Source organism: Sander lucioperca, chromosome 21 (genome assembly GCF_008315115.2).
Source record: "Sander lucioperca isolate FBNREF2018 chromosome 21, SLUC_FBN_1.2, whole genome shotgun sequence".
Lineage (NCBI taxonomy): Eukaryota > Metazoa > Chordata > Actinopteri > Perciformes > Percidae > Sander > Sander lucioperca.
Genome location: NC_050193.1, coordinates 11195827 through 11267915, shown reverse-complemented (window position 1 = coordinate 11267915; position 72089 = coordinate 11195827).

Genomic DNA, 72089 nt, shown 5'->3' with positions numbered 1-72089 from the left:
AAGAAAATGAAGAACTAAAGAACTGTACAATTTGGAATTGTGTGCAGTAATCATCAACTGGCTCATTGTGCTTAAAACTTTTCTACAGACCATTTATAAAGGCACATTACCCACAACACAAACAGGCATGCTTTTTTGTGTTGTGGGTACTAATGTATGTATGCAAACGCATGTCTAAGCAATTTTGCATAGGCCTACATTTCTAAAGTACTACATTTTGCCTGATTTGCCAACTCCAGCATTTTCACCGCTTTGGGATGACTCCAGTGTTCCAGCAGCCCATTGATTTTCTGAGAAACATGTGAACAGCACCTTGGTTGACCTATGGTCAGCGGAAAATTAAAATTCAGGAAGATGGGTTGTTGCATAACCTTGTAATGTTTCTGAGAAAACAGAATTTAGATCAGTGCAGATTTGGCTCAGTGTACTCACAGTAGCCTACTATCATTAAAGATGTCTTGTGCCAGATATTGTCAATCTGTTCAAATGGCTGCATGGGCAGTGCCAGAGTATGGCTATTGGTAGTTAGCCTATAGTCACCACTTCATTGCTTCCATCAGATTTGATTGTTTTTTAAACAACTATTAAGCCAAACAAAACAAGGTAGGCAGGTAACTATACTGTAGCAGGCACAGATAAACAGAACACGTCCTCAGAAGATGGGGCCCGCCGCCACTGTGCCTTAATTCAACAGTGTGATTTCAACTTAATATTCTCTCAACCCGATTTAAAAAATGTCATATCATTTCATATTAGTATATTAATCACTTAATTATTAATTTAATTGTCTATTTATTATTATTATTATTATTATTATTATTATTATTATAACACATCGTCTTCCACAGGCAGCCCATGTGTCGACCATAGTCAAGGGGTTAAGCTTCTCCTCGGACCGCGTAGCTCCTATGGCGCCATTTTAATGCTACCAAGCCATCACCTCCCGTTAGCCTTCCATTGACTGCCATTCATTTGGGCGCCACTTTGACAGCGAATAACTTTACATCTGAAGCGTTTAAAGACTCTATTTGTCCATTGTTTATTTCTAAAGAAACATGACAATGTATAAAAGGCTCCATTACCTTGTATCTCACGTTATGGCTCCGTAGCAGAGTTTTTGTAAAAATAGGCTAACGATTGTGTCATAACCACGCGACTTACTGTCGCACAGTAGAGAAATTACCGTACAGTACAGGAGAAGCGCGCAGGCAGTTTTGTCTCACATTAGCTGTTTAAGTGTAATTACTAATGTTAACTAACATTTTAGTTAGCAAAAATTTGCCTGTGTCCATGTTATCTCCTTACATATACCTACACTCTCCATCTCTGCAAGATTCGGAATGATTGAGATTTCTCTTGGCACAGCTACCAGAAGACGTACAACTTTCAGACAGGTTGCTCACGACACATTTACGTCTTCAAGCTCAGTTGGAGGCTGCGCAGTAACACTCGGCCATCACCGGAAAAGTGCTTCTAATGGCCTTCACTGGTCTCTGTCCAGAGCAACAGGATCTGTTGGTCCATTATATATATGTCAATGACCGATAGTCTATATCCACGACATTCCACTTCCGGGATTGCTCCATAGAGCTCAACAGTGACCGCCCACTTTTTTTCGGCTCTGTCTCCGGAAGTGTTTTTCCCCATTCAATTGTTTCATTGACGTTTCGAAAATTGCTTATATATAGAGTTTTAAGTCTGGAACCAAGACAGCCAGCTACGAGATGAATAGTGAGCATAACACATTTCATTCGGAGCAAAAATAAAACATTTTAGAAACGGCAAAAAAGGCAAAGGTACTAGACCGTGTACAGAAACTATCATAGACTTCAATGGTAGAAGCTCGCTCTAGCCATTCGCGGTTTCACGGGTACGGTAAACGTTTCTATGGTAACAGCAAGTTGCACCAATCAGAGATGTTGCTGTTACGCTTGGGATTGTGGGTATTGTAGTTTTTCTCCATTAAATCGTGGATAAAACATGTTTTTTTTAAAACAAGGTGGATTTCATACAGACTTCTAGCTTCTTCAGGAGCAGAAACCTTCGTTTCAAAACCACGTAGCTCGGGGTCAGTCTACCTCGGATGGTTTAGACATTATGACTGATATTCTAAATCCTTATGGAGAAAATCAATGGGATTTTTACTTCCGGAGTCAGCTGTGGACGGGACTGTTGAGGTCTATTGCCACTGGAAATTCTGCAGGATGTCACTCTTTTCGGCTGGATATCCATTACCTTCCGCTTTCTTTGTGCTTGGAATTTTAAAGTCTGGTCGATTTATGAGGACTATGGTTCACTTCTCCTCAGATCTCTGCAGGGTAAATCCAGACAGCTAGCTAGACTATCTGTCCAATCTGAGTTTTCTGTTGCATGACAAAAACAACTTTTGAAATACACGTTCCACCAAAACAAGTTGCTTCCTGAGGCTAATTTGCAGCGGCTGCGGCTCTGTCCGGCGCTTTGTGATTGGTTTAAAGAAATGCCAATAAACCACAGCACATTTTTCTCCCATCCCAGACTGCTGTATGGACCAGCCAGACCCTCCACTGCAGCGCTGTGGAGGAAGGTCTGGCAAAGCGAGACTGTGTCAACCTGAGCTGGAAATGTTTAGCTAAAAGTCAGTCAGAGAGCGTTTCTGAACAATCAACGAATTAGCTTAATTAGCTAGCTAACAGCTAAAATCTGCCATTGGTGGTTTCACGGCAGACATGTTGACATGTCATAGTAGGAAAAGCACAGGTGTATTCAAAACCATTAATGATGGCTGCATTCCACTTAGGAGAGGCCCTGGTATTGTGCATGCTGACTCACTGAAATAGCTTACTGGGACACTTATATGGAATTGAGCCATTGTTAAGGTTATCAATTTCAGCTGTGCTTTTCCTACTATGACAACTCAAAATATCTGCTCTGAAAAAAGCATAGGAAAAAACGTCATCACTGCTTGCGCACGCAACCCGGGGGCAGAAAGAAGACGTGTTTCGTGTAGCTAGTAGTAGTAGTAGCATAGCGTAAGTCAAAATGCCAAGGAGTTGTTGCCTGGTAAATTGTACAAACAGAGCCAGTGATGGGTGCCTGATGTTTAATATACCTAGGGGGAAGCATGGTTTTGGCAAAAACCGGCGGAGGTTATGGCTTCAAGCCATAAGAAGGGCAGATTGGGGTCATATGCAAGAGGCTCCCATTGTATCAATCAGAAAAGTTGCAGCTTGTTCAGTTGTTCAGCTAAGTGATATCTACCTGTCAGGGCTGTAGTACTCGAGTCTGGACCGTAGATAGTTAAAGGTCCGTACTCGAGATAAGTTTAGACTGCTAGCTAAAGCTACGCCGATGTTTTGCTAACGTTAGCGCAACAGCGTTAGCCTAGCCTGCTAGCTAGGTAAATATTACGGCTGCCTTCGTAGTTTCTTATATCTGCATCCACGTTGTCAACATAAGACCTGTGGCGTTAGTGCTCCTTTTGTACCATAATGTTATTGAATAAAATATTACGAGATGGGTGGGTTTTTATTACGTTACACACAAAGCTAACTGGCTATATATAGTTAGCCTATATGCTAGCGGACATTAGCTAACGTTGCCGAGACAGCTGCAGTAGAGTTTCGGCGAGCTAACCACGACAGTGTTGTCGCCCTCTCGCCCACAATCAACCTCTACTGCTAAAAACAGTCAACCTGCAGTGATGTTTTGAAATGGAGACACACATATCGTACCTTTTCCCGGAAATCCTGGCCATTATTTTAACGCATAAACAAACCATAGGGGTACACTCAGGGGTAACCCTGCTGCTAACATTGGCTATTACATTAGCCTAAAATGATAATTATAGCCATACATATATATCACAGTAACACTGCAACATTAAAGACAGACAAACAGATCCAACTAAAATCACGTTTTATTGAGTCAGCAGTTAGCTATATACAAACAATAAGGAAAGCTTAAGGTTGTTGCAGTAGTGGACCAGCTCACCAATCTGGCTTTCTGCCCCTGGTATGCGCACGCACCCTGTAATGTTTGTAAACAGGAAACCCGTCTGACTATCTCAGAATCTCAGAATGGGCGTGGCAACAGTAACCAACGGGGGCGGAGTTTAGCGAACGGTGAATTCAGTACTTCGCCGTCACAAGGTGAAGGTGACCGGCTGACCTATGCCATATATCGGGAAACCCAAAATTGCTGGAAACAGGCTGCGCTGCAGAATTAACATAGTGTAAAAGAACAGATAACCAATGGTACTAGCTAAGTTACTGCATACTTTGAGGTTAACGTTACGTCAATACACGAAAACCCTAAAGCAGTTGGAGTAATTTACAAAACCACTCTGGAGCTGCTACTGATGCTAATCGACGAGCTAACTGGTGTAATGTGCAACCTAGCTTGATTAGCGCACACCTGTGATCTCCTTCTCCAAATTGGGACTTGTGGCCTAAAGAGGAACAGCAAGATTAGCTAATCCCATCTGTTCAGTGCCGTGACATTTAATATCGCCTTGCCATCAAAGAAGAAAAAGAAGACACACCTTAAGGTAAGACAGCTGGCTTTGTTACATGTGTGGATGCTAATTGGTTTAATAAGCAATGAGTGCAATAGTTTCTCTCTGATCAATGCTTTGCTAAACAGCGGTCTGTGTATCGTGTGACTTGCAGGTGCCAGTTTGTGTATCTGTTAATGCAAGTTTAGAAGATGTGGCGGACTGATGGATTTGGATTGAAAAGGCAACATGTGGTTACGATTTAACAGAGAAACTCAACAGCAGATGCATGGTGATTCGCTGGTGTGCATAGAGCAGGTTGCTGTGTCTGCTTTGATGCACTCCTGCAGAGGATTTCATTTCGCTGATTAAATCCTGTGTTGACGCATAAAGGTATTGATGGGTGGAACTTGTGTTTTTGTTGGCTGAAAGTATGATTTGATGATGATTTTTTTTATTGTACTAACAGGTGGTGCAGATGTGTTGCACTGTGTGTTGGCTCGCAGGCCTCTGTTCTTGGCAACCGCAGTGGTTCATGTTGTGGTTCTGTGTGATGAATGACATCTATGTGTCAAATATCCAACCCTGAGCTACACTGTAGACAGTGTACAGATAAGTTTGAGTTTGTGTGTTTCTGTAGATGTGTGGATATTCTTCACTAATGTATAGTTGTGTGTAGGGCTCCACAATGAGGAAAATACTGTATGTGATATGCGATAACGATATTACTTCACAAATTTAACAAATTGCTTGTTGAATTTAAATCGAATGAAAGGAAATCTTTTCCAACATTATTTTATTGAACACATTGAACATTGAATTGAATATAAAAGGCACCAGGAAAAGAATATGTTTTCTACTGCGATTTTTTTCTTTCAACTAACAAAAAATCTCGTGTCTATCGCAATGTGTATATTGCACCAGTTCATATCGCAATGACGATTTAAAAAAAAAAAAAAAAAACGATATGTTGTGCAGTCCAAGTTGTGTGTTCGGAAGAAAAGATGTCACAAGCTTCAATTGCTGCACAATTGAATAATTATTATTTAATTCCTGGCTTACGTGCAGTTTAGTGTCACAAATAATTTTCCAAAAACTGAGTGTCCTAAATGATGAGGGTCTTATTTGAGACAGGTTAGGGTTAAGGTTAGGGGTAGGGTAGCACAGGGGGTTTAGCAGGTTCATAATTAATTAAGGACATTGTATGGGGAATTTGGGACACTAAACTGCATGTATACCTTCATTCCTTTCATTCATTCATTTCATATATAAAATGGTCCATTCCATACGGTTCAATGCTTGTTTATGTGTGAACGATAGACCAAAGATATTTAAGGTGCGAGGGCATTCGTTTTTTTTTCATTACTTGCAACGCATAAGCCTAGATGGCTTAATGAGATCAGCCACTGCAGTTAAAAAAAAATCTTAGAGTTGTTTGGTTGGCAGCTCAGGTTTTGCAGAAAGAAACTCCGCTCTAAAGCATTATTGTATGGGCACACAGAAAGGAAGAAATATTCAAATATGTTAGCAGGGACAGTTTATTGAATACCATTTTTAAATTTACTTTGAATAATTTAATTCCAAACAAAGATGCTTTAATAACGTCCTGCTAAGCCACAGAGTAGTACCTCCTCTTCCCTCCCCCATAGGAATTCCCATATTGTCCCGTTGAATCACACTAAGGACTATCATTAGCGTGATGCCCCTCTGAAAGTTGTCACGGCCATTTTTGTCCCCTAAAGGACTCTTGCCACTTCCGTGTGTCCTCCACGCTGACTCAACCTCTTCCCTCCCTGTCGTCCCCCCCCGCCCCTCACCTTCTCCTCTCCCTTTTCAACCTTGAGCTACAGGCTTTCTCTGGCCGGGAGAGGATTTGGCAACACCCGGATTTAAGACGGCTGTGCCATGTGAGACAAATGGAGCGGAATGTATCCCAGAAATCAGACGATAATACCGTGACACAGATGCGCCTCCACTTGGTAATTTGTCTGAGCAGTTATGTGCCACAAGCTGTGCAGAGATAGTGACCAAGTGACCAATTAGTGAAAGAAGATATCAAGTAACAAGGTGGTGGAATCATGGTGGGGTGTTTTTTTTTTTTTTTTTTTTGTTTGTTTTTCTTTTAAATAATATTGACTATAGCAAAAATGTTATAATTAAGTGCCATTATCTGTCGTCGTTTCACTTGAAGCACAACCCACTCGCAATTCACTCGTTTTAGTCAATTTTAACCAATTGAATGCCGTCCATTCCCTTTTTCAAAACTTTTAAAGGCCTAATTTTTTTTACACAAACCTTCAATTGTTTTCAATGACCATTTGAACCTTGAAATCCACTTATGAACTGTATGTAATTTGCTTTCTAAATGCCGTCCATCACAGCTTTCACAATGGAGAATAACTGAAAGTCTTTGTGCAAGAATTCTTGCCATCCATTTAAAGTCGGACACAAAGTGTTCATGAACACAATACAAGAATACCAATGACGAAGAGCAGCAGATCACAATGCCTCAGGCTGGCTGACTTTGTGCCATTTTTCAAAGAGTTTAATTCACAGCATTAACCACAGTCCAATTTCAAAACTGCCATTCCTTTTCAAATTCCTCAGGGAAACTTATTTAAGCTCCTTAGTTGTATTTTTGAACCACAAAGTATATTTTGATCATCATTTTTAATCGTAACTATAAAGAACAACATATCAACCTCCTGTTTGATACGCAAATAAAGAATGCATTTCTGTTTATGAGGAATGCACCCAAAATTAAACTTAACCTTTACCAACATGGAGAAAGCAATCCATGCTTTTATCATTCCTTATCTTCAGAATGCAGTCACCAGACAGGGAGACTCTAATTACACGTATCCTAGTTTCACTTCAGTGGTTACTGGTCTCTTTGGAAATTGAGTATAGCATTTAGCTGATGACTTTTAAAGCTCATCTAGGCCTTGTGCCTACAGACATTAATGACATTTCAATCCCACATGAGCCAGATAACAGCTTGAGATCCTCAGGCAGAGCTCTTCTGGCTGTACCTCAGCAAATGGTCTTTTTGCCATTGTTTACTATTAAAGATATGTGTTCTGTCTCTGTTTCTGTTTGTGCACAGTACTTTGAGCTAGGGCTGGGTGAGAAAATCAGATTTCACGATATTCTCGACCAAATACATCAATGTCAATATTGCGGCATTATTGTAGGGTTGACAATTGGTGCTTTCAGAAATTATTTTCACAATGAGATTTTAGATAATTATCAATAATGTGGATATAATGACTCTGTGGGTAAAGGGAAATAATAAAATGGCTAGAAAAGTGGTAAGTTCAGATAACGACATCACTTTACTGTAATGCAGCCTTTAAAACCAGGATAAGACAACACTCATATTGCATCATATTGCAATATACAAAATCTAAGACGGTACCTAGTCTCATAACGATATTGATATATTGCCCATCCCTACTTTGTGCCAGTAAACACTTGTTTAGCAGGACAGTCTTGCCATTATCTTGTATTTCCTCCTTGTGTCCATGTCAGTCGCTAAAACTATCAAACTTAAAGCCAGGAGCCATTTAAGAAGAGTGTGAATTATTGAGGGGGAAAAAAACGTCCTGTCTGCAGAACAAGCTGCAACAAATTTTCCCATATCACATTGAGGCTTCTTTCTTGGTTATTATACGTTTCTTAATCTCTCCCCACCTCTGTCACACCTTCCTCTTGTTACACGTGTGCAAGCACATCAGTAGGTTTTGAATAGGTTTTGTGCATACGGTTGGCATAAAATAACACCCGCTCTTTCTGAACGCCACAGTAATATAAGATTCTTTTTGTCCTCGTAGCCTCTCCCCCCACTCTCTGCATCCACATCAGATATTCTTTTATAGCAGTCTCAGAGGGAAACAGAGGGAGGCTGCGCACTGAGTACTGACCCGCACTGAATGCAGTCATTCTCCTCTCTTCCCTGCTCTAATTCCTAATTTTACCCACAGTTGTACATCTACACACACACACGTATGCAGCTCAAAGCATTCACACACGCCGCCTGTCGCTGTTTTTTTATTCACCACATGGCAAGCCACAGTGTTCATTTTCTTTGTCGTATTAACTCTCACCTGTCTGAACTTCTTCTGTGTGAGGCTGAGTGACTCATACAGTGAGGCTGTTTTTGTTTTGTATTCGTATCCCTACTTGGAAGGAAGAGGATGCATGCATGATATTGCACACAGTCTTTGTCCACCTGCCTTATTATCATCTGCAAATAAAGTGCCCTCCCTGACTTTCTTTGTTATTAATTCAGACCATATGTCTTAGTCCCAATTTGTGCAATAAACTTCTTTGTTTGCCCTCTTGACTTTCCTTCTTGCTCTCTGTTAGCTATGCTCGACTGTATTTAACCTGCTGCTTGTTAAAAGGTCTCCACATGTCCCGTATTGAAGTCTCTGATATGGACCAATAAAACACACACTGCTGAGGGGTCTGGTTTACTCATTAGCACGAAGTGTATTTTCATATTTTCTTCGGTGTTATTTCTTACTGATGGAGTGTCCACTTCATGTTTATTTAATGACTCACTGATGGCGGCTGTTACGATGCCCCTGAAAAAAAGACTGAAGTAGCCCGTGAATGGATAGAAATAATGAGGTCAGAGAAACCAGGGCATTTAAGTTTTATGTTTTCAAAGCCTTACAGCAAGAAACACTGTAATTGTTATCCACTTGTTGCATTAGGTTATATCATATTAGGGATCAGTGGGATCAACTAACTAGGGTTACTAGAGATTACTTGGGTAGCACCAATCCAACTTTTTCCTCCCAATACACATACAGTATCGATACCTCAAGTCTAATTGCCAATCTGATACCAGTGCTGTTTATGTAAGGTAACATAAGGCCAGACTGGCCTGGCTGTTACCTCCGCCGATGATGTCTGGGCTGGGCCTTTAAGGGCCGGGGACAGGGCACCGCAGCGTTTTCCTTGATGGGAAAAACAATCACATTCTCTTTGTTTGAATTACCAGTGTGCTTTAGGGTTGTGATGTTGCTCGAGGAGGGTGCGGTTTCAATTCATGCCGATGTGAAGACTTTTGAGGAATTTTGAAATTATACATGCATAAACAAAAGGACATTTGTGTTTGGTAGATTATTTCTCTGTGGTAACAATGCTTTTTGGCACTAAATCTTATACCGTTGGAAAGCCTGTTTAGTTCCCTTTTTAAATGGTGCCCCATTTGTAAGGAAAATGCATTTGGGATGAGCAGCAGCGCTGAGTATTCAATTCAATTTCAATTCAATTTTATTTATAGTATCAAATCATAACAAGAGTTATCTCGAGACACTTTACAGATAGAGTAGGCCTAGACCACACTCTATAAAGCCCCAACAATTCCAATAGTTCCCCCAAGAGCAAGCATTAGCAGTGGCTATTGCGACAGTGGCGAGGAAAAACTCCCTTTTAGGAAGAAACCTCGGCAGACCCAGACTCTTGGTGGGCGGTGTCTGACGGTTGGGGTTATGACGGTACAGGATGTAGCGTGGCACAGCAGAGCATGGGCGGACGTGGTGGATGCAGCAGGACGTAGCCGGGCATTGCAGGGAATCGCAGAGCGTAGCAGGGTGTAGCAGGTCCATAGCCACAGCTGCACCCAAGACCCAGGTCTTGGTGTCACCCTAATCTGAGGCGATGTTCTGGGCGAAGAAGAAACATAAGGACTCCGGGGAGTAAACTCCCCAGAGCTAGGTTAGTAACAAGCACTTCTGAGACAGGATGTGCATAAAAGGAAACAAAAGAAAAGAGCGTGTCATAAGAAGGAACTTCCTCGGCAGTTTGGAATTATAACAGCATAACTAGGAGAGGCACTATATTATTGATTATACGATAGGTAAATCTGATGACTGTAAAGAGAAGCAGAGAAAAGCAGGGGTGCTGTGTCTGCAGCTATACACCCTGCCCCGCCGGTCTAGGCGTTCACTGCAACTCCTCACTCCCTAACTATAAGCTTTATCAAAGAGGAGAGTTTTCAGTTTAGTCTTAAATGTAGCGACGGTGTCTGCCCCCCGAACCCAGATTGGGAGCTGGTTCCACAGGAGAGGAGCCTGATAGCTGAAGGCTCTGCCTCCCATTCTACTTTTAGAGACTCTAGGAACCACAAGTAACTCTGCATTCTGGGAGCGTAGTGCTCTAGTGGGACTAAGAGGTCCTCAAGATATGAAGGTGCTTGACCATTTAGAGCTTTATAGGTCAGAAGAAGGATTTTAAATTCAATCCTGGATTTTACAGGAAGCCAATGGAGAGAAGCTAATACAGGAGAAATATGATCTCTTTTCTTAGTTCTTGTCAGAACACGCGCTGCAGCATTCTGGATCAGCTGGAGAGTCCTAACGGACTTATTTGAGCATCCTGATAATAAGGAATTACAGTAGTCCAGCCTGGAAGTAACGAATGCATGGACTAGTTTTTCTGCATCGTTTTGAGATAGGATGTTCCTAATTTTAGCAATGTTACGAAGGTGAAAAAAGGCTGTTCTAGAGGTGTGTTTTAGATGGGCGTTAAAGGATAGATCCTGATCAAAAATAACTCCTAGATTTCTGACAGTAGTACTGGAGGCCAGGGCAATGCCATCCAGAGTAATTATATCTTCGGCTAATGAGGTTCGTAGGGGTTTGGAGCACAGCACAATAACTTCGGTTTTGTTTGAGTTTAACATCAGGAAATTGTAGGCCATCCATGATTTTATATCTTTAATGCAAGCTTGAAGTTTAGCTAGCTGGCTGGTTTCGTCTGGCTTGATTGACAGATATAATTGGGTGTCATCCGCATAACAGTGAAAGTTAATTGAGTGTTTCCTAATAATACTGCCTAGAGGAAGCATATATAAGGAGAATAGAATTGGTCCAAGCACTGAGCCTTGAGGAACGCCATGGTTAATTTTAGCGTAATTGGAGGGTTTATTGTTAACATTAACAAATTGCAATCGATCAGAGAAGTAGGACTTAAACCAGTTTAGTGCGATTCCTTTAATGCCAACTAAATGTTCCAGTCTCTGTAAGAGGATGGTATGGTCAATAGTATCGAATGCAGCACTAAGATCTAATAAGACAAGTACGGAGACAAGTCCTTTGTCTGATGCAGTTAGAAGATCGTTAGTGATTTTCACCAGTGCCGTCTCTGTGCTATGATGCTTTCTAAATCATGACTGAAAGTCCTCAAATAAGCTATTGCTATGTAGAAAATCACATAACTGATTAGCGACTACTTTCTCAAGGATCTTGGAAAGAAAGGGAAGGTTAGATATAGGTCTATAGTTGGCTAAGACCTCAGGATCGAGGGTGGGTTTTTTCAGTAGAGGTTTTATCACAGCTACTTTAAATGACTGCGGTACATAACCTGTCAATAAAGACATATTTATCATATCTAGCAATGAAGTGTTAACCACGGGTAACGCTTCTTTAAGTAGCCTCGTTGGGATGGGGTCCAAGAGACAGGTAGATGGCTTAGCTGAAGAGACCTTTAGCATTAATTGTTGAGGGTTTATAGGATAAAAGCAATCTAAGTATATGTCAGGTCTAGTCGTTCTTTCTAGCAGTCTGTCAGTTAAAGGTGACCCATTAGAGGTTGGGGGAAAGAGGTGATGAATAGTATCTCTAATTGTTATAATTTTATCGTTAAAGAAACTCATGAAGTCGTCACTACTCAGAGCTATAGGAATAGATGGCTCAATAGAGCTGTGGCTATCTGTCAGCCTGGCTACAGTGCTGAAAAGAAACCTTGGGTTGTTCTTATTTTCTTCTATTAGTGATGAATAGTAGTCTGATCTGGCCTTTCTTAGGGTCTTCCTATAGGTTTTCAGACTGTCTTGCCAGTCTAAACGAGATTCTTCCAGTTTGGTGGAACGCCATTTACTTTCAAGTTTGCGCGAGATTTGCTTTAATTTACGAGTTTGGGAGTTATACCAAGGTGCTAGTTTCCTTTGCTTCATCGTCTTCTTTTTAAGGGGAGCAACAGAGTCTAAAGTCGTCCGTAGGCAGGCCGTAGCACCGTCTACGAAATTATCAATTTGAGAGGGACTAAAGTTTACATAAAGATCCTCTGTTATATTACGGCACGGTAATGAGTTTAGTGCTGTTGGAATATCTTCCTTAAATTTAGCTATAGCACTGTCAGAAAGGCTTCTAGTGTAGAAGCTTTTATCTAATTTCGTATAATCGGGTAGTAAGAATTCGAAAGTTATTAAGAAGTGGTCTGATAATAAAGGATTTTGCGGGAATACTATTACGTCTTCAATTTTGATGCCATATGCCAGCACAAGGTCAAGGGTGTGGTTAAAACAGTGCGTGGCCTCATGCACACTCTGACTGAAACCAATTGAATCTAGTAGTGAGTTGAAAGCAGTACTAAGGCTATTACTGTCAACGTCCACATGGATATTAAAATCACCTACAATAAGTACTTTGTCTGATTTTAGGACTACACATGATAAAAACTCTGAGAATTCCGATAGAAATTCACAATATGGACCTGGTGCTCGGTAGACAACAACAAATATAATTGGCTGTACTGTTTTCCATGTTGGATGCTGAAGGTTAAGAACGAGATTTTCAAAAGAGTTATAATTTAGTTTAGGTTTAGGATTAATTAACAGGTTTGAGTCAAATATGGCTGCAACTCCCTCTCCTCGGCCTGAGCCTCTAGGAATTTGAGTATTAATATGAGTGAGAGGAGTGGCTTCATTTAGACTGACATAATCTTCATGGCCCAGCCAGGTTTCAGTTAGACAGAATAGATCAATTTGATTATCGGATATCAATTCGTTTACTAGTATTGCTTTAGAAGACAGAGATCTGATATTTAGTAGACCGCATCTAATTTTCCTATCCTGTTCTATCATTGCAGTGGTAGCTGTAATTCCAATTAGGTTGTTAAGTATTGCCCCTTTTTTGGTTACCTGTGGCTGACGTGAACTGGATGCTAAATTGACTATGTTTGCAGTCAACTTCTTATTACTTAGGGGATTCAACACTTTGTATGGTCTATTGTTGATTATAACTGGAATAGTACTAGTACTACATGTTACCCTGCAGAAAACATTTTCAGATTCATTCACTTGTAAAGTGCCATTAGGATCAATACCTGGGGGGCATGAATCTGTGATATTTTCAACAGAATGTCAATACTTAAGTATTAAGTATGTGGGTTGCGCCCATTAAAAATTTGCCAAATCTTCTCTGCCATTGCCAAACAGCTTATTCTGCCATTGACTCGTTTGGTGGATTGGATAATTGAAGTTTGAAGAAACAAGACACATTGGCAATTTAACAATTTATTCATTTCACAAACAGGAGCCTCAGTAGCGTGTGGAAGAACCATACACAGCCACAACAGCCTGGCACCTCCTCCTCATGCTGGTCACCAGCCTGGTCACACACTGCTGTGTGATGGCATCTCATTCTTCAACCAGCATTTGTCGCAAGTCAGCCAACGTGGTTGTGTTGGTCACTCTGGCACGAACAGCACGCCCAAGCTGATCCCACAAGTGTTCAATGGGGTTGAGGTCAGGACTGCTGGCAGGCCATTCCATCCTCTCCACTCCCACATTCTGGAAGTAGTCTCTGATAAACCCCGCCCTGTGGGGGGCGAGTGTTGTCATCTTGGAGGAAAGAGTTCGGTCCCAGACTGTGGAGATATGTGATTGCCAATGGTTGCTGAATCTCATCTCTATATCCCTCTGCATTGAGATTGCCTCCAATGATGACAAGCCTCGTTTTTCCAGTGAGGGAGATGCTGCCCCACACCATCACACTGCCTCCACCAAAAGGTGTTGCTCTATCGGTGCAGCAATCAGCATAGCGTTCTCCGCGTCTTCTGGACTCATCACTGAACATAACGTTCCTCCACATGTTCAGGTGCACGTGTTGCCGACACCAGCACAAACGGGCAGAGAAGATTTGGCAAATTTTTCATGGGCGCAACCCACATACTCAGCGCTGCTGCTCATCCCACAAATGCATGTTCCTTACAAATGGGGCACCATTTGAAAGAGAACTAAACAGGCTTTCCAACAGTATAAGATGTATTGCCAAAAAGCATTGTTACCACAGAGAAATAATCTACCAAACACAAATTTCCTTATTTTGTGCTAAGTTTATTAAAAGAAACTTTAAAGTAGGGGTTTGATGAGACACTCAGCTCATGAGATTGGGTTCACGAGAACGAGACAAGATTTTACTTACTAAAAAAAAAAAATTCTATTAAGAAATATGACTGGAAAAATAGTCTTTACTCAGAGAACCAAGGTTACAACGTAACCCAGCGTTTCATTGCAGCTGTAAGCAAGGAAGTAGACTGCTCTTGTATTGATTTATGACCATTTTTAAGACGAGGGGAGAACATTTCTCTTTGTTTAATATTAAAAGTAAAGTTAGGTTTTGCTTTGTGCTTTCGACTCATTTAAAAAAGAGAGAAAGCGATATGTGCGAGTCAGCGCCACACTGAACGGCACGCTGCAGTCCGTGTGTGTCAGGCGAGAGAGAGAGTGGCCGCACCCTCTAATGTTGTAACGCTGGGTTTTACAGGCAGCTTTTTACAACTGCAACTCCGCTACTGCTCTGCAAAAGTGAACTCCGAGTCAACTTTGGCAAACGGGCAGGGGATCTTGTACGCTAATTTAGAGGTCCAAGCCAGACTCCTCTTCAAAGCTAGATGTATTATAAAACCAACAAGGTCAGACTTCATCTACTGGCTCCTGCTCTGCACTTATGAGCGATATCGCGAGACAATTTTTACCACGACGAATCTTGTCACATTTTAATCTCGCGAGTGGGACGAGATCTCGTCACACCTCTACTTTAAAGTGTTAAATTGAGAACGGAGTAGTCAACCTAGGTGAAACACTTGTATCTAGTCATGCTCTGTCAGTCATCTGATGTAAAACCTTTTATAGGATTCATATTTTGTCAAGATCTTAGGGAACATGGCTTGATAAGATGGTTCCTTTTTTTGTCCATATATCCCCCCTGCATGTCATGGTGTCATTTTCATTCTGAAAGAAACAATGCTTATTTCTTTTGTTTAGCATTCTTGTAGAGTTTTTTTTTTTTCTTTTTTTCTTTGGCCTTCTGGTTAAGATTAATCCCCAAAAGCAATATGACTTTTTCTTCAGTGTGTGTGTTTTTTCTGTATTTTGCAGTTTGACGCGTGAATTTAAAGCGCGACCGCGCAGGCGATTGCAAAATGAATGGGACTCTATGGAGCTAGATGGCTAAATTTGTCTCTTTCGCCTGATTGTCGTTGAGAAATCTCAGATTTGATTGTATTTTTTGCAAGTTCAACATGGATTATAGATCGAAAGTTGAATGAGCGAATACTTATGTCCTTTTGATTTCTTACAGGTTGAGTCGTTGTTGCCCATAACACGCTAGCATTCTGCTAATGAATGCTGATTGGTCAGTGAAGGACTGATTACGATCAGAGATCCCGCTTGACGGCATCCGAAGCAGAACCAGAATGTCAGAGTGAATATTTCGGCGTGGTCTTTAAAACATTAGCAAACCTCTTTCTAGCATGTGTATTAACAGGGAGAGCCTAACCTGTCAGCTGTGTTGTCGATGCCTCGAGAGAAAAAAGGAAGCGACTCAGAGCTTGCCGTAAAGCAGTATCTCTGGCCATATGTGTATGACGTCATTTACATTTTTGTATTTTCTTAGCCTCCCCTTTCAAATGCAACATTCAAATTACTAGACAAAAAATTATATCCTGAGAAAAGTGGATTTTGAGGGGTATAGCTCCATAGAGTCCCATTCATTCTGCATTCGCCTGTGAGCGCCCCCTATATGGATCAAGAGTGGAACTGCAACCAGTTCAGAAGCCGGAAGTAACGAGAGAGTGGAACTTCTTCTCTAGAAATTCTTTGGGACTACTGTGTTGACAAGTCATTGATGTCTGGATGATCTAAGAGGACACTATCTGCTCTTCCCTCTCTCACTCGGTGTGTACATGCAAGAAAGAACAAGTGAGTTTGAAAGACAAGGTATGGCTTATTGTCTTTTCAGAGAGAGAGAGAGAGAGAGAGAGAGAGAGAGAGAGAGAGAGAGAGAGAGAGAGAGAGAGATGCTTACTCCCACTCATGTAAACAGATACAGTACATACTAACACAAATGAACAGGTGTGCAAAGCCCTTAAAAAAAAAAAAAATCCAACTGGCAGGAGCTTTAAGTAGAAATGTCAAAGTAGTTTAACCCATCTCTACAGTCTCTACTAAGTTTTCCTCACAACTAAAAGTTAAACTAGTGACAATTGCAGTGAAACAGTATCTTTAGCATCTTTATGTGGACCACATTAACACGGCATTGGACCCAACAGTATTTGGGGGGAATACAGTATGGGGAAATATGTTCATTGTGACGTGAATTGTTCTTGGTTTTGGCCGGTGGCCTCTTCCACTTGTGCAGAAAAACGTGAGTCCTCTTAATGTAGTGTCCAAGTTTTTCCAGAGTTGCAACCTCTGAGATCAGCTAAAGCTATGAGCTAAAAAACTCGACAGACGGGACAAAATGTTGCGTTTACTGGTAAACTGGTAAACCTTGTGACGACTTATGACCGACTGCTATCTGTTGTGGTTTTCCTCACGTTACTCTGTCCTCTGTGACTGTTTACATCTAAACTAAGCTGCGCGGTGCAGGGAACAACTCTGATTGGCTCATGGAGGCACGTGATCAGAGAGTGGTTTACGGAGCTTTGGAAAAAAAAAATTGATACAGAGCGTTCTATGAACGGAATGAAGCATTTTAAATATCGCTCGATCACATGAATTTGATTGTGGGAAGCCGTGATCGTGATTAAAATTCGATTAATTGTGCAGCCCTAGTTTGACGCATTGTGATGCATCGAGATATCGAATCGCTGACATGATAATCGAATCGGGAGATCAGTGAAGATCACACCTCTAGTCAGCAAAGATGATACAAAGACAGGTCAGTATGACATGAAATATGATGATCAGTACTTAAAAATTAGACCCCAAATTGCCATGAGCCAGGAGAGTGAGTGGTTTCTCAGCCAAAGTATGCAAAACCCCAGTTATCAAGTAGTACTGAGAAAGCCTGAAGAATTGTTTTTCACATGAATATTGAAGATGTTATCAACTAGTCGTCATAGAAAAAACCTCAGCTACTGACGCCATGGAGTGTAATATGCTCACATGCAAATTTGAAATACACACCTCCCCCTTTTTGTGTGTAATGGTTGTTTAGTAATAGCCTGCAACTAGTAGACCCCAAGGCTCTCCATCTATACTATTTTTTTCAAATACATGCATGCCATTAATGCAAAAAAAACAAAACTTCCTTTTAATTTCACTGTTAGACGAAAAAGTGCTGTTATAACAGGAAGAGCCCAAAGCTAAAGGTAAGTTGTCTTAGTAGTTGAATACTATCAACGGTAGCACATTATTACAAGATCCCTTCTAATGAGGACTTGTGTTTCGGACGTCATTGCAAAAACAAACACTTAAGAATGAGCTCCAAAGAAACCCAGCTTTGTTGCATTATTAATGGTCGCACAGAGACCAGATGGGGCTAGTGTAAAGGAAGAGAGGTGGAGAATATGCAAGAAAAAAAGGAGCAAGGAAGAGAGAAAAAAAAAATAAAAGAAGGTGGCAAGAGGGACAACCAGGCTGAAAACATGAAAATGTATAAAGGAAGAATAGTATGGAAAAGGTAGGACAGAAATAAAAAAGAAACCAAGAATTGAGCAACAAAGACAGATTGCAGGATGAAGGCATAAAAGTTAATGACACAAGAGAAAAGCAGTGAGAAAATAAAGTACATTCATCTCATTTGAGCTCATTCAACTAATTAAACCAACTCTGTGTGTGTTTCTGTCTGTGCCCGATCAGCAAGCCTCGCAGCCTGTGCCACCCAAACTCGCAGTACCTGAAGCAAGGAGCTATTTAAGCACCCAGTGAATTATTCAGAAACCTCAGCCGTGTGCTGAACAAACTCTAAAACTGATTGTACCTGAACTTTTTTTATATCTGGTCCTGTTTTTATTTTTGTATAAATCTATCTCTCTTTCCCCCCTCTCTCTTTCCCCCCTGTCTTTCACTCGTCAATGCACACATGCTCATTCCATTTGAAACAGATTGGAAACGAAGCACACTGTAACAGGACCAAGTGATATTAATGCAGCTGCATGGTTAGGCTGGAGCTGTACGTTTTGTTGGTAAATTTGAGCTGCTCGAGTCACACATGTCTCGTCTTCATATCAGAAACAAGGAAATGAATTTAGCGAGTTTCGTCAACCCGTTCTCACTCCCGCTTGGTCAGTGGCTCTCAGCGTCACATACTGACGCAAAGTCTGGCACGTGGGACTGCTGTGATTGGTTGAAGTTGCAGGAAACTCCGGTTACTGGTCAAAATTGCGGTAAAGTTGCGGTGATTGGTCAAAATTGCGAGTCGCACTGCATTCACGGTGATTGGTTGAATTTGCGTGAATTGTTGCGATCGCGGATTTCTGGAGGGACTGATTTGAATATCAGGCTTGAGGTGCAAGACTGAAAAATAGGGCACATGCTGAGATACAGTGCAAGCTCTGTCGATCTATTACAGTGAACTGTGATTCACAAGGTGGAAAATATGTGATAGGAGCTGGATTGTTTTCTGGCTGCATGTGTGAAATATCTCCACAGCTACGCAAGCCAGTGATTATGTCCTAAAAGGGATTTTATTAATGAAAATATTTTTAGAACAGAGCAGACAATGCCAGATCTTTGCAGCAGCCATATTTACAACTTTCACAATACCTCAACACCTTCTATTCCTTTGTTGTCTGACCCAGTTTGCCTCCCTCTCCATCCGTTCATAGTCCCACCTCCAGACTCACCATCGCTCTGGCCCGTAATCCTTCTAATTCCTCATTATTTCCCTCGAGTGCAGCATTTTTTTCAATAAAAAAGATTTAGTTTCCTCAATCAAAAAAAAAAAAAGATTGTCTTGAACATTTTTAAGCTATGTTCTTTCATTCTTACACCTCCTCATATTGCCAATGCCATTGTTGCCATTGTTGTTCTGCCACGAATCAGGAAGATTACTGCTGTATTTCACAATGCATCAGCCCATCGGATCTCACAGTATGTGGGTGTCTCTCAAAACTCACAATTGAACAAAACACAAAGAGCGATACTTAAGTACAGTAGTGGTGAAGTTTTATAAAGTTGTATTTTACTCAGTGGATATCTATCACTTGCTGGATGTGTCACAAGTAAGAACATCATTTTAGCCCCACTTTGAAAAAACAAAAAAAGTTGTGTGACGTGATTTTTATTGAGACTTGGTAAAGTTTCATCTCCACCGCGCTGTGGTGCTGCATGCTGACAGCGAGCTCCAGAAGCCAGAGCTTTAAGAGTGAAATCCAGAGAGCTTCAGGTGAAATACTTTTACTCCACACATCACACACACATCCATCCATCAGCTCATCCATCCCCCTGCCATCCAGCCCTTCCCCTCTCTCTGTGTCAGAATCAAGTCCTGTCTAGAGGAAGGCTTGCAGCAGTTTGAGGAACCTGTAAGTCAGGCTTTGACAAGAAAATATAGAGTATGTGTTTTGTATTGAGCTCTGAGGGAAGCTATGAAATTGCCTTCTAAAGGCACTAAAAGCACTTCCTCTTTGTAGAACAAAGACAGCTCGCTCCACAAGTCTCACGAGAAGGGCACTCAAAATGAAGAGAGAATCTGGTCCTCAAGTTTAGTGGCATAGGCTACATTAAGTATTTTCTGAGGGATGGGGGATAATTCCAAATGCCATTAGTAATTATGATGAATAAAAAATGATTGCTGGGGCTGCTACTTGGTTACTTGCCTAAATTGGACCCAATGCAACAAGATGCAGACCAACTGAACCAGACCAAGTTTGTCATTCAATATGTCCTTAAGACCACTCAGTTTTCTAGAGATAGCTGGGGGTGGGATGAAAAACAATGTGACAGAATGTAATAACAATTGTTTTTTTTTTTTTTTGTATGATTAAAGTTTTTTATTTAACACAACACACAAAACATACAATTTGCAACATGAACATACCCCCCCCCCGTCATCACCACCCATCCAGACAAAAATCAAATAAAGATGACACAGTAACTGCAATATTCAAGACCATACAACAAAATAATAACAAAATAGACAAACTATAAACCAAATAAACATATGTATAAATGATTTTTGAATGATAGTTTTGCAGTGTACAAAGACATCTGTTAAATGCCCATTAGTGGCACATTCATCACTTGTGTGATCAATCACTTTGTGAAGTCTGTTTCAATGATAAATCATACTCTGATATTTGGTTGATTGAGCTATCACTGCCAATGACAGTTTACAAGTGCATGTGATTATCAATCACATCATTATCAATTCAACATGAGTAGCCACAGCCGTGCATAGTAGTCACATGTAATGACTGAAAATTGAAATTGCCGTTCTTTTCATTGAAATTGGTGAAGTAGACAGACATTGATATTCAAGCAGCTTGCACGTATCTAATCGGCCATCGCAGCATTATTCCGAATGATCTCGTGTAGCAAAAGTAGAGCCTGGTTTAACATCTTTGCCAGACAACACTGTGGTTTGTTCCTGGAGCCCTCTGCGTGGGCACCCCCACTGGGTTACTGGGCTGGCTTCAGGAGGCTGCACTTTTTTTCACGCAGGGCTACGGTTGGTCTGAACGTGGCATCTGGCACCGAATGGTATGGTGTGTGGAACTGAGCCACCAATCACAAGGTGGAGGAGTCCTCCAGGCAACTAACCAGCAAGTGGATAAGCAAAAAGCATAAAGATTCCAGCACAGCAGAAGTCCACATTAGACTGAGCGTTTCTGTAGAGCATCTGCAGCAGTGACCAGGGAACCTGGTAGTCTTTGCTTCTTCCTGTCCTGTCCCATAGTGTGCACAGTAAAGATAGCTAAGCCCAGGCTTGCTGCATGTCATTCCCTCCCCTCCCTCTCCCCTTTCAGGTCTTCAGCTGTCCTATAAATGAAGGCTTAAAATGCCCAAAAAATTATCTTAAAAAAAGACCGCTAAGCCCAAAAGAGAGATGGTGATGGACAGTTTTTGCCATAATTTGAAAAGTATATTATGTTGCCGACTCACAAATGAGGTTCGGGCATAACTAAATCACAGAAACGACCCCTGTGATGTCTTCAACCCTACATCAAGTAAGTTATAGTCATCATATACACAAATGCAGCACAGAATAGGTCCATAATTAATATTAGTTAGTACATTATTTTTTAATTAGTAAAAATTAATACAGAAAAACTGATTAAAATATACTGATGGATTTTGTATGTCACAGTAATGGATTGTGATTAATTACAAGGCAACCTGTAGTCACTGATTTGCTGCAGTGCCTGATGTTTTTTTGCTTAAGAGCCTTTTATATTGAAGGATCTAAAACTACAAGCTCAGCCACCATGTGGAGAGAAAAACAATTATCTTTAAAGTTGGATGACATATTGGCCCTTTTTATGTAAAGTTAAGTGTGCAGCAATATCAACAAGATCTAATTCTGTACAGCCTAAATTCCGACCATGACCTAATTTTCATAAATGAGTCTCTCCACTCATTAGTGTGAAACGTATGAAGAATGAAATGAGCCGTCTATCTGTCAATCAATCTGGGTGTCTAAATCAATCTAAATACTACTACGTAATTGGAGCTTCAGTTTCAGTAATGAAGAGATGTTTTGTGAATTCAGCATGAGTGTCAGGTTAGCATAAGGAAGAGTGTGTGGGAGATGTCTGTAGAGGGCTGTTACACAGAGTGAAGAAAGTTACTAAGTGCATAATCATCACTGCTTAACATTTTGGTAAAACACAACTGCACTGAATGCTGCTTCGGAGTGGTGTGGCATGTTAATGTGCTCCTGCAGTTATGACGAGATGGTACAGAATGTGGTGTTTTATAAAGTCAAACAGACATGAAATCATTATGAAACATCTCTTTGGGTTTGTAAATGAACTTTGACATTAAAAAATAGATTATTTCATAGAACAGCTGCGAGAAGGAGGGGATACAGAGCCAGTAACTGGTTGTTACGCATGATTTCTCCCACAATATTGTAAGTACAAAGAAGGTTGTAGAAAGGTTATTTCCACCAATGTAGAGAGGAAGAATGATCACTTGAACTTTACATGCTTGGTATTGAACCAGTGTTACGTGCTGCCATTGCATCCTTGAGCAGAATGCACTGAGTGCGTGCACTTGGGTAGCTCACCTGGTAGAGCATGCGCCCATATAAAGAGGCTTAGTCCTCGACGCAGCAGCCGCGGGTTCAACTCTGACCTGCGGCCCTTTGCTGCATGTCATCCCTCTCTCTCTCCCATTTCAAGTCTAAGCTGTCCTGTCAGACATAAAGGCCTAAAATGCCCAAAAAATAATCTTAAAAGAATAAAGAATGCACCGAGTGTGTTTTGAGCACTTCTAGAGGGTGATGCTGCATATAAACAAACAGGATGCTGCCTGTGCTGAGTTCACAAACCCTCCTGAGGCCTGTACTACGAAGCAAGATCAACATGTCCTGGATTTCTTTGTTACCCGGCTTCACCTAACCTAACAACCGCGGTCCCGCATAAGCTGTATCATGACGCTGGTTATCAACTAGTTCAATCAACCCAGGGTTTCCCAATCTAGCAGTGCGCGCGTTCACATAAAAGAGGCGATGTTTGCGCAGCATGACCAATCGCAAACATCTACCAGAGCTGCATATTTTAAACAAGAAGAGCAAACTATAATTCTACATAAATATGAAGAACACAGACACGGTTTTACAGGCAAAACGCAGGAAGGAAAGCTGGCAAAAAAGCCGACGCTGTTATGCGTAAATCACAACGCTTAGCTTATCAATATCCCGTGGTGTAGTCTACGTGATAGTAAGCTCCAGGATTTCCATATACCCACTTAATAATGCCCAATGACACGTAACAACATACTTTTCATTATATGTTTGATATATTTTCAATTGTCATCTGTGCTTTTTTCTTCACATAGGCTCAATGGAGGTATTTCACCATAAATTAGTGCATAAAAGTATCGTAATGCAGGAAGAAGTCGTTGATGCGTAAAACTTCCCTGGGGGAGGACACCCAGACCCCCCACTATGATATGCCCCCCTCCTCCCCCAAAGGCAGATTCTGGCCAATATACAGTACAGTACACCACTACAATACATTAGACTAAACCCATCAGTCAGGCACAAGATCTGACCATATATAATTACACTTTTGCTTTCCATAAACTGTCGTTGCTTTAGGCTTTTATTTCAATTGCAACCCCAGCAGTGGTGCGCGATCGTGAGAGGGAAAAAAAACAAAAACATAAAAACATAATTTAAACCGATGTGCGCATTGGCAACACACGGCTCAAGAAGCCAACAAACAGCCTATACGTAATTCCCTCCGCTGAAAATCTATATCTTTCATAAAAATACCCATCGGGGAATGTTAACGTCGTTGTCGGTCTCTAAATGTTTTAACTTTTATGAGCGCACATCTCTCTCTCTGCCAACCGAGCTCCAGCTGATCTTCTAAGAACGGTGACGCCGTTATCAGTCGAGTATTGATTGGTCAGTGGGCGGTGCTTTTACACCGGTTGATCTCTAATCTCCAACTTAACCTGCTCCCGACCAGGTTAGGTGTTCAGCATAAGTTACCACGGCGATTGAACCCGATCACAAATGATCCACCTTCGTAGTACAGAAAATCCTGGGTTGAACCTGAAGTTAGCTCGTTAACGCCAAATCTCGCTTCGTAGTACAGGCCTCTGTTTGAGTGATAACAATAACAAACAAACTAATTAAATGGAGACTTGGAATCGGTGAAAAAAATGTTGAAGCTATGAAGAGTTTACCAAATTTCTTTCACGACTCCATGAAACATGAAGGTGGCAGATGGAATTGTTTTGCCCTGTTGGTGCCTATTACAGTATTTACTGCAGCTCCACCAGGGATCTTTTGTACATTCTGGAAACTTATAAATTTAGATTTACATAAATCTAAGACTCTGTAATATTTAGCTTAATGATTTGCCTGTGGCATGCTGTTTTTTAGCTGTTTGACACCAAACAAGCAAATCGTCGGCATGTGTAGATCTATGTAAAAGTCACTTGCTAAACAGTTTGTTTTCCCCTGGCTTGTTTGCTCTACAGAAATATGGGGAATCGTCGATTTGCAAAGGTGATTTGCAAGGTCAGTTTGGTCCAATGCCACAAAACTTGAAATATATTTTAAACTAAAGTCGGTCATTCCATCACATCACCCTCTCTGTGATGTACTTAACAGACCAACCCTTGTGGAAAAAAAATGCTAAAAATCGTCTTCAAGGCCTTAATGTCTCTTTTTCATGTGAAGGTCTGGTTAGAGAAATGCCAGGATGTTACTAATGAGCACTGTCCTGAGCTCGCCGTACATGGCTACTCTCAACCAACTGATTAGCCATTCCTTTTCTGCATTTGAAGCCAATCAAAGTAGCTGACTGAGCTTTATCACTTTATATTCTTTCATTTGTCAAAGTGCTTTTTTTGTTCAGTTTACTTGTGTATTTTCAATTACGCTCTTACTCTTGGGGGAGGGGGGGGCTTTTTCACCTCTGAAGAGCGTGACATGGAGCTATGAACAAACAAACTGCTGTTGCAGTCTCATGATGTTTGGCACGTGCAGGGATAATGACTCATTAGGTCTGCAGTCTGGGAATGATAGCTTATAGAGATCATGATAAACCATCATTCGCTTTAATTAGAGAAAATGCATTCATCTTCCGCTATGTTCTCTGCTCACACTGGAGTCTCCTTGGGGATTTTCCCACTCTCTGAATTCCTCTCGCCTGCCTTGTACATCTGCCGTAAGACGATGTAAGAGAAGAGGTGCACATTGTAATACACTTCTTAGTATAAAAAGAGCCCAGTATTGGTGGAATGAGAGTGGCATAATATGACTATCTTTTCCCTTGCAAATTAATACCCTGTGGCAGCACTGCCCTTTTGAGGTGTCCTTGAGCTAGAAATCTCACATTTAGTTGCAGATGTGCTGTTGCCCTTAACATCTGGCTTCCCTGTTAATCAGTAATTTAAGAGATTGATTAATCCCTTTGCAATCCTTAGAGTATTCCAAAAACCTGTCGTTTGTAAAAATAACGTCAAGCTTAAATGGCTTTTAAAAGTCATTAACCCAACTATTGGTCTCACTGGCCCAGTGACCTGTTGAATGGAGCTTAGCAGAAGCTCAGTCGTGACGCCTACTTCATTCTTCTCTCGCCTCTATTGTTTCATTCATTGCTGCCTTCAGCATCTGTCAGCTATTTATTTAATTTAAAGTCAAAAGGAATGTTTCTGCTGATTCATGGCATACTGGTTTGGCATGATCAGCTGAAGAACATGCAATAATGGGGGAAAAAGTAATGTATAAGGTATTTATCATGCTGGATGAATCCACAGAGCAATATCACCTGACTTAAATGGGCTATGTTTTAGGGTCTTTCAGCTCATTGTTTTGATTTTATGGCCCACAACTTCAGACCTGCCAACCTGTACGCATTTTGCGTAGTAGATACGCATTTTGACATCAAAATACGGTGATACGATTTGTCACTTTAAACTACGTAAAAATCAGGTGACTGCTTTGAGTTCACTTGTTGGCGGTTGACGTGCAGTAGCCGTCTCAGTTTTGGATTTCGTTACAAAGGTTTTGTATTTTTTCGCCTTTCCTAGGATTAAGTTCATACCGTAACAAAATTAACTGTTACTAATGTAGGCTAATTAAAAACTGACTGGAGCCCGTTGCTGGACGCACCGGAGGACCGAGACACAAAGTAAACACACCTCTCTGAGCGGTACCGGGGGGGGTTATCGGTTAAACTGAGCAGAGGATGTGCGGAATGTGTCGGTGTGTCGTAACCTGGCTGGCCGCTCGGCGCCTTCAGACAAAGCTCAAGCTAACAGGCTAACGGCTTATTATCTGCAAAGATTGGATCTGTGAGCGCATTAATCTGCTCTGTGTGCGTCTTATAACAAACAGAGCGAGCAACCGCCGAACTCTAACATCAGTTGATATGTGACTTCACTGTGAGCGGGCTGTTAGAGACGATGTGACCGGCAGGTAACGTTAAAGGTTATCTGCTACTGTAGCAGAGCTGCAAAACGCTGAAACATTGCTGCAGGTATTCATGCACGACTGTTGTTGGTGGTTTACAGAGGTGGAAGACTTACTCAGATCATGTATTGCAGTAAATTAGAAAAAACAGTGTTGTAGAGTTACAAATTACAGTTCAGTTACAAGTCCTGCATTCAACATCTTCCTTAAGTAATAGTACAAAAGTATTATCAAAATATACTTAAGTACCAAAAGTAAAAGTGCCTATTATGCAGTGTAATATCTTATTTTATTGGATTATATTATGATCCAATAAATTGTATTAAATATGACTGATAATTTAAAATCAAATGTTTTATTTAATTCAAGTAGCCTACTTGTACATAATTATTTTCTAGGGTTTAAGACCTATACAGATTTGACATTTTCCCCTCATACTTCTGTCGGAATGGGTACGAAGTTGGCATTGAATTTCATTTGAAATGGTATTAAAAAGGTCTTAAAAAGCCTTGAATTTAAGTTGGAGGATCCTGGGGGTACCCTGTATATTGTTTGTGTTTGTTTGCTAAACGTGACTTTTTCATTGTAGCCTAGGCTGTACAAACCATCACGAAAAAGAATTATAGGAATTGTATAGTAGGCCAATTTTGGAACAATATTATAGTAATCTTATAGAAATGGGCTACTATAGGCCTAGTATTTTGGGACATACTATAAAAGTATTACAGTATTTTGGAGACTATTATAAGACTGTAGGCTACTGTATGAACATTATGGAGGGTAAGGTTATTATAGAGATCATAAGTAACCTGGGCTATGACTAATGGCTACGTCCTAGGACCAGGTGAAGTGATTGGTAAGCATGTGAACTAAATGACACACTATACTGATGTCCAACAAGCCAAAATGACATCAAAGACAGCGGTAATGGCACATTTTTTCCGCGTGTGTGCCGCCGTGTTCATGAAACAGAACTTCGACAATAAATCAGTGAGTTGCTACTCAAAAAGGTTTTTCAAGGTTGGCAAGTCTGCAACTTTGTTGATTCAGTCTCACCGCTCTCATCAACCTCGTTTCCAGCAGCAGACGGCTGTTTTTTCTTAACGATAAAGCTCTGCCCAGCACAAATAAGCAGACTGATATAACGACTAGCTGGTGAACATAATGCAGCATTTAGCAGCTAATGAGCCAGACGCAGCCAAACAAGTAGTTAGGCAACTGTTGCCAACATGCCACATCAGCTTTTGTAAGGTGATAATGTCATTCTGTCGATGTTGGGTTTACAGATTTTTACACTGCTCCCGGGTGGCCAAATAATGGTCAGGTTAAATGTACAGGTGGCAACAATACAATGAGAAATCAAATGTTTTAAAGGTCCAATATGTAATATATTTACTGTAATAAATCCAAAAATGATCCCAATGCATCATCAGATAAGGAAACATGCAAAGTTGAAATACTATCTTTTCTGACAACAATGCTAATGCCAGTATTTTCCCCTTTTGAAATTTCCCTTCTGTGACGGAATTTCTGTTTGTGTTTTGGCCTGTGTGTTGTTATCAACTACCCAGTTTGACAGCCAGGCCGCGTTGCCAGATACCTGTAAAAATGTAAACCCAGCTCGCTACAGCTATAGCGTTAGTACAGCCATGAAAGCAGCAAACAAATTAACAGGATCAATGGAGATAGATTCTACCCGACCCACAAAAAACACCTGCATGTTTTTAACAGTTGTGTGACCAGAGACATAACGAACCCCGGGTAAATATTGGAGATGTATTTGAAAGATGGAGACAGCTTAGAGCCCAAAAGTACGCTGAGTTGGCTAATTTCCTCCTGAACAGGTAAGCATTAGCTTCAGGCTAATTTATCACGGCTACAAGGGATGGGCATTTTATGTAATTTCAACATTTGTGTACTCACATTGAATTATATAGCTAGAGTACCTGAGTTGGTTGCTTGCAAAAACAATTGAGACACAGCCAGTAAAGTGATCCCGATGCTAACCCTGCTAACTGCTAACGTTACCGGAGGACCAGGCCAGCGGGCCACGGCTGTTTACAACATGTAGCCTGTTAAGCGGCCGTAGCCGACAACGGTGAGTTATTTTAAGCCAAGAGAGGGGGTCTGTAAATCAGGAAGAGAGGACCATGAGTTTGCAGTGTGTTTAGCGATTGTTGCCGTAATTCTGAGCCAATAACGTGTGTTCATTCGGGTGGAGAGGACGGCAAGGTAGTGTTATTTTTTAGTGGTTCTCACCGTAATTCTAAGCCGAGGAAGTGTATCTGTCCGTTGGGTGGAGAGGACAGCGAGGTTGTTGTGTTTTAGCGGTTCCAACCATAATTCTAAGCCGAAAAAGTGTCTGTCAGTTGGGTACAGTGTTCTGCGTGAGCACGGGCTTTTATGACTGTCAATATAGCCAGCATAACGTTAGCTACTCTTCTGTGCTGTGAAGTAATGTCTGGCTGTGTGAGACAAGCGTCTAGCAACATTGTTGTGGATGCTGCGGTCTCAGCCTGGCAACCTCCGTGAACTTCGAGTCTGGGGAGGAGGGGATGGGTAACTATTTTAAACACTAGCTGTCAGTATTACATATTGCACCTTTTAAGTTTCTACAACAATCAACACCTTTGATTGATAGTGCTCTAAGTAGGGTGGTGATTCAAACTAGAAATTGTAGTAAAATTGAAATGCAGGCCTGGGGGACTGTCAACAGCAGATTTTACCACCATCGACAACCGGAATTTCAACAAGTTTTTTTCCAAATGTGTATTCTCATGACAAAGTGACACATCTGGCTGCACAAAAATGCAATCCAGTTAAGCAAACCCACAGCTCTCCGTGTTCAAACTACTTTTGACTTGACAGACTAAAGAACCTCTCACATTCTTTTAATCCCTTTATTTTCCAGCTTTTTGTTGATTGACAAGATTTTGACATAAAACACTAATTTCTATCCAATCACACCTCCATAGCTGCAAAGCCTGATGCACTGCATGACCACTACATTTGGACAGAATTCAAGACTCAGCCTACTTGTATTCAAAGGAAAATATCCGTTACGCATTAATTTTATATTAGCTCTGGGCTTGAAAAGTGCAGTGTTGTAATTACTAATAGGTCTATTCAAAGAGGACTCAGTGAGTGACATTTACACCAGTGCTATACTAGCATGAGGTTAAAACGTGCCTTTTACAAAAAGGCTGTAGCGAAAACATCGTGCTATATTGTTACAGTACATAGTTCTCCTTACTGTAGTGAAAGAGGTGGATTACATTTATATGCAAATGCTGTTGACGGAATATATTTGCAAAGTGAGCACCATGTACAGTATAAAGGATAAACGACTAAAGTAAATGGCAATGTAATAATTAATAACTTAATAACAAATATTTATCTAATGGTGCAACATTTTTTGTGACATTTTCATGTAAAACATTTTTGGTGGTTCTGGTTCCTGGCTGACTTGGGAACATTACAGGTAAACATACCTAAAAATGACTTTTTGTACTTTTTACGACCATAACTAATTATCTAGTACAGTAGTACAATCTTTTTTCTTCCAGAAAAAAAGCTTAAAAGACGTACAAAAATACTTGCAAAAGGCAGTGGTATCGTTAAACCTAAAGTATCACACAGATATACACTTTGAAATGCCACAACACTTGAGGCAATGCCATATGAAAACCCGCGAAAGTGAAAAACAGTTAAGACAGTAGTGTCTCCTTAACAAGAGTTTGATCTTAAAGTGTCTCTTCTACTGAGCGCAGTAGTCCTACAAAATGAAATCTTGCTTTTTTGATGAAAGGGAAATTGAATATCCCAGAATGCTCTGCCATGGTGGGCAAGGCGAAAGAACCAGCTTAGCTGAGGAGTTGTTAAAGATTTTACTTTTTATCATGAACACCTCTGAAAAATGTGGTTAAGGGGTGTCTATAAAGATTCAGTCCTCCAGGTTGGGCGATCTGTAAGTAGTGAGTCAAAGGCAACTGGTCCTGGTTTTTGCTGGTGAAGATTTATCCAAGATGAACTGATAAAATGTCAAGACCTAACAGCAAGTCCATTTACTTTTTTTTGTTATTACTGTGGATTAGGGGTGCAATCTCATATCTCAAACCTTATCCCTCCACACTGAACAAACAGTTATATGACATTCTGTGTGAAATAAAGCCCAACATATTCATGCACAGCTGTTCACTGGCTGTGTTCTATTTGTTGCTGGTACCACTTAGTGTATAACCAATACAACATTTTCAACATAAGAGATCCCTCATTATGCAAAATCAGTACTCAGATTCTGCTGCTGTTGACTGAAGTAAAATGAAACAATCCTGTGCAGACTCGTAGCTAAATGAAACTCCTCGGGCTCCATTAATACAAGCGTCGATGACAGGAGAAAGAGAAACAAAGGCAAATTCAGAGGGCTTAATTGGGATAAAAGCTTCTCTTCAAATCTAGCACTGTGTCACCATCAATACTAAAGTGTGCTTGGGTGTAGTAGTGATGAGCCAGAACACTTTGTCTCCCCTCCAAGACACATAAAAGCTGGAGTGGATTAATCATTCATGCTAAAGGTGCCACAACCTGAAGTACCAGGCAGCAATGGCAATGTGTTGTGTGCGTGCCTGAAAACCTCCTGGACCACCACTCTTAATTTGAAAGTAGTTTTGCATTGCCAGACCTTTCTCCACAGCGCTCCGGAGAAAAGGTCTGGCTAGTCTGTCAGCATTCCGGAATGGGAGAAAAACGTGGTCTGGTTTATTGGCATTTCCTTAAACCAATCACAATCGTCTTGGGCTGCGCTAAGTGCTGGACACAATGACGGTGCCTCTGCAAAATAGCCTTGGGAAGGAACTTGTTTTGGTGGAACATGTGTATTTCAAAAGTTGTTTTTGTCGTGCAACAGAAAACTCAGATTGGACAGATAGCTGTCTGGATTTACCCTGCAGAGATCTGAGGAGCAGTTAACCATAGTCCTCATAAATCCACCAGAGTTTAGAACCCCAACACAAACAAAGCCGAAGTTGAGGGTCATCCGGACGAAAATTAGGGACATCCTGCGGAGTTTCTGGCGGCACCTGAACAATCCCGGTTGTCAAACGTTGTCGATAGGGGCTTTCCGACCGGAGGGATTTTTGCAGTTCTTAGAACTAAATGTTCCTAGAACACTTTTTTCGTCGTGTTCCGACAGGAAAAATTTGGGGAGTTTTAAGTTCCTCTGGCCACAGTAGCATACTTTTTTAGCTCCTACTTCAGAGCAGGGTCTTTTCCCTTTTCCTAGGTGTACTTGATTGGTCGAACTTATAAGTCACGGCCACTGCCAACTCGGAACTTGCAGACGGAGCAACAACCGACAACGGGACATTTTTAACAATTTTCACCATCTTATTCATCATTAAATTCACTTCTGACAACGTTTTAGGCGAGAAATTAACTGTTTAGATTTCGAATATAGGCAGTCTTGCGAAAATTGATGCCGAATTGACAATTTGCTTCAAAGTTTTTGGAGTTGAGAACCTCCATGAAGTGAGGCGACAGCCAGCAAGCGCCTGCCCCGGCCTCTAGCTCGTCGCTCGGCCAGTCTTGCTCAGACACCTCACTGTGAGCTGGAGGTCTCTCAGACCGCTCTCGTAAATAAGAGGCTTTTATTTCGCAGTTGACGGTTCGTTTGTTTAAATATCCCAATACATGTCCATCAAAAGATTAACGGGAACCTGTGGTTAACTGTCTTTTCAGAGTTAAACTCCACAAGCGGGTCCTGCGGCTCGCCGGCCGTCACACACACACACACACACACACACACACACACACACACACACAAACACAAACACACACAAACAAACAAACAAACAAACACGTCCACAGCGCAGCAGGTAGAGGCGGGGTCTGTTCCGAGTATAATAAAACCCCGTCTGTGTTGAGCAAAACATTACGTGAATTACTACGAGAATGGACGGAATGCGGAACTCGGAAAAGTGGACTGATGCGGAGGTGCAGGCACTGCTGGCCATGTACGGCCTCCTCCATGCTGCTTTGTTGTTGTATGTGGCGCTAAGTGCTTGTGTCACTCCCTTACCCCTACTACCAGTCCCTATGGTCACTTGGCCAGTGGGAATGCAAACGGAAAAAAAGATTTTGGGGGAGAGTAGTTCTTAGAACTGCTTAGAAGTGTACTTTTCCTCTAAAAAGTACAAGTACTATCCGGTCGGAAAGCACCTAATATAGACGAGTTTGAAAGTCTCCTATCACTTCCCCTCGTCTTTACACACAGTTGAAAGATTAGCATTCGTGTCTGTATTTCCATTAGAATCATAACCACTTATCAGTGCAGTGGATTGTTCCTCATATAATTTCATTTCTTTTCATTTTCATTATTTTCCATATGGGATAAATGTAATATTTGCATAAGCTAGAGTTTCTCACATGAAATGATTAACTTAACATTGGCAAATATAGGAGAGTGCAGAGATTTTTTTAAGAATCTTTGGCTTACTACTCTTGTTTTCTTTTGTCTCAGTACAAGGACACGAGATAAAGGAAAGCACATTTGTTGACTATTATTAACCCATTGCTCATGGTCCGCTGAAAGAGATGGAGAGAAAGAAAAAGGAGAAGGTCGTTGCTGTGTTCACCTGTCTCTCCAGCTGTGAACAAACATTTATTTACATGTAGCATACATGATTTCTGCTTGGTCTCTGCATTCATGTATGTTTCTGCATTCGTTGCTAAGGTTTTTTGTTTCGGTCATCGGACCTGATGCTGAAAACAATACAGAGCCTCCCCGTATACTGATACGCTGTGAAGACACTTTGACCAAATAAGTGGCGACTGTTTGCCCTCTCCGCCTTGGAAAGTTTTGTAGGTTATGAAAAGATCCCATGTGGTCGGAAGAAAAAGGGGGTTGCTGAAAGATTCATAGAACCCTCGTTCAACAGGCGTTTCCATGGCAACACAACCGTCTCTGGCTAAAAGAACTGAAGGCCTCAATGCAGACGCAGTTCCACCACCTCAAAGACCCTTTGATATCTGTGTACACAGAGCAAGACTGACAACACACAAACATGCAGCTTGCCTTTTGCGTATTCTTGTATTGTCTTATGAAATTTCCGTTCTCATTTTGTTCCCCCCTATTGGAAATCAGTTTAATCTCATTCTGGTTTTGCAATAAACACTTGACTTGATTGCTAACAACTCAAAGGCAAACATTGTTTTCCTCATTTGAATTCAGCAAATGAGTTTAAACAGATTTACATGGCGTTACACAACTGATCAGATGTAATTACCTGGATATGGGCTATTTGGGCGAGCGTGGGCAAATTGAGTTTTCAATGATCATCCGCAAATTTGTCCTCCCTCACACACGCGCATACAATAACTAATTAAAATACGCTTCCCTCCATCATGTGGGTGATTTGTTAAAATGTAACCACCAGTGGGATTGTATGGAGGCTAGCTGTTCTTTTTTGACTTATTTAAGCTGAGGGACGTTTCATTCATTTTTCCTTTTATAAAGATGGTATGATCCCTTTTTCATCTTTCCTCAAATTGCCCCTTGTCATCCATAGACTGAGGCACTGAACTGTTCACCCACGGTGTAAGGTTCCCTCATTTCACAAATAACGCATCCTGCTAAGTGAAACGATGTAGTGCACAAGCAAGACCAGAAATATTATTGCTGCATTTGATAGCCCCCAGCTAAGATTTGGGTGAGGTCTTACCGCATCTGTGCCTCACACAGCCAAGGGAGGGGGGGGGACTCAGAGCAATATCTACCTACAGAGTGTGTACGCTGAATAATAAAATGCTAAATTTGTCCGTGCCTTGTGAGACAAGGCAGTTAAATACTTAATGAAGTAATACGATGATCTACATTACTCAAGCATGTGTTGTCCAGATCGAAAAAACTGAACTCTGATGTGGAAATCGGGTACTCACTCTTCCCACGTATTAGTAAATGAATGGAAAATCAATTACCAAGCAGTGGATGAACCAAAATAGTGTTATTAGGAAGATAACTTTTGGCTACTTTTACAGTTATAATAGAAATGTTGACACCACTGCTCTGAGGAAGCAATCACATAGGCATGTTATGGGATTTGTGATAGTGACAGCTATGAAAATGTGAAAGGTGGATAGAAACTTTCTAAACACTTTACTTAAATAAAGAGCTTTTTTCCTCTTCTCCCAGGCTTTCTCAAGATAATTGGCTAATTTATATGTTGTCCTTAGTCATTTGCTAGAGTTGTTGTGTTCAAACTTCCACCAGGAGCTGTGTAGACTAGCAAGACCAGCAAGCAGTGAATAAAATACTGAATAAAGTGCAGAGGTTAATCATAAAAAGATTTTAGCTCTTTGTTAAATGTTATACTGCTCCATCTTTACTTCGCACAAGCTTGCTGCAATCTTGTTATTCGTTGCTCTAAACAGGAAGTGACAAAATGCGTCACTGTTCCTTCACTTTGTGGAGTTTTGTCGGAAGGCTTTTTAGCAGAGGCATAGCCAGATGTAAACATTCGGGGCTTAGCCCAAACCTAGGGGGGTCCAGGGACACGTTCCTCCAGGGATATTGTTACGGCTGCTAATGCACTATTTTTTAAGTCATTTGAGATACTATAATGCCTCTAAATCATTTGGGAAATGCATAATAGTTGCCAAGGAAAATAATCATCCTGTAGAGCCTGCATCCTATTTTGTATCCAATTGTTCTCCCAACTGTTTTCGTCATTCTCAAACCATAACACAACAAATGTTGTTGACGACTCATTTTCACACTCCTGCCACCTAAAAGAGGCAAAAATGGTCTGATGTTACTATTTTTAGGTTACATAACATAGGTAGGGTAGGAATTTGGCATAAACAGCATTCCAATCTTGAAACCTATTTTTGTTATACTATGCTGGTGTAGAGTTCACAGCATGAATGTTTAGCTAGCGGTACACACACACACCTGGGCTCAAACAGCTCTACTTTCTCGTCTGCTAAACACAACCATCCTGATTCTCACTGGAGAGATTAAGAGATTACAGACCTCTCTCTCTGTGTGTGTGTGTGTCCCCTTGTGTGTGTGTGTGTCCCCTTGTGTGTGTGTGTGTCCCCGTGTGTGTGTGTGTGTGTCCGATGATATGGTGCGTGGGTAGGGCAACACGTGGTGGACCTGTCTGTAAGTAGGATTTTTATTTCAGTTTTCAGGTTGTGCACTTATCATGTGTATGCGGCTTAACAGCAGCAGTAAAACTGTATTTCACACTATGATGGTTGTACTTTGCAATTAATCCGCGGTTCACATGCATGCCAAACCGTAGAGGTGGTCTGTTACACCACTACTGTATATTCAACATCACTGACTTTATTGATCAATAGAAAATGTATTTAAAAAAAGAAAACATTACACTTCATAAGGTTTTGTATTCATATCACGATTGCAATATTGTTTAATACTTAGCTACAAGTATCACTGTGCACCAGTGGTGTAGTCTAGTTTTTTGTAGTGAGTATACTGTGACTGAGCGACATACGTTTTTTGTAACGTTACCAGGTACCGTATATCGTCAGCCTCATCTGGCTCATTTTCTGTAGTTTCTGTAACGTTAACGTCTGCTGCAGTGTCCCTTGATGCGGCAGTAGCTTCAGGGGCAGACTTACGAAAACACTGAAAGAGTGTAGTTTAAATTCACTTTTCGTTCTCCTTTAGTGATTCACATGTGTAATTATAGTAATTTAATATTTGCGCAGAGAATGACTGCCAAGCAACTGTGTTGTTGTTCCTAAGTGACATGCAACACGGACAGGGTGAATTTATGAACGAAAGTGTGAACGTTCTGTCACAAAACAATCGTCATTACCTAACGTTATCTTGCGCTTTTGTAAGTAGGTATACGGAAATCCTTGTCCTTTCCTAGTGGGTATACGGCATATACCTGCGTATCACTTAGACTACACCACTGCTGTGCACCAACAGTAATAGCAGTTACCTTATGTAAGTCAGTCTATAGCTGACTGGATTGAATTGTCCAGAGGTCTGTCTGGTTTGAGTGGGACATTTGTTGTACAATGACAATAAATTAACATTGAATCATATACAGTTAAAAGCAGTTTAAAGTATAATTATTAAATAAATAGTTTAAAGCAGAAATAAAAGCCTAGTGTACTTTTTCTAATCAAATAAATGAAATCACTTAGCTTGTCATTGACTCCTCGTATTCCCTTTATTAAAAAACACTTTATTTGATATACTTTCATTGCACCCCTAAAATTCTTTATGTGCTCCTAAATTTTTCACCTTAGTAGCATACTAGCTCCTGTTTTCACACAATCACAGATATCACTCAATGCTGAGGCCCCGTTTACACGAAGGGAAGACGCAGATATTTTCCTGCGGTTTGGCCTCTCATTTACACGAAAAACCCGTTTTTATCACAGAAAACGATTATTTCGAAAAACTCCGGCCAAAGTGGAGATTTTGGGAAACTTCGTTTGCACGTTTGCATGTAAACTGAGACAAACGGAGGTTTAGGCAGCCGAGAGCGAGAAAGAGGAAGTGATTCGTTGCTGTTGTTGCTATTTTCGGGATTGTGATTGGCTAACATGGGCTTGAGCTTCTCGTTACAGTGCCACCTACAGGTGTGGCGTGCTCTTAACGACATTGACAGCATATATACACGGGTACATGTAAACGAACACTTTTCTGAAAACGTAGAGGTTCTAAATGTCGGTTTATGAAAATAGCCGGCCACGTGTAAATGTAGTCTGAACTGTGGTTGTAACGTGCACTTTTGCCTGTTCACATTTGTGTATGTTCACAACACAAGTATATTTCTGTGATTGTATTTATGAATCACCCTTTAGAAAGCCACGAGTTGCTTATTTGTTTGGGCTGTTTTCTGGACCTCTTTAAGGGAAGAACCCCAATGATATGTTTGCTTCTCTGCTGTTGTTTTTCCTAATGCATATTTTAAAAAGGATCCCAGAATATGGAACCAGCTGTAAGTCATTTAATGCTGCTTTAAACTATCATCCCACACTGATAAAGACCCATGGACTGAAAGCAGATCTTACCTTTGTCATCTCCAGATCTGACATCCATGTCTGCTGTATGTTTCGGATTCAGAATTATTATAGCTTGTACGGCAGAACAGATCACATCTTTAATAAGGTGTAAGAATCCCTACATTTCTAACTGTGGTTGGAGTTTGGAAACTTTGCATCGGTGATGACAGGAGATGGATGATGACGTCAAGGCTGGACTGGCCATCTGGGCATTTTCCCGGTGGGCTGACGCATTTTTGGACTGAATCGCAGATCTTTTATTTTTTTTTGGGCCGCACCGGCCCATAAAGAACTGACAGCGGCCCATTGGTTAATTTTCTTTATTGGCGCTGGCCTGACCCAATCAAATCCAGGAAACCCCCTTCCTCACCACCGGCCGCAAATATACGAATCCCACTATGGCCACGCCTCCCAGCCCTGAGACATAAGCTGTAATAGTTATGATGGAAGTTTAGCATCCACTTTAAAATGGACAAACGACCACCAAAGCGCAAGGGAGGTGCAGAGAAATTACGGGATAAAAAGATTAAGAATCTACATGCCTCAAAATGTGCCAACATTTCTGACATGTTTGGGGAATTGGGGCTGTAATAGCTGCTTCAACATCAGCATTACCTGAAGTAAAGGAGGGAGGAGAGGTGGCTGAAGAGACCTCATGGACAGGTAAGAAGCCGAGGAGGAGAAGAGTGACCATGACAGGGCCATGGGAGCGAGTGAGGAAAAGATGGAAGAGAGAGTAGTTGACGACGTGGTAAGGAGTAGGCAAATTAACTGTGTCTGCAGGGAATGTGTCTGACCAATCACGGTGGGTGTGGGACGCCTGTGCCAAAAATGCCAGGGCCGATTTTTTTTTTTTTTTGTCCCAGTCCAGCCCTGGAAGACATTAAAAGAGCAGGACATGTGATATCGGACAGAACTTCAGCTTGAAGAGAAAAAATACAAAAATACACTCAGCTCAAGGACACAAGACATGACGACAACCTCTCTCAAAGCCCTTTGTATCAGATGTGAAGATTAGTTCTTTTATACACGCATTAATATGAAAAAATTGTGATAAACTCTCAGGAACAGTGATTGTACTGCGTGCACCAGAGAAAAGTTTAGGGTTGCAGTGACATCTGCTGTCATTTGTTGAGAATTGCAGTTCTGTTTCCTTTTTGCACTGGCTCGTAGGGACCACAACATACAGCGATGCACATGCTTAGAGGGCTGTAATAAGTGTCCTGGCTCCATGTTCAGAGAACCACCTGTTTTGCTGTGAGACCTTATGATGCTTGTTATAAATGCCACTCAAAACTGTAACCACTGCATCTTCTGTGTCCCTGGTATTTTACACGTCGGCTGAGAGCTTCACTCTTTGATATCTGTGTATGCAGTTTGGCAGTAGCCGACATAGTCAGTTCAGTATGTCCCTGTTCACCATACAGTACATTCAGTAGCTTATTGTCAAGACTTAAGGTGCAGGGATCTAACCTGATGCGTCAGATGGTTTGTGGGAAAAATCCTTCCTCCAGATGAAACATGCTTATTGATTTTCGAAAACTCCCCCAGGCACAGGAAGTCTCCACCATAAAGGGTCAAATAGTGGAGTGTGTTCAAACCTACAAATATCTTGGAACGATCATTGACAGCAAACTATGATGCTGTGTATAAAAAGGAAACCAGGGATTGTTTTGCTTGAGAAAACTGTCCTCCCTCCACATTGACAGAAACTTGATGACCTTATTTTATCATGCTTTTATTGATCCGTTTTTTTGTTTTTTTTGCCTGGTGTTATGGTTTGGGAAGTTGTCTCTTTAAAAATAGGAACCGTCTGAATCAAATTGTGAAGTGGTCCAGTAGGCTGATAGGAATGCCACAACTCAACCCAGAATCCCTGTATTCTAAACCGTTCCTTTGTAACTATTTTGAAAGACCACTTCCACACTTTACATAGTGAATTTCAGCTCCTACCATCGGGACGCAGGTATAAAGTACCAGCCTGTAAAACTAAGCGATACAGAAACCGCTTTGTCCCAGTGGCTATACGTATATTAAATAAGTAGTAGCAATACAGGTCTGCTACCTTATTTATTTTTATTTCTTTATTTGGTCTGCGGAACTATTCATTTATTGTATTTTATTAGTAATGAGCAATGTTGTCTCTTTGTCAAGTTAAATCCTACAGGGGTGTGTGTGTGTGTGTGTGTGTGTGTGTGTAAAAGGTAATAAAAAATACTAGTAATAAAGTTACCTTGACCCTTGACACACAACCATCTGAAAAGCCATCATTAGAAACTGTTTTGTAACCACCTGTCTATCAAACTTTTGCTGAAGCCAGTCGTGAAGTGCGAAAACATCTTTTCCATTGAGAAAAGCTTTCAGTACTGATATAACTGACATTATTGCAGCATCTATGCTAACCTCATTGTTGTTTTAAATGAACCCTCGCCCAGCTCACACACCTAAACCACGCCTGTAGCTGCCTGTAGCTCCATACAGGACACTGATTGGCTGGCCAATTCTGATCCTGACAGGATGGATTTTCGTGCGATATCTGATCCAGAGATTCTTGCGTGATCTTGTAATATTACGAGATTCTAGCTGCCGTGCAAGGTAAGCAGGAGTAGAGTAGTATGTTTTTATTTTTTCATCATAAATCAGAATCTTCAGATAGCATGTAATCTTCCATTAGCATTGATGTTATTTTAGCACACACACACACACACACACACACACACACACACACACACACACACACACACACACACACACACACACACACACACACACACACAATACCTCATTTTAGTACCTAATGAAAGAAGACTTTCTTAACTCCTTAAGTTTCTCTGTGAAAGATTTTAATGGAATTCGGTGGGAAATTATCTAATAGCTTCATGCTGCCCCTCTTCCTCACTTCCTGTCTCCTATGTCACCTCCATCCACCACTCCCTTTTGTCTTGTCCCTTCCTTTACTCCCTCCCCATCTCCCCTTGACTCCTGTCTTCTCCGTCTTTCGCCTCCATGGCTGTGCAGTCGGCGCTAGGGGTGTCACGGTACCAAAAATTCAGTAGTCGTGCCAGTACCAGTAAAATAACACCAGTCTTGATGCCGATTTTGATACCACGGTAAAAAAAAAAAAAGGATTTTCTAAGATTCCATGTACTTTAACTTGAAACATGAACTTCTTTATTAAAATATTTGAAAAATATCAAAATGTCATAACAAGACATACAAAACATGTGCAATAGAGCATAGAACAAAATAATAAAGTGCAATTAATGGTCATAGTGCAACAACTAGTGTCCCCAGACACATTCCAGTCTTCCAGGCATCTTTTCAAAAGGTATGATGAGATACAGTGAGGAAAATAAGTATTTGAACACCCTGCTATTTTGCAAGTTCTCCCACGTAGAAATCATGGAGGGTCTAAAATTGTCATCGTAGGTGCATGTCCACTGTGAGAGACATAATCTAAAAAAAAAAAATCCAGAAATCACAATGTATGATTTTTTAACTATTTATTTGTATGATACAGCTGCAAATAAGTATTTGAACACCTGAGAAAATCAATGTTAATATTTGGTACAGTAGCCTTTGTTTGCAATTACAGAGGTCAAACGTTTCCTGTAGTTTTTCACCAGGTTTGCACACACTGCAGGAAAGATTTTGGCGCACTCCTCCACACAGATCTTCTCTAGATCAGTCAGGTTTCTGGGCTGTCGCTGAGAAACACGGAGTTGGAGCTCCCTCCAAAGATTCTCTATTGGGTTTAGGTCTGGAGACTGGCTAGGCCACGCCAGAACCTTGATATGCTTCTTACAGAGCCACTCCTTGGTTATCCTGGCTGTGTGCTTCGGGTCATTGTCATGTTGGAAGACCCAGCCTCGACCCATCTTCAATGCTCTAACTGAGGGAAGGAGGTTGTTCCCCAAAATCTCGCAATACATGGTCCCGGTCATCCTCTCCTTAATACAGTGCAGTCGCCCTGTCCCATGTGCAGAAAAACACCCCCAAAGCATGATGCTACCACCCCCATGCTTCACAGTAGGGATGGTGTTCTTGGGATGGTACTCATCATTCTTCTTCCTCCAAACACGGTTAGTGGAATTACGACCAAAAAGTTCTATTTTGGTCTCATCTGACCACATGACTTTCTCCCATGACTCCTCTGGATCATCCAAATGGTCATTGGCGAACTTAAGACGGGCCTTGACATGTGCTGGTTTAAGCAGGGCAACCTTCCGTGCCATGCATGATTTCAAACCATGACGTCTTAGTGTATTACCAACAGTAACCTTGGAAACGGTGGTCCCAGCTCTTTTCAGGTCATTGACCAGCTCCTCCCGTGTAGTTCTGGGCTGATTTCTCACCTTTCTTAGGATCATTGAGACCCCCACGAGGTGAGATCTTGCATGGAGCCCCAGTCCGAGGGAGAATGACAGTCATGTTTAGCTTCTTCCATTTTCTAATGATTGCTCCAACAGTGGACCTTTTTTCACCAAGCTGCTTGGCAATTTCCCCGTAGCCCTTTCCAGCCTTGTGGAGGTGTACAATTTAGTCTCTAGTGTCTTTGGACAGCTCTTTGGTCTTGGCCATGTTAGTAGTTGGATTCTTACTGATTGTATGGGGTGGACAGGTGTCTTTATGCAGCTAACGACCTCAAACAGGTGCATCTAATTTAGGATAATAAATGGAGTGGAGGTGGACATTTTAAAGGCAGACTAACAGGTCTTTGAGGGTCAGAATTCTAGCTGATAGACAGGTGTTCAAATACTTATTTGCAGCTGTATCATACAAATAAATAGTTAAAAAATCATACATTGTGATTTCTGGATTTTTTTTTTTAGATTATGTCTCTCACAGTGGACATGCACCTACGATGACAATTTCAGACCCCTCCATGATTTCTAAGTGGGAGAACTTGCAAAATAGCAGGGTGTTCAAATACTTATTTTCCTCACTGTATATTTGAAAGATGGAGACAGCTAGAGCCCAAAAGGACGCTGAGTTGGCTAATTTCCTCCTGAACAGGTAGCTAAGCATTAGCTTCAGGCTAATTTATCACGGCTACAAGGGACGGGCGTTTTATGTAATTTCAACATTTGTGTACTCGCATTGAATTATATAGCTAGAGTATCCGAGTTGGTTACTCACAAAAACAATTGAGACACTGCCAGTAAAGTGATCCCGACAGGTCTTGCTAACCGTGGCTAACGTCGCCATGCTAACCCTGCTAATGGCTAACGTTACCGGAGGAGCAGGCAAGCGGGCCACGGCTGTTTTACAACATGTAGCCTGTTCAGCGGCTGTAGCTGACAACGGTGAGTTATTTGAAGCCAAGAGAGGGGGGGCTGTAAATCGGAAAGAGAGGACCGTGAGTTTGCAGTGAACATCAGCACCGGCATCGTTGCTAACGGTGCTTCAAAAAAAATGGGTATCGTCAGCGTTTTGTCATTTTAGAACCGGAAGGTGTCGGTAGTATCGGTTCTTGTGACATCCCTAGTGGGCGCTCTCTCCCATGAAGCCTGTCCCACGTTGAGGGCCTTGCCAATTAAAGGCTGTCATGTTTGCTCTCTGGTGGAGCTGCCATAAGTGGTGCAGACAATTTGTATTACAGAAGGTCTATCTCATGCATGGCTGAGCTGGGTGATGGGGCCTACTTGAGCTAATAGGCTGTGGACTCAGAGGCCACAGACTCTGAGCACTCCACAACTGGAGGGCTTAAGTAGGTGCTAGTTAAATGCAGTATTCAGACTGGACAGAAATGACATGGTGTCACAAAATGGCAGATATATGCATGTACAAGCAGAGGTGATCCGTGCACATAAAAGGCAAACTGAGAGGCACACAGTCGCATACAATTTTTTTTGTTTTGTGCTTCAGATCCTCCTCTCTTTCTCTTCTATGCAGGCCCTCTGTTTGCTGCTTTATGCCATCCAGTTTACATTAATTGGATCAAGCACTGTAGATCACCTCTCATTACCTTAACTAACAGGACCTGTCTTGGCTGCTTTGTGAGAGGACAGACGGCAAGACAGAGGAGAACATGGGTGGGAGGTGTGTGTGTGTGTGTGTGTGTGTGTGTGAGAGAGCTGGCGTGAAAAGGTGTTAAAACTAAATGTGATGTTTAGCCAATTTTCAGGTTGTGATAATTAACAGTACAATTTGCACTACAGTGAAAATAGGGCTTGACATTCATAAATTATATTTGTTTGTGCTGTTGGTGCATCATTATCAAAAAGCATGGATGGAAAATGGCTCTAGATGGGCATGGGGGCTGTGTGATTGCCCACATAATGCTCATTTATTTGTTTATTGGTGTATTTCTGTCCAATCTCCACAGGTGGTTGCTGAGAAAGGGTTTGTGGGAAAGGTCAGCCTATCTGCATAATTTCCAATTACTGGTAAAATGGGAAGTGCTTGGATTCAGGCAGGCAGCAAGTCAAATGATGAGATATTCTTATTTCATGTGCCTCTAAATGAATTGTCACTCACCAAGATGTGTGTGTGTGTATAGTATGTGAATGAATCTGTGTAATGGAAGTATGTGTGTGTGTATATGCTTGTGTGTGCATGTACTACGAGTGCTGAACATGACCTCTTAACACCTATATATTCCAGTGTTTTGTGTGTAAGTGTACTGTATATATAATCTGTGTATTTCTGCAGCTCAATGGTGTTTTTTGCCTCCAACGGCTCCTTCCAGGCAGCTAACCTTAACCCTAAACATAACCATTGCCGCGCTGCCTGGGAGGAGATGTTGGGGGCAAAAAACACCAAAGACCGTTTCTGCACCCAAAAAAATCACACCTATGGATGAGCTTGAATACTTTACACATCATTAGTACTTCTGTCAGCCAAGGCAAGAGTTTTGTTCATATCTTTATTTGTCCAGACAGATTTGCTATTAGTCTGAACACTTTAGATCCCAGATGAAATAAGTGCAAATATACAGTGTTTATATTTAAAATAGAACTCAAATAGTTCAATGCCGAGCTTTCCACAAGTACATACAATATTATGGATAAGCTAAAGGCAGTTTATGTATTGCATTTAATGATATACAAATGAGACATGGGAGGAGTGGGTTCCAAGTAGTAAGCACACAGCAACATATTTTAAATCCATTTAATGTTGACAAGGTAAATTACAGTCTACTCTTCCCAGCATATCTCTAAGTGAGAAAGAAGTCTTAAATGGTGATTAAAGCAGCGACACTGACGCCTTATCCTCATTCACCTGGCACTCTGCTACATGGCTGTCAAAAACACTCCCCACAGATTAGCTGCTAATGCTAACATCTCAGTCATTACTGCATGATGCAGACAAACAAACATAGTTACTGAAGTGATGGCTTGGACCCACTGATGATCGTTGATTCCACCCGCGTTAATTACACTCCAGGAGTCGTTTCCACTTCTTGGGTGAGGCGTCATTCTAAGCATCAACATGCAGTCTTTATCTGGCTATCCTGTATGGATAAGGAAAAACGTATGTCAATGCCAGGTTTGAATGCATGCAGGCTAGGGATCGACCGATTATTACTGGATTACTGTTTTTTCAAGGCCGATACCGATTATTAGTCGTTAGTGAAACCGATAACTGATATTTAGAACCGATATGGATATACAGTGAAAATGAAAATCTTTGAGTCAAAATTAAGATTTTGGAACGTTACAAACTCCATCACAAAGATTTGTTTAAATGCTTTAAGCAATTAATTACTAAATGAGAAACTTTCAACATAATACCCAGTAAAAGATCGTCAAATAGTGTTGTGGGCATGACATTAAGTCAGACTCAGTGGTGAGTGAAACAGAAGCAGAGGGACAGACAGAGCTGTAGCCGAGCCAAAGTAGTGCACCTTTTAATTAATTAACTTAATCGGTTATCGGGCAAATAAAACGCTGATACAGATAATCTGCAAACTGCCAAAAAAACGGCCCGATAATGGCCAGGGCTGATAATTGGTCTATCACTAATGCAGACCGCTTTGGGGAATGTGAATGACAACTGAGTTCCAACTGTTTTTGTCCTGTGAGAATATCTGCTCAAATTAACCACTGAGAAAAACAACAGCACCAAATAATAATCAATCCATGAGTCATGTGATTGTACTTTAGTCTATCAACTGTAACTAGTCTATTATTGTCAATATTACACAGATTTGCTTTAGGGTCCTTGTTTAGCACTGACATTTCAAAATGTCTGTAGTGTCCAGATCAAAAAGTGGCTAATGGTATGCCACTAGTAATACAGCCAAATAAGCTGATCCCCTGGCAGCTTATGCCGCTCAGTACAGCGCATATGCCGATCCCTGGAGTGGTATGCCGCTCATGTTCCACTGGCACATACTGTTTGCTAATGGCAGGTGCTGCTTGAAAGTGGTAGGCCACTGGAGTGGAGTTTTATATGATTTACTGTGTGTGCGAGTTCTACTAATCCCAAATAAATAGCCAAACATGAAACAAGTCGTGTTAGTTTGCTCTAAAGTGGTTTGCTCTAAATCTCTGTTATGGATTAGTCAGACTGGCTAGTGTGGCTAGGCTAACAAAAGCCATATTAGCTAAGGCTAGCTATAATGTTAAGTTTGGTCTATGGTTTGGTACATCGGCAATGATAGAGGATGATATTTTACTGTCATTTCAAAAGCATTGCACATATCCCAGAAACCGATCAGAGGAGAGAAACTTTTTATTTGGTTAGTTGGCTCTAAATTTTTAATTTTGATCAGTCAGACTGGCTACTGTGGCTATAGCCATGTTACCTAAGCTAGCTCTGATATTAACTTTGGGTAATGTTACATGGGCAAGGATATATGAAATTAATTTACTTTTTAACACTGACAGTGGCCTACCACTTTAAAGTGGCACCTGCCTTTAGGAAATGGTATGTGCCTGTGGAATACGAGTGGCATACTACTCCGGGGATGGGCATATGCCGCTGTGCTGAGCAGGGGATCGGCTTATGTCGCTGCACAACTAGTGGCATACCATCCACCAGCCACTTTTCAATCTCGGCGTCACTCCAGAATGCATTTCCATTGAGGCATTACTTCAACACTACAATCAATGAGCAAATTAAATTAATTGGCAAATGTTTGCATAATAAAAGCACATAAAAATCAAAAATAACTAACAGTCTTGGAAGTTGTAGATTTTCTTGCATATTCAGGGTAATTTGCTGCATTTCTATAACCAAAACAACACACCCTATTATATGCTCTTCTTTTAGCTGGAAGTTGCTGTACTGCCACTGTATATGCTTTGTATTGTATAACTGTAATGGTTTCATGCCACTTTGTCCTATTTTAGAGATCTTCCTTTGAAAGGGAAAGTTTAAACCTTTAAAAACGCACCACCTCCACCTCCTATCGCCTGCATGGTAGAGCAAAATAAATTGAAAACAGAAAAGTGAGAATGCTGGAAAATATGGTTGATATGGCCAGAATGTATCATTATTGAATGTAGGTGTAAAAGGGCAGGCTGTATTATAGCTGGAGGAAATGATTTTCCCTCAGTATTCAGTGCTTTTTTGGTTTGTGCTAATGGGGCTGTCAGGGTGTCATCAACACAGGAAAAAATAAGAGGAAAAAGGTGCAAGCTAATTATCAAACTGTGTGTGTGACATGTGTAGTACATGAGTGTGTTTGCTTATGCACAGGTGTGTGTGGAGCTGAGAGAGAAAAAAGGCAACAGAGATAAAAAAAAAACATAGTTGCTGCATAAAAACAGTAATTCTCAAGCTGTTATGAGTGACGAGTGGCACCCACACATCATGCATCAGCGTCATTCTGATTCATACTCACACAGAAAGGCGTGGTGTCTACTTATAATTTTGTAGTGCAGATATTGTGTTTGTGTAGCTTTTTTAATAAAAAAGGCATTCTTCATAATTTGGTTTTAATGGTTTTAATTGCTTCTTCCCACCAGTTCTCCCTCAACATCCCACTAAAATGGAGGTGTTGTAGCAGAAAGAACCTTTTTTATTTAACCACGCTTTAGTTGTTTTTATTATCTTTCTTCCTGATGGATGTCTCATTACGATGCTGCATTCACTGTCTTTTGTAGCTGTTGCATACCACATGTCGAAATTTACCTCCTGTGATTAAAATGCTATCTAAAAAAAGTGATATCTGGCAGGACGGCAGGTGTACAGAATACTCCATTAGATCAGAGCTATTAGTACTATTACCCACTGTGTGTGATGCTAAGGCTGGCATATGCTTGTTACAGAGGTGACTGTGTGTTTAAAACACTAGAGGGTGCTCACAGCTCTCATCAAATCAGCTCACGGAGCCAGATTACTTTGTTGCTTAAGTAACAGTAACACACACACACACACACACACATACAAACACGCACACAAATACTCTTGCAAAGTGAGTGTAAGTCTGTCCAGTGAAAACTTAGTTTCACAGTAATATAGTTTCTATATCATATTTTAATAAAACAGTTGCTCAGAAGGATTGGATCATTTATACTGTGTGCATGGATGTATCATGCAACTACGCAGGAACTGTGTAGTTGCATCGACATTGTAGGTCATATTTTTCATTTTATCTCCATTGTCAGTTAGCCGACACTCTTCCCTCCAGAGGTGCGTTTTGCTGACAGGACATCCCTCCAAACCCTGCTTAACATAAATAAGTTTTAGGAATATGTAACCAAACCGTCTTGTCTGTCTGTATGTCAGGCTTTCCTTAAGCATTTATTTCTAAGTGTCTGCATGACTGTGTCTGGAAAATAGTTTCTGATAAAGAGAGGCAGCCCTGTCTGAATATGGAGCCACACACACATGTCCTCTGAGGCATGGCACTGCTCTCTTCTCCCTGCTGGCACACTGCTCCCAGCCAGAGGAGAGCTTAACTGAATATGGATGAAGGACCCGGTGTTGCAATGGGCACACCACTGTGGGCCAACACCACCTGAGAGAGGAGGGAGAGAAAAAAAGGCATTACTGTAAAATCTGCTGCAGGATGAATACACACCTGTATTTCAAACTCTGATCAATAACACATCCTTTGAGGAGTTGTGAAAGAATTAAGGTAGAATGGATGGTATGCAGAGAAATGTAGTCCCAGAATAGTCTGGGAGTAGAAGCATTGTCAGGACTGACTTGTCAGGACTGATGTATTTGTTGTCGATATCCAAGGCCAAGTAAAATTACAAGTATCCCAATGCTTTGTGATAAAATTGCAGCACCATGTTCCCAATCCCTCTCTCTCTATGTTCTCCAGCTCCTACTTGTTATTCAGATGTTAATTTCTTCCCATAAGTGATCCCTTTTTTATCAGCAAACACCTGCCATTTGATTTTCCCAGGCTGACATTTGATTAATTGACTAAATGAATTACTGGCAAATGTCATATACCACACAGTCTGGGGTAAACAAAATGGAAGATGTCGGGATTTAATTGTGTGTGTATGCGTTTGCTACATTTTCTTTTTTTAGTAATCAACACCCAGCTTATCAGTTATCCTGTTCCTTTATGTCTGGTTGGTTGATTGATCATAATCAATTTATGTACAGACTGCCAATTTTCTTATGCAACTGATGGCTCTGGGGGACCTTGCAAATCCAATCTACGCACAACTACTATGTATTAAACATGAAATGACATGTAATATGTGTATTGATCGCTGCTAATAGAACTCAGATGACCACACGTATACTTGCTGTACAAAAATGTGGTTAAGGGTAAGAATAGGGATTAAAATAACGTGGCTAGTTTGATAAACACAAATATAAAAATGTCCTCATTGCCACACGCCAGCTGTGTTACAGAGACCATGTCCTTTCGTGTTATTGGACAAATATGCATCAGAGCTACCTGCCCAGTTCGTGGTCATTTTGGTTGATGTCATATTCGCCCATACAAAGGATATTGTTGGTGTTGAGTAGAGTTTAGTGATTCCATGGCAGTTTAAAAGCATATTTCATTTAAGCTAAAAACAAAAAATACATTGCACTACTGTGACTCTCTGTCCCTATTGGTATATTGATATTAAGAGGTTCTAGTCTGTTAGACACAATGCAAGTCCTGTGAGTATTACAAATACTACACCTGAGTGCAGAGAACTTCAGATCTTGCTGCTATAATAGAGCAAAGGAAGATGATCATTTATATCGACTGGGTCGAAATGTGAGCGTGCTGGTCTGATGCCAGAGGGAAATGGTGGGGCACTTTGACTCTTCAAAGCAGAGTAGAGAGCACTTTGTAAGCAAATTACTCTACTGATTCAGTCAGTGGAGCTGTAATTGCCAGCAGGCAGGGAGACATGGCTGAAGAAGGCAACCTTTCTTTGTTATAGAGAACGGTTGCACTCGGTACATCCTGGTGACTCAGTGAGCTGTGCTGCATGCTGTACTATAGGGCTGCACAATAGGAGGAAATGTGCGATATGCGATAACGTTGAATATTGCGATAACGATATAACTTGTGATAAATAAACAGATATTAAAGTGTACTCAGTTCTGCATTTCTGCTGCTTTCAGTTTTTTGCTAAAATACAACAAATTGCTTGTTGAATTTAAAACAAATACAAAGAAATCATTTCTGACTTTCTTTTACCGAACAAATTGAACATTGAATTGAATATAAAAGGCAGCACTAAGAAAAAGAGATAGTTACATTATTATTATAAGGTGCAGTGTATTCTGCTGATATTTTCTTTCATCTAACACAAAAAATCTGAGTTATGTATATTGCCAGTCGAAAAAACCCCCGATATTGTGCAGCCCTATACTGTACACAGTAATGGTATTAGTGACATACCTTTTTCATACCCATGCTCACCCCATATTGTGAGGAGGGTCAGAGGGCAAAGAAAGTGACAGAGCAGCCAGTTCAGAGCTGGTAATCTTTTCAGTGTACTCTTACACAAGCTACAACATGCATTACATTACATGTCATTTAGCTGACGCTTTTATCCCATGCGACTTACCCACACCAAAGGCATGTGTCGAATCCACTGCGCCATCACCACTCATGCATTACGTTATAGTTACAGGTGACATTCTACAAAGTGAGTGAAAGCGAGGAATCCTGTCATGTAACTGAAACTAGTACATGTCTGACAAATGATATGGGGTATATGTGTTTATGCCAAGCATTGAGCAATCCCTCTAGCCTGGTTGACACCAGACCCTTCTCAGTTGTAACTGAGAGTGAGTCTGGGCAAGGTTTATTCGCAGCTCATTTCCAAAGGGGCGTCACCAACGGACGCCGCTCAAATGCCTCTGGGCGCATTGGATAGTCCTTCAACCAATCAGACCAACGATCCAGGTGACGTAGCAGCGACAGCGGCATCAACGGGTTGCTGCGCTTCGGTAGCCGTCACGTTGAATGTAAACAAAAAGCTGCTCGCCATCGCTGCGCTATCGTCATTGTGTAAAGCCCGCCTCAACGGTTGTGATTGGTGCCTCGATTTGGAAAAATTGGAAATGGGCTTGAATGGGCTCTTGGCCAGACTGACTTGCAGAGCAAATCTCAAATTTGCCGGAAGTTCGTCAGGGTTTTCCCAAGCTACAATCCCTCACAAAACAAATTATTTTTCTTAATCTAATTATAAATGTGACCACTGTATATCAAGCCAATAAAACGTCAGAACATTGTGAAACAAAAAGCCCAAAGTGACTGTCTTCAAATTGGTAGTTTGAAGACGGTCCAAAATCTAAAGGTATTATTTTTTACAATGATGTACAACGGAAAAGAGAACTATCACACGATCTTAAAGGACAATTCCGGCGCAAAACAAACCTAGGGGTTAATAACAGATCGCTCTCTGGGACATGTTTTCATGCTAATCGAATGTGTTTGTAGCTTGAAACAAGCTAGCGCGGACTGCTGATTAGCTTACAACGCTAGTATTCGGGGCACAGGGAAAATAAAAACAAATCGCTTATTATACCACTAAAAAGGCTCAAAATATCACCACACTTCAACGGTAGCATAATGATGGTCCCTAAATGTTAACCGAAGCATTGAGAACTTTGTAAGTGTACAGACAGTTTATTAAAAAGATAGATTATAAAGACAGTCGCGTTCTCGTATACAGTATACGCCGTCTTGGGAGCTACTGTCTTTCTATACTATCTTTTTTTATCGATTAGCATGAAAACATGTCCCAGAGCGATCGAGTGGGTACACATCTGTTATTAACCCCTAGGTTCGTTTTGCGCCGGAATTGTCCTTTTAAAGACAACTTAAACATATTTGGAAATAGAGGTGTGAATCTTCACTGATCTCCTGATTCAATTACCATTATCATGTCTTCGATTCGATATCTTGATGCATCACGATGCGTCAAATACATTTTTACTATTAGAGCCATATAGGATATTTAATTCATAGCTTTTCAAACTTCAAAAACAAAACATTCTGCAGTGCTCTAATACTAAATAAATTGGATACATAAAACTACAGCACTGAGCACATGGCACTTCCTAAATGTGCAAAACATAACAGAATATGTAAACAGAAAGGTTGTTAGGCCTACGTTAAATTGTAAACCAAAATAATCGATTATGTCCCAGCCGATTATCGATGCAGCATTGTCCATGTCCACGATTCAATGCATCGATTATTTGATTAATTTCAACACCTCTATTTGGAAATAAGCTTCTTCACTTTCTTGTTGAGAGTTAGATGAGGGGATTGATACCACTTTCATGTCTGTATGGTAAATAAAAAGCTAACACTAATAGCCTGCTAACTTAGCTGAGCACAAAGACTGGAAATGGGGGAACAGCTAGCCTGGCTCAGATTTCCTCTCTCTCTCTCTCCTATTATTGTCACAAATCATTGCATACTGTGTCACAAGCAAGGACAATTTTACAGACACTGCCAAGCTTGCAATGCCTGAAACAACTTGGAAGAATTGATTATGGCACCACACATGCACATGAGACCTAATGACAACTGTGAAATGCTATTGCAGAGAAACAAAGAGTCACCTGATCTCTTCTGAATGATGAGGAAACCATTATACCGCTGTACTAGCTCGTAACATGGAGTAATGGAGACTTTGTGCCCTTAGGCAGCCCACTGCAGGTGCAGGTCTTGTCATCAGAAAGAAAGAAGTAGAGTAACAGGAAACAGTGAGGAAAAATAGAAAAGAAGAGAGGAAAAGATGAGGGGCAGGAGGGAATGGGAGCTTTCTCTGCCAGGAGAGATGCTGATCTGGTCCAAGACTCTAATGTGTTGAATTGATCTCTGTCTCTTCCCTCTGTTTCTTTCTTTCATGTTACTCAATACTTTCTTCTCCACACTAACACATCCACACAAGCACACACTCCAGGCTCCTGTTTCATAAAGAATCCTCTGCTATTGGCTCCCTAAATTGCCTCTCAATTTTCATTTGGCCGTTCGATTAGTCTGTGCGCCTGCTCCCCTTGTGCTCTCGCCCGAACCAGTAGAAGCATTGCTTGCAGGCAGATCAATGGCACACGGCCCCAGGAGAAGGGGGAGAGGGGCTGACTGTGGGTGTTCTCTCACCTATTCCTCCCTCCGCCGGTTTCCTGCACTTCTAAGCTTTCCCCCTTCTCCTCACTCTCGCTGTGTTCCCAAGACAGATGCTACTTGTACTACAAGTACTAAATGTGATGGGGAAAAAAGGTTTTTAGCAAACCATTACTTTTCTTCTTTCTGTACATCTTTACTTAAACACGTTTCTTTTGTGAAATGGTACTCCATTAGGTGTATTTAATGTCCTAAAACACATAACTGCAAATTTAGTATCCCCTTTTATCTGTCTCAGTTCCCTCTGGCCGTCTCTGCCCCTAATTTACCCAATCTTCATCTTCTCCTTCACATTTAATCCTTGTTTCTATGTCATCTGTACACTCTTCACATTGCAAATAGGGGAAAAAAGGAGACATTAGCTGGCAGTCCATTCAGTTTCAGTTTTAATTGCAGACATACCTGCCAGTGTTTTGTTTTTAAGTGAAGGTTACAACTGAACTGTTGACTGACATCACCTTTGAGCAGCCAATTAGACACTGTAGGTGGGGCATACTGTAGTTATGCTGGGATGCTCATGACAAACTTCACTCACCGTTGAGAGTGGGAGAACTCTTGGTTTTGATGGATATTCATTTCTGTTTTTGCAGGATCTGGTGGGCTGCCTAATGACATAACTAATCATTGTCTTATCTGTCATTCAGCTTCTTTTAATACTTTCTCTTCTCTGATTGTCATGACCACAAAAAAGTGTGTTATTATTCTTAAAGACATATTTAGTTATTTTGATTACTTTTAAACAAATAACCTTATCCTTGTTGCAGTATACTACATCAATTTATGAAGTTCTACATGACCTACATGTAAGCAAATATTTGTCTTACATTACATACATATCCAGCAGAAACTGAGAAATGTGGGTATCCAACTGGAGTCTTTTTTTTCCGAAAACTTCAGACTCTGGTGTTGTCTCTCAGTGGGATCGGCATTAGCAACCCTTATTAGATTCAGTGTTAATTTCAGAGATATTGCTTTATTGAGCTTTAACTATCATCACCTACCTGCTCTCCTCTATTCCCATCCTCCTCCTCTACTGTCTCCGTTGTGGTGCAGCCTGAGGCAGTTGGACAAAGACCTAATCACTTCAAACCCCACTCTCCACTTCACATTTTCCCATCCTAGGGTCCAACCCACACTTCTTCAACAACACTGTTTGCAGCCTGGGGATACTGCTAGTTAATGTGAAGAAGTCAAGTTCAAGCACACACAACATGAAGTGAAAAGAGTTTCTTTCCGTCCTTGGAGACCATATTCTCTCCTCATTTAAGAGAAGGTTGTTTTAGATGCCGCTGTTGGGAAAAAAGGTGCATATGATTTAAGACTAGCGCGCATGGTGAAAGTGACTCATTTATCACATCTGGAGCTGTACGGGGAAAAAGCATATGAAAGGAGTGACACAAAAGGAATATAAAGCAGAGAGGAAAGAGCTAATTTCTTGAGGTGGTTTAGACTCATCAACCTCCTTTTCCCCTCATCACCTGAGCCCCACCCAAGGCTGTGTGTGTGTGTGTGTGTGTGTGTGTGTGCCTGAGAGGCACAACAGATTGATGTACTGCCATGAATCAACAGACGACGTTGTAAGGGATTGTGTGCCTCAAAGCTGTGTGTGTGCATGCGTTCTGTGTGTGTGGCGGTTTTGCTTTTTGTTTTATCTTAATATGTAAAGCTGTATGCTCCTTTTTTTGTGTGTGAAAAGTGCTATATATATTAAGTTTGATTTAGTCTGCAACACAAACAAATGATGGCCACAAACAAATATGGGAATGTTTTGTTTAAGGACAAAAAGACTCAGCAGCTGAAACTTAAAAAGAATTGTCAAGTATGAATTTACAGTACTTAATGGGCAATGATAACCTACATTAGATTATCATATCTAAGTGTGTTGATGTGAAAAGATGTGTCGCTGTGCAGATGGGTTTTCACTTTATAAGTAAAACCCAAAGCCTCAATCTGAATTTAATACATTTGATGTCTCTTTTCATGGCAGTATGTTCATGTTCCATGTAGAGAAGTGGGCGGCACAGCAGCTTTCTAACTGTGCTGTAGAGCATTGGCTTGATATTTAAAATGTTATAAATGAGACTAAAATATAAAGAAATATCTAAATTACTGATGGGTAGTACATACATCAGAAGAAAATGGTATTAGTGTTTAAACCTTAAAGATAGGACATAGAGGTCACACACACACACACACACACACACACACGATGCGTGATTGTCATGGTATACATCATTACATATATCATGTGCTTATGTGTGCTGCTCTGTGTGTGTGTATGTGTGTGTGCACTTTGTGCTACTTTTTTGGGTATGAAAAGTGCTATATATATTAAGTTTGATTTAGTCTGCAACACAAAATGATGGCAACAAACAAATAACATTAGGTTATTCGCACACATGCTCCTAAATACATTTTACAGTTAGCACCATTCGCACACATCTAGTTTTAGACGCAAATGCGAGTGAAACGCTCGCAGTGGCCTTGGGTTGAATACTCCACAAACACTATGTGGCAAAAACAGATCTACACACACAACCTGAAAACTGAAATAAAAATCCTACTTACAGACAGGTCCACCACATGTTGCCCTACCCACGCACCATATCAACACACACACACACACACACACACACACACGAACACCTTATCAGCTTTTTGTTAATTAAAAGCCAAGCAATACATTTTCCACTTATTGCCCTCCACAAGAGTGAGACGCTTCCTGGAGTAATCACTCAATAGCAATCACTTAATATCTTCTTCACAAGCAGGGTGTGTGTGTGTGTGTGTGTGTGTGTGTGTGTGTGTGTGTGTGTGTGTGTGTGTGTGTGTGTGAGAAAAGGTGTATTTGTGTTATTGATTCACCTTCAATCGGTCTACCTGCTCCTTTATATTCCTGCCAGACTGAGCCTTTCCCAGCATGCACTGGGCAGAAGAAAAAAAGAGTCTGGACGGGTCACCAGCCTATCGAAGGAATGTACTTATGCATTTATGGATATGAAATTTGACAAGAAAAAATAGTAATAATATAAAATATTGGTTAACCTCCTCTTTTCTGAAATCTTAAAACATTTAAAACTGCAACAGCGTTTAACGTTGACGTTTGTTTAAGCCATATTACATGAGAGGGGTTAATTTCCAGGTCCAAAAGGCGCATCACTGAAGTGTAGGCCTCCTCAAGTGTAATATTGTGATTATACAACAACGGTTACAAATAAAATAAGTGATAATAAATCTGTATTCATATTGTGGAGCAATTCGCTCTTGAAATACAAAAAAAACCAGACAGGATTGCTAGTCCCTCCCTGTTTAGTCAGCCAGCCAATTTGAGCTATAGCTTTGTAGAGACCGTGGGATTTCCGAAACTGAATAAATTCCGCCCCCACATATAAACACAAAACCGCTTTGCTAGCTCCATCGTGTTGTAACTAAGACATCTGCTCAAAAAATAATTGTATTCATTAGCATGATTGCCATACCGTTTAGTTCAAAAGCAGCCAAAACACCAAAGTACGAAGACATAGCGGACCAGACACAAGCTTTTATTTTAAAAAGTCATAGCTCGGGGATGGCACCAGCCAGGACGGCATGAGCAGGGAGCATGAGATGGGAGGTCTCCAGGCTGCAGCCATACCCGACTCCAAATTGGTGGACTGACCGACTGGACGGACTGTCCAGCCAATAGGAGAAGGCTCATTCAGTACCTGGTTTTCATCAGTTGGTGTATGGTTTTTACAAATTTGAATTTTAAGATGCATTAGTCTCTACAAAAATCAGTCCATGGCTATGGTTGGGCGATGTCCCCTAAATTGGCAGTTGACGATGCTCACAGTAAAACATAGCGATGGACGATGATATCGTCGTCGTGGGGGGGGGGGCAGTTTTTTTTACAACTTGACCTACTTTCACTTAGCTAACTACGGTGCAGTAAAGTCAATCAGATGTCCATGATTTGCGTAACGACAGTACAGTGGGACGTTTGCCTTCAACAGAGCGACAGTAATAACCTAACATACCATCATTACTGAGATTAAACTACATTCTCGGTTATGTTTGCACTGAATAATGCATTCACTGAACAGAAACATAACTCTTGCAGCGCACATGAACAGATGCGCAATATTAGCTCACACATAAAATAGCACCCTGCTGTTGCTAACGTACATTCATAAATCCTGTATAACATCGTGCCATACCTACAGGACATCAGACTTACTTATTGATGCATGCACACAGTAGTGTTCGCCAACTTAGTCCAATGAGGGGAGAAAGGAAAGTGTGATAGCGTTCCACATTAACGCTTTTTTCTCTCTCGCTCAAGACCGCTGTGTCCAACGTTGCTAGCAGGTAGAGCGAGTAGAGCAGATAGAGGGGGAAAGTAGCTTCCACTTAAGGGGCCCATCTTGCATCCTGCGCAGCACAGCGCAAAGCCCGACGCAAGTGTCTTTGCTAGTTTAATACCGACGCACTTGTCAATTTCCCATCCAGCGCCCGCGACTAGGATTAGTGTGTGTCTGACAGGGTGGACATCACGATGGTGGCTCTCCATCGTGATGTCGGCCAGCCATCACGATGGACGATACCATCGCCCATCTGCACAACCCTATCCATGGCTGACAATTAAAAACAATAGATGCATTTATGATATTATTTGCTGAAAGCAAACTGTATTACTATCTAGAACACACTCAGTCCAGCACACACCAGTACCAGCACCATAATGAGGGCACAGCAGTGAGACAGAGTGTGTGAAATCTGGCCGTGAAGGTTAGGCCAATATATCAACACACGTTGGGGGTCTGACGGGTCTCCGAGCACTTTCCTTGGGTTTATTTTCCCTCCTCTTTCATCACCTTGCTCTGCACCTCTGCTGGCTGATGTCTGACCTGGCCTGCAGGAGTTTGGAAGTGACAGACTACAAGCTTGTCTTGTGTCAAAGTGCACTGTGACGAGGGGAAATAATGGTCACACGGACACACATGAATGCACACAAGAACGAGTGTACGCACATACCCAGTGAAAGAAGGAAAGGTAAACTGTTGAAGTCGATGGGGTATGACTTTACCATTGGCTTGTTACACTCTTCTCCTCCCTATTGAATCCTAGTATCTCAACCTCACCTCCTATTTGTGCATTTTGCAGCTCTACAAAATTATTTAAAAAAATAAACACATCTGGTCAAATATACAGTGTAAAGCACAGCTTGTACAAACATATTTTTGGCATCAATTTCTAAATATTGCCAATATTAACCAGATTATTCTACAATTAAATATGTCTCCCTCAAGTCCCTCTACACCTTAACGTCCCAACAGTAGCACCTGTATCCTAGCAACAAAACCAAGTAGGCTCAGAGAGTGAACACCTGGGTCTCTCTGTAGTCATGTGGAGCAAAGGGTTAAACTACTGAAAATGGACTTCATACAAATAGCAAATTCAATGTAAATATGAGGTATGAGGTATAGTGGAATCATACAGGTAATGAAAAATGTATGCACTGGTCACCATAAACGTCAGTGTTTTTAAATGCTAAGAGTGTAGATAAGCAGGAAATATAAACATTTCGTCATCACCATTCCTTTCAACGAAATAACTTTGCATTCAGCAGATCCAAGAGGTGAGTAATCAAGCTATGAATAATTACTTACGATCATAAAAAATAAAAAAGGGACTGTTTGGGGAATGATTGTCATTATGCAAAGAGAAAAAGGGAACATGAAAAACAGCGAGAAATACTTTATTTAGAAATAATTTATATGTAAATTATATCTGGCAAATGCTAAATCATTTTAATGAAAAGGTAATAAATGTTTCAGCAAGATGTTGCTTTGCTTGCTTTTCTGATATCCTTTTATATGATAATTGCTTGAGTTAAGGTTGTTTGGAGTTTTTTTTTTTTTTTTTTTGTTGAATAGAGCATGTTAAGTAAATCTGATTTAAAGGGAATTCTTTTTTAATCTGTGTACTATTATCCATAAGCAATGCCTGAAGAGAAAAAAAGAAGTTGCATACTGTAACCTAGTTCAACCTGAAGGTTATCTTAGCAACCATAACTTATAAAAGCTAATGAAGTAAGAACTCCAGAAATGCCTTCCCCTCCTGTTCGAAGTAGGCTGGAAGAGATAGGGAGGGGAATATGGAAAATGCTTAACTACCTTAACATTACTTGAATGTGCAAATTATATTTTAGAACCATATAATGGATCTTATTCAAGAGCCACTCGTATGAACAGGGGTCTCATTTATAAAACTGTGCGTATAGGATCCTTACTATAAGTGTACGTACGCCCAAAAGCCCAAAATGGCGTACGCCAAAAAAAGTCAATATATAAAACCGTGTGTACGCACATCTGTAAGCAATGTTTCCTTTATAAATCAGAGATTACCTACAAGTGTGCGTACGTGGATCAGCCTCTTATCCCGCCCTGTACACGCACATTTTTAACCATAAATAGTCAATGCAAAGCACCTCGTGAATGCTGATTAGTATATGAATGACACTGTTCTTGCACAGTGTAGGGAAACCTGATCTATAACTACATATATTAATAATATGTCCAAAACGGCAGGCATTACAGCACTCGGGGACAGCTTCGATATACCAGACGTATAAGATTTAACAGAACTATATATTATATCCAAACAAGCCTTAGTGATAAAGTTGAAGATTATATATAATATTTATAAAAAAAACACTTAGCTGTCTGACATTTCCCTCTGGAAACAGCCAGTTTCCCCCAGAGTGGCGAGGACCTGTAGCATTTGGACCGGGATGGCACGGTTCCGGCGCATTGCCCTCTCTACTGGACCCAATTCGGTACATAGATCCAAGAGCACAGCTTTAGGGAATCTATATCAGCATATTAGCCAGTCATCGTCATGGTCCCTGATTCTTCCATTGCTGTAGTCCTCCTGCAGAGCCAGCAGTGCCATCATGCAGCATTACGCACGGGGGTTACCGCAGTATTTATATGTTTACAACAATTTGTGATTGTTAACACCGTGCCAACACAGCATCAACTAATGGTATCCCCCACCCCGAGATACAATTTGAAGACGAAAGAAAGTGTAATAGGCAAACATACTTTTCTTCATGCAGGTTTTCACAAACAGTTTTAAAGTTTGGACTGACAACGAGGACACTAAGGGTAACGATTGCGCGAGACCTTAACGGCTGTATTTTCAGACTTGGACATTTGATGATATATACACATTTTAAAGACAGATATTTCGTTATTTACACTGTGCTCTGCAGTTACTAATGCTAGGGTATTTGATGCTATCCTGTATTCCATGCAGTCGGGCCATCCCCTCCTCCTGCGCTCCATAGTGGACAATGTGATGGCGAGACAGCACCGATTAAACATTAAGAACAAATTTGTATTTAAGATTTGAGTTGGAGGTGTTTATGGAACAATCATCACTCAGTACAAGCGCAAATAACACTGCTGGATTTAATCTTCATGGTAACGTGGATGATACGGAGTGAAAAAATGTGCGTGAGCCAATACTTGAAAATATTGAGTAATCGTTCTTCCCAATTACTTTCTGCAGTCTGACTTCAGTTCACCACCTCACCATCTGCGTCGCCAATTCCTATTTTGTCTCCAAAATGTGCGTACGCGTGGGTCAGAGTTTGCGTGGAGGACCGCACATTGTCCCGTCAAGTTTGTTTTTTATAAATCACAACCTTTGCGTGGGAAGTGGCGTTAGCACATTTTCAGCCCCGTTTTGTGCATAAGCCACGTTTATAAATGAGACCCCAGATTTGTTCTTAAGTGGCACGTACGAATAAAGTAAGGAATTTGTGGCACTCACCAATTTTCTCTTAGGTACGAACAAGATTATGAGTGATCCAGACCTGTCGTACGAGTCAAGTACTGATCATAGTCTGTCCAAATAATGGACATAGCATCAGTGCTGTCACCCATTGGTTTGTGGACTGTAGTTTTAAAGCCAGGAGTCTGCATTTCGGCCGTCACCAGTTTGGTATTTTGGAGCCAGAAGTGACCATATTTGGACAAATGGGCGGAGCTGGGGAGGATGACGCATGCGTCGCTTGAGCGCGTCAGCTGCGTGGCGTGTCTGTTTATATTTTGGCTCCCATGTTAACAGGTTCGAGCTTACACACTGCCTGCGTGACACGCACGTCTCAGGCGCGGCTCAAGCCACGCCGACAACGCGTGCCTGCTAGAAATAGAACCAACGGCTATTTTTCACGCGACACGCAAGCATGTTGGAAGCATTTCCAGGCAAAATAGAATAGGAAAAGATGTTTATATGTCATATAGACACGAATACATATTAATAAATGACATGTTGATGTTTGAAAGTCTCTAGGATTTGATATAAATGCAGATATAAATGTAATAAAAAAAAAAAAAATCGATTTTCTAATATTGCACCTGTCAATACAGAACAAAATATTCTGTAGCCTATTTTGCCGTCAATACTGCCGACATTGTCTTTGCTGTAATCAAATCAGTGTATATTTATGTTTAACATGGTATTTCATTTTATCAATGGGAAACACATGTGTCCAGACAAGGCTAGCAGCAGCAGCAGCACTGCGTCAGACACGTTTCTGGTGTGTAAAGACATAGAAAAATCCATGCAACCGCCACGCAGTTGACACGCAACAGAAACGCCACACTCACGCCACGCAGGCAGCGTGTAACCGGCCTAAACGTGGACCTCTGGGCACTGGCGCCGTTCATCTGTGTGTACGGCATTATACAGAAAGAGATTTGGCAGACTGTCCCTTAAGTTACCTGCCAACACTAGCACTAGCTTGCTTTGGTTGGCAAGGTGCTACCGAACGCTAAACAAAACATTTTAGGCGACCAAAATGTTCCAATTAACTTTGAAGTGAAAACACACTGTGAGAGGGTCAAAGTTTAAGACGAAAACACAGACAACATCCAAAACTACTTCACAGCTATTTCAATGTACACAGAGCCAAGGATACGTATTGCTAAGCCTCTATCCTGATCGAAAGGTCGGCGTGTAGCCATGCCCTAAACAAAACATCTCATGCTTCATCATCTATTTTAAAATAGATGGGAACATGATTTACAAAATAAAACATGCTGTATTGAATAAGACTTGAAACTAGCGACTTAGACCATAAACTCTTTAGAAAATGTTTACAGACTTATACTATATAGCTGGGTCATTTTCTCAAAGGTTTCTATGCCATCGGACTTCTTTTTGGAGCCAGTGGAGTCTCCCCCTAGTGGTAATTAGATAGAATGCAGGTTTAAGGCACTTCTTTTCTCTCCATGCCATGCAAGTTTGTTCTGTATAATAATTATTAAAAATAGAGTAAATACTGATTGTGTTTTTTACTGTTTAAATTTAGGCTATTACGGCTATTTAAACAAATGTCCGGTAGTTGTTCTATATGGCTGGAATTCTGGAATATTAATGGCCATATTGGCCGTCAACAAAAAAGTTATAAACCGTGCAGGTAACCTTATATGGCAATTTTAGGGGTGTCGACCATCAGGGCTTGACATTAACGCTTGCCTGGGGCAGTTGGCTGAAAAAGCTTAATGTCAAGCCCTGACCATGCTAATGATCAAATCTCACTAACATGCGCCTTTTCATGAGCAGTTGGCATTCATCAGGCTGAAACGAGCGATTTTGCTTGTCCAGAGTTTGGTGAATCCGACTTGGAATTAGGGCTGTCAACGAATATTCTAAATTTGAATATATATTGGAATAGTTTTTAAAAAACAAATTTCGAAGGTGAAAATTAATATTCGAATTTAAAAAAATAAATGTGGAAAAAAATGCTCGCGGTAGCAGAGGCTGTCTGGCTGTCTGCTTTGTGAGTGGGCGCGCTAGCGCGCCTGAGGGTTCAGGGACAGGTCACAGGATTCGCACTGTCTGGCATAGTGTCACTGCTGAAAGTTGACTTGTCTTGCATGGAAGATGGCAGAAAGTGCAGAGCCCAACTCGACCGCATCAGAGAAAGCGAATTTAACCCCCCAAAATCTAAAAAGCCATGTCTGGAAGTACTTTGGATTTTGGTCGGTAGGAGGTAAAATAGTTGAGCCGCGAGATAAAATTGTATGCAAGAGATATTCATGAATAAAGGTTAAATGCACTGCTTCCACTGGTTTGATTATTTACCGTTTCATGTCAAGGAAAAGCTCCATGTTTACCACACCACAGCACAGCTCGCTCGGAGCGTTCAATGTCTGTTCTATATAGGCTACTGTGAAACTTCAATTAATGTTAATAATATTTGTTTCAATCACTGAATGAAGCCTGCTATATTTGGGACAATAGTCACGACCTTAAATTGCTTGCACAAAACTCTTGATCAGCACTCAAAATGTGTTTATTGTTGTTCATTTTAAACCGTTATGCGCACAGCCGCACATTGCGCAGAGCGAGCGTGAGGTCTGCGGTCTTGGCCATCATTTGATTTACTTGTTTTTGTGTAGGTAATACGTTGTCAAATATGTTTAAACTTAAATAGACTACCTATACAAGTAGTTATGTCTCTTTGTATTAATTTGTCCTGTTATTCACGTAATGCACGTCATTGACAAAATGCGCATCATTGACAAAATGCGCATCATTGACAAAATGCGCATGCGCAACCAGATGTTCGAATAGTTCGAATATTATGTTTTTTAGAGGGAATATTCGAACATCATTTTTGAGCAATTTTGACAGCCCTACTTGGAATAGCAAACTTCTGCAAACCTCACCATAAAACAAGAGAGGATTACAATGAGAATACAAAAAAAAAAAAAAAATCTGAAAATCTTTAAACCAACTGAATTTGTTAAACAGCCAGGTTCATGATAGGAGATCTGACACTGAGGAGTGACATTTTAAAGCATATGGCACCTCTTTAAGTCTGTGGAAAAGAACAGCCGGTGGAACATTCTCTCTCTAGACTCAAATCAGTGAGCAACAGAGCGAGTGTTGAATATTCACGACATTATTCATGACAGCATAAGGATGTGAGAGGCGCCAGGTCACGGATTTATGCATACTCACCTCACTGAGGATTCTTTCAGATAGCAGCCCACAAGGGATTTCTGTAAGAGAGCCCAGACTCTGAGCCTCCATGTTGTGTCAGAGGTCAATGCTCCGTTGAGCCCGGCAGGTGGAAGCCAATCAAAGGCCAATCAAATCAATTCCACCTGGCCAAGACTAGGGTCAAAGGTCGTGTGTGTGTGTGTGTGTGTGTGTGTGTGTGTGTGTGTGTGTATCATTATCTGATCCCACACGTTGAAGGCAGTTGACTCATTGTAACCCACTCACAAAAGGACCATTAGCATTTTTTTTTATTTGCTGGTTAGCATTCGGTCCTGTCAGTCGTTTGTTCTTTCGATATAAGGTTCAGATGAATTTGTTTTGTCCCGAAGACTCTACCCCCCCCCCCCTTCACTTTGTATGAGTCAAAACAACAGAGTAATTGGTGCATTAACACAGCCTGAAGCCTGAAATGAAACGAGGCGGGAAGTACAGTCTCAGAGGTACATGAGGATTTGGAGAGAGAAAAGAGTTGATGAGAGAAACAAAGAGGGAAGCAGAGATAATGAAGAGAGATAAAAATCAGAGAGAAAAAATGGGGACTGAAACAAAGAACAAACCTGATAGGGAAGCAAACTAGCAAACAAGCCTTGATGAAAGACAAAGCCAGCCTTCTCGCTTGTACAATCATTTGTGAGTGCATGTGTTGAATTGTTATACTTGCCGGATACAAATTGCAGCACAGAGCGAGCGTCTGAGCTGGGATCAGACAGCCAGAGAGATGAGGGGGAGGCCAGAGCAGCAGTCGCACCACACCTGGCAGGAACCTTGTGCCTCTGAAATACCAGACTCTCACACTGAGCGTTGTTTGTTTGTTTGTCTGCTTTTCTATTTTCATCCTCTGTTCACCATCACAACAACACCCCTTTCTCTTTTCTCCTTAGCCAAAAGCTGCAATATCCCATCCTTTTTGTTCTCTCTCTCTCTCTCTCTCTCTCTCTCTCTCTCTCTCTCTGGGGCCAACAGGGATTTTCTCTCCATTTGTCTTTCAGTTACTTTACACAACATGACACAAGGACAGATTGTGTTTCATAATGAAGCAGATCAGATGCATCAGCTGTAGTTTTAATATTCTGTCCTAGCCCCTGTGCTTGTACTTCATACAGTAGAACACACATTGTAAATAGTGTAGAGGTCGACCGATATGGTTTTTCTCTGGCTGATGCCGATCTTTAGAAATCAGGGTCAGCTGATTAATGCTGCCGATTTATTTTGGCCGATATTTGGCCGATATGTGCTTGTTTTTAAACCTCTATTTGAAAGATAAAATGTAATACTAATATACACAGAATTTCTCAACAAAAAAATGTATTGAACACTTCACCAATCTACACTTGTAGCCTATACTTCAATTAAAAATGTAATGTAAAAACATACTGTATATTGTATAAATAACGTATGAAAAATATATTAAATAAACGAAACGGGTAAGAAGAAAATAAACTTTGTCAAACTTTTAAATGAAAAAAATAAAGTTTAGTGCACTTAGCAGCATTAAACTTCTGAGAATACAAATCTGCAAGCTTCACAGAAAGTGACATGTTCTTATTAATCTCAACACTATTTCCTCCTAACTCCTGTTGAATCCCATCAGACTAGGGCTATCTAAAGTCAGTTCTTGTTTACCTGGTTTGTTAGATCATTGTTCATTTGTTGAAGTGTTTTATCTGTGTTTTGGGGGTCCTACTGTTACATGTCCTGTTGACCTCATTAGATCTTATCTGAGCACATTTGTCATTCAAACAACTCTTAGTTGTAATTTAAAACTTGTCCAGCCAATTTAATAAAATTAAGGGTTTTATTCGTGCTCAAGTCCATAGATGCAGTTAATGGATACAGGCACGGAGAACTGAAGGCTCTGTTAGCAACGATTAGCTCCGTTAGCGGTTAGCTCCGTTAGCGGTTAGCTAGCTCCAGTTGGCTCCGTTATAGGAGTGGATGTGACTGCCATGGACAGGGGTAACAACCAGACTCTGATAAATTACATTTGGGGAGCTTCCACAGCGGTGTGGCTGCGGTGTTTTGTACGGTTTTATTAGTACAGTTAATCACAAGGTAAGAACACCAGCAACATGCTACTGCTAACGGTAGCATCTGAACCTGAAGTGGCTGCGCGAGACACACGGCAAGACTTCACAAGGGGAGGGGCTGGAGGCAGCTGGTCTGGGCGCGCTGTAAAAAATGTCGCCTATTCATGTTTTTAACACTAGGCTGCCCGCAGATGCGCCTGCCTAATAATCGGCTTGATATAGTGGGATATTGGCCGATGCCGATTATGTTTAAAAAAGGCCAAAAATCGGCCGATGAATCGGCTGGCCGATAAATCGGTCGACCTCTAAAATAGTGTATATTAGTGCAATGCATGTTACATCATTCAACCTCAGATGGTGAGACCCTGCTGCCTGAGACTGTCATGCCTTTTTTAATGCGTCTGTCTCATAGACTGTGTAAATTATCTGTCTGCAAGTTAGTGAAGTGATGTTAGAAAAAAGAGCAAAGGCCTGTCATGCATCACAGTGTTCTGTCTGATTTCTGCTTGCCTTGGTGTGCAATCAGCTTATTTTCGCAAAAAGTTGCCTCTTCAGTCGACTTGATTCAATTCTAATTCAAAAGACAGACAATTTATGGAGAAAAAAAAAGGATTGAGCTGTGAAATGTCACTGGCACATTTGTTCCTATGCTGCATGATTACAGTCTTCCTTTGTGACACAACAATACTGATAAACCGCTCACTACCAAACCATTACAACATAGTGTTGACCTTTTTGTGTGCACCAGTAAACATACAGTATGAACATATTTTTTCAATCTTGATCCACAGCAATTTAGGCTTTTACCCTTAACAAAGTTGGTCAAACACTGATGCAAGACTATCAACTTTTCATAAACATGGCTAAACAGAGCAAAGTTTAGGTTGATCCAACCCATCTCTTAGACAAATGGAAAAATAAATCTTAAATTTCATAAGCAATTTAAGAGACAACACAGAATGTGTCAGTCTCATTTCCTTGATGCAGAGTGAAGTATAGAAGTATAGAACAAACCTCCACCTCAGTCCCTCAGGAGTTTTGGAGATGCTACTTTGAGGGCATCCTGACAGCTGGCATCTCTGCAACTGTCTTGCATCGTCTGGCATTCACCTAGCCTACAACAGCTGGAGGGGGGGCAGACTGACAATCACAGACAGCGAGGATCAGAGAGAAGTAAAGATGGAGGGACAGAGCCCATCTGTCAACCTAAGCAGTCAGATCCTGTTTAGTGCTGTACAGTGGCCAGTTGTGGAATATGTATTTTAATCTTTTACTTAAAAGGTCTAGTGTGTAGGATTTAGGGCAATCTATTGGCAGAAATAGAATATAATATTAACCACCATGTTTTCATTAGTGTTAAAAAATAAAAACTGTGTTTCCGTTACCTTAGAATGAGCTGTTTATATCTACATATGGAGCCCAGAACGGACAAACCAAACTCTGGCTCTAGACAGGACCATTTACCATTTCCGTGTTAGTCACTGTAGTTCTCCGTAGAAGTTTAAGTACAGTACTTAAGTATGTACTTTGTTACATTCTTTCGTTGACAGTGGCAGCTGGCTGGAGTCTTACGGTTTCCTGGGTGGTATTTCAGAAAGCAGGTTTAGTGAAAACTCTGAGTTTGTTAATCCTGAGATGAGGGAAACTCTGGGTTTTCTGTTTCAGAAAGAGGTAACTTCACCTCAGAGTCAGTTACTATGGTAACTGAGCCTGTGAACCTAACCTGGTCGGGAGCAGGTTTTCTTCAAGAAACCTCGAGTTTGTCTCAGTCTCCTCCCTCTGACACAACGCTCTTTCATTTCCTCATTAATTTATTCAGTCTGGATCAGGCGCATTTTAGCGCAGTTCATCGGCATGAATAAAAAAAAAAAATATGTTGGTTTATTAACTGTGTTAGGCAGACTACAAAACATTTTATTTCTCAAAACATGGCATTTCCTTTTGTCTACGATCCCGTTGATGAAGAAGCTGCTTTACTTCACAGAGTTAAACATATGTCGGGAGATGATATTAAAGCCCCGACATTTTAATTTTCAGATAACTTCCTATTTGAGCGGTATCGTTTTTCTTCCCAGTCGATCAGTTATGTAGCCTACATAACCTTATCCGTCCTCATATCACTAACGTCACCCATCTGTGCTCTTACATCCCAGCAGATTATTTGTGTCGCCTTACGTTTTTTTGCCATTGGCATTTGTCTTTACAACACTGGTGATGCGGAGCATTTTAGTAAAGCCACTGTAGCAAAGCTCCGTCAGAAGAGTGTGAATCGCTCTGAAACGTGTTTTAAACGTTTTTAAAAGGAGTTCCACAGTATTGCAGGTGAATGATGTAAACCCTTTGAAATAAAAGATTATGGATTATAATTCTGATAATGATGGTGCTGCAGCCTCAGAATGGGATTACTAGACCTAGGACTTTTTCGCCCGCAGGATTGCACCTAAATGAAATAGATTAGGTTCAATACCATTTCACCAGTAATGTTAGGCTATACTTATGATTAAAAATGCACTACATTGGAATATACGCATTTACTCTAGCAGCAATTTTCTCCCACGCAAATTTTCTCTCTTTTGCAGCACCCACTGTGTTGCTTTTGTTTTTAACTCGCTGTATGTGCGCATGAGTATTTCCGCCGACCCGTTTGTTTGTGGTTGTTACCATGGTGAATCGTAGAATCATGGCTCCATTCATGCTGTCTTTTTATTGTGGTGGTGCATGCGCGTGAACCTACTCTGAGTTGATTGAACCAACTCATATCAGCTGTTCTGAAACCGAAAACTCAGAGTTTCCCATCTCGGGGTAAATCAACTCAGACATCAGGGTTAGACTCAGAGTTTGTTAAACCTCCTACCTGAAATAGGGCCCAGGTGTGTTTTCATGCTGATTATTGGCATCCACCCATACCAGGTCTAACAGTAGTTCAACCAGGAGACATCAACAAGATTATTACTTTATTTAGTTTTTGATTTACAACACAGATTAATTAGGGCTTAAGCCCAATACTAGATTATCTTAAATGTATTTATTGAGGAGTCATGGTGCAGGTGAGTTTATGTGTGTGAGGTGCAGTGTTGGACAGTAATGCATTACTGATAAACTACTGTAATATTATTACTTTATTCTGGAATATCAAGGCTTTGATCCGGGTGGGAACATCGATGACATCCAACATGTCACTGTGAGAGTTGGGAGAGTCCCTCTCCTCTGTCGCCTTGTGCACGCAGGCACAGCGAGTTACTATGGTTATGGGAATCTGCATCGCCAGGTCCTTTTCATAATGCAAACCTATGTGAAATGTGCAATAGTCTTCGTAATATACAGTAACCGCTTAAATGCAGAATGTTTGCAGTTTGGCTGATAGTTGACGCCTCCTGTAAGGTTAATTATTGTTCTAATAAAGTAGAATGAGTTCTAAAGGAGCTGTCAGGTTGTGTGTTTGTTTTGTTTGTTTTTTAATTTTTTTTTTTTGGGGGGGGGGGGTAATATAACGAGAAACTTAACTGATTAATTTTAAAGTGATATTTATTATAATAAGTAAAAAGTAACATATTACTGAGTAACTTGTTCCACTGTTGTGTAACACTGGTGAGGTGATGGGCTGAAAGTAAAAAAGCAAAGTTATAACATTTGCACAGTCCAGCACTGGTAGCAATCTTTTTTTAAATTGGTAAAGCAATGTATGGCTGTGTGTGTGCCTTAGCATAGCACCATTTGCAGGCTCTCTTCTCACCTTTAGCTAGTTTTTTTTCCCTAACTGTGTCTTGGTAATGGACCGATGACAGGAGCCCCTATTATACTCCTTTTCAGCATCATATTTGTACTCTTTGGGTCTACTAGAAAAGGCTTACATGCTTTGATGTTCAAAAAACATATGTTTCTCATACTGCCCATTGCTGCAGCTCCTCTTTCTGAAACACTAGGCTCGTTCGAGATGAGCTGCGCCTCGCCTGTAGAGTGGACGAGAGCAGACGGCAGCAGCTGGGGGCGGTGACAAAAAGCTGCGGTAAATTCGGACAGTTTACAGCCGTTTCCAGCAGCCTTCAGGCTGAACAGGAAGTCACAGAAACACTCACATCATGTTAGGTCTGATTCTGATTTAATAAAATGTTATCAAGTACAAGCTGATCTATGGGTCGATCAGCTTGTACACACTCTCCAGTTGTTTTTATTACGACACAGTAGCTGTCAAAATGCTCTACTGTACGTCGTTCGTCAGCGATCTAGTGCTTAAGGTAATAAACAGCAGACTGTAGATGATCTGTAATCAGAATGGATTTATGAACCTGATTTCTAAACGTAACTATCAGCCACACAACATGTGTTCTGTACAGAATAAGCCTACATCTTAAATCAGACAAATAGCAGTTAAAATCCCTCCAATTCAAAAACAATAAAAGTTTATATAAACGTCATCATGTTGAGTCGATTGTGAACGAATCAGCTGTTTCCCAGCATGCCCTGGGTCCGCCTGGGTCTTGCAGTCGGTGAAAAGCAATTGCGCTGCCTGCGTCTCAAACCTGTGGCCACCTTGATCTCGTGAGGTTATCGTTACCGGCATGAATTGGGCGGTGATCGCCGGTGAGCCGATTCTGCGCAGACCTGGCTCATCTCAAACGAGCCTACTGTCTGAGCTCTTGGCCCGCCTTCCAGAAAAGCCCAGTCTGCTCCGATTGGTCAGCTGGCCCACTCTGTTGTGATTGGTCAGCCAAATTCAAACAAGCCATTGGGCGGGCTGTGCTTGCTAAGGTAGCACCTATGGGCAGCACATATGAAAAACTGATCTGGCATTCTCAATCAGTGACATCATTAGTTGAGGAATTTCTTTCAAGCAGTTGAGGAGAAAGTGCTGTCTGTGGTACAGAAAGGTCCATTTGGAGTGAAATGTGTTTTTTTTGTACTTTATACATCTATTACATACACAAAAAACTATATAGCACACTAAAATAGGGGAAAATATAAAAAAAGCATAATAGGGGCTCTTTAATTATGTTCAATAAATGTTATTGTGTGTTTGTTATAGTGTTGCAGCTTTGCCTTAATGTGCATTCATGCCTGGAAATTACCTTGCCATCATTTTCACTTTTCATACTCTATTTCCTTTGATGTGGAGACATTAATTTCAGATGGCTGTGCTAAATGCAATTTGCATGAGCGATCAGTCTTGTTAGTCCGATGTGTTCTCGCTCGTTCGCCGTCGGGCTTGTTCTGTGTTTGTGGGTGAGCACAACAGCGGTTCTCTGGTGATCAGTGACACAGTCATGCACAATGGGGTGAGATCAGAGGTGCACTGAGACTTTGTTGATGTTAGGAAAGTCAATGTCAAACTTAGACAATAAAATAGTTTTATAAGATCTTAAAGGAATAGTTTGACATGCTTATGTGCTTTCTGGCGGAGGGTTAGATGAGAACATCGATACTGCTCTCATATCTGTACGGTAAATGTGAAGCAACAGACTCGTGCAGGAAACGTGCAGTTTGCACGTGTGACTTTACATGAAAAGGTGTAGTTTTTATTTATGTGTTCAGGGTATATGCATGTCTTTGCAGTCCCTCAGGTACTTTACTTACTGAGGTTTCTTCCCAAAAGGGAGTTTTTCCTCGCCACTGTCGCACTGAATGCTTGCTCTTGGGGGAACTACTTGAATTGTTGGGGCTTCATAAATTATAGAGTGTGGTCTAGACCTACTCTATCTGTAAAGTGTCTCGAGATAACTCTTGTTATGATTTGATACTATAAATAAAATTGAATTGAATAGGTACTGTACAGCCCATTGCTGTAGTAGCCATCCACCATGCCCGCTGAGATACTGCGGCCCTATCGTGCTCCCTAATAACGGTCTGCTCTGGTC